Source organism: Pogona vitticeps, chromosome 4 (assembly GCF_051106095.1).
Source record: "Pogona vitticeps strain Pit_001003342236 chromosome 4, PviZW2.1, whole genome shotgun sequence".
Taxonomy (NCBI): domain Eukaryota; kingdom Metazoa; phylum Chordata; class Lepidosauria; order Squamata; family Agamidae; genus Pogona; species Pogona vitticeps.
Genome location: NC_135786.1, coordinates 175,328,719 through 175,400,807, shown reverse-complemented (window position 1 = coordinate 175,400,807; position 72,089 = coordinate 175,328,719). Strand labels below are relative to the sequence as shown.

Here is a 72,089-nt window from a genome sequence, read left to right as displayed (position 1 = left end):
AAAGCACTTCAACTGTGTTGTGAATCACCCAGAGAGGTTGTAGGCCAGATAAGTGGTATATAAATTGAAAAAACAAACATTCAGATCTCTCCTGTGTCACTGTCTGGTTCCTGTCTCCCATTGCAACCTTTCCCCTCTGAATAGAATGTGAGTTACTTTCAAGGATGATTGGTCAAGAGCATTATTAATGAATGGTCCATTAGGTCTATTAACAAACAAATTCCTTTGCTGTCATTGGCTTGGGGAAATCAATCTAGACAAATCTTGCTTTGATCTGAACCTGAAGGAGCAGAACAATGCAAATTACAGGGGGAGCAAGAGAAAATAGGGAGGGAGGGAGGCACCACCATCCCGCCTTCATTAAAATCTATTTTTTAAAGAACAAATGCTTTTTAAAGGTGTCTGTACAGATTTAGGGTATATATCTTGTAAAACTGTAATTTGCATGCTGTTAAATCACCCTGGTTGGAGGAAAAAGAAACCATGAAATGAATTTAAAGATGCCTTGAACTGATTTATGTTCTGGTAACTATTGGAGCACTTTAGCTGAGTGGGTTTGCTAATGTCTAAAGCTCGCTCTAATAGAATGGTTGTCAATATACTGTGCAATTTAGTTAAATCTCCAACGGGATTTTTTAAAATGAAGTCTCAGAGAGCTAGTTCAAATTGCATATAACTTCATTATGATGCAGTTTTGACCAAAGTTCTGGTGCTAAATAAGATTGCCAATAATTTCAGCTATTAAACATATATCATGCTCATAGTGATGTTTACTGAGATATATAAAATAGTTTCACAGTTTTAGTGTACTGATGGGACTGTAATGGTAGTTTCCATCAATAAAGTTATGAAGTCTTGTTATGCAGTTGAGTGGAACTGATTTCATTTTCTTCAGTGTGACTATATAGTTCACTAAAACTTATCAGAGAGATAATAGCACCAGTTTAAAAGGTGAAGGATTTCAGGTAACATCAAAGCTTGCAAATGTTATTTTCTTGGACTATATCTGCTAGCATCTGACAGCTAGCTCTAAAAAGTAAAGTTTCTAATCTTTGGGTAGTATTTATTGGTAATTTACATTACTTTCTTTATTTCCCATTGTGGTAACCTGGCAGTGCCACAGTCTTCCCCACTTCAACAAGATATATTTCTGTTTAAATAATACTTCTTATTTCTGAATGTGTGTCTGTAAATATATATTAGAGCATGGATACTTTATGGAAATCTGTGCTTTTCTTGGTGGTGGTGAATTTTGTTTTGACAAGGCAGAAGTGTCCACTATACCCGTAATGCTCAAGATGCTTCATTCAGACATACTGTGACTTAGCATAAGCATGTCATGTTAGAATTGTCCACTCCAGCACTCCACATAATGAAGCATGTTTCCTATGGGGGAATTTCGCTTTGCGATGATCGGTTCCCTGCTCTGGGAACCGATTCTCGCAAAGCAATGATTTTCGGCCAGCTGATTGGCGGTTTCAAAATGGCCGCTGGGTAAAAAAAAATGGCTCCCCGCTCTTTTCTGGGACGGATTCTTCTCTGCACAGGCAGCGAAAATGGCTGTGCTATGGAGGATCTTCACTGGACGGTGAGTTTCAAGCCCCTAGGAATGCAATAATCGGATTTTAATGCATTTCTATGGGCTTTTTAATTTCGCATTATGACGTTTTCGTTCTACAGCGTTTTCGCTGGAACGAATTAACGTCGTAATGTGAGGCACCACTGTATGTGGGACAGGAAGCAACAGTTAGAACTGGATATGGAAGAACTGATTGGTTGGGAGGAAAGCGATTACAAACCTAGACAGCATCTGGACAGCTCACTGGTAGGACAGATCCTGAAGCTGAGGCTCCAATAGTTGGGCCATCTCATGAGAAGAAAAGACTCCCTGGAAAAGACTCTGATGTTGGGAAAGTGTGAAGGCAAGAGGAGAAGGGGATGACAGGACAAGATGGTTGGAGAGTGTCACCGAAGGTACCAACATGGATTTGACCAAACTCCAAGAGGCAGTGAAAGACAGGAGGGCCTGGCGTGCTCTGGTCCATGGGGTCACAAAGAGTCGGACACAACTTAATGACTAAACAGCAACGTTCTTGAAAAATCCCTCCAGACACGGCACCTCTACTATCTGTCTGGAGGAGTTAGTTAACATAATTGCTATATATAAACATTACAGACCTTTTTGATCAGTTTGTGAAAGATTGAGAGTTTGTGGAAAGTGGGTAGAACATTTCCTTTGCAGCCCCTAAAGTATGTATAGAAAGAAACTTTGGTTCCTCCTTGTGATATTCTCTATGGAAGCTCCTCTTAAAACTAAAAAGCTTATGCTTAAACCTTCCAGAATCCTACTGACGTAAAGCATTTAAGAGTTATTTTCCCCTGTTTTTACACTTTAAAATAAAATCATGTTTTGTTGGCTGATGAATGTGACTGTCAACATCTGGAGACTTCAAAATAAAACATGCTTAGTACAGTCATCTTGAAATTATCGAAGCTGCCTGGAGACATACCTACATCCTGCTGTTAGCAGAAACAGGGATATCATGGGATATTAATCTCATGGAAGGACTAACGACAGTCAAGTGGGAAAGCTCTTTGCCATGTGTGCTGCTTCTCTCATCCTTGTACTTTCATTTTCTGTCGATCTAATAGAAAACATGTTTCATATTCTAGTAGAAGTGATAAAAATGGGCACAATGAGTCCATGACATTCCATTCTCTCTCTTTCTCTCATGTTTCAACAGTTGCTACTATTTGCCAAGAGATAATAATGTTCTTTGGAAGAAAAGGATAGTGAAATATATTAAAGATATATATTAAAGAAAATCAAGTATGCTGAAAGTTTGGGCCTCCTGTTGCTCTCGACTTTTCAGCCTGAGCCTGATGGTGAGAGATTCTGAGAGTAGCAACCCGATAACATGTGAAAGACTACATTCCTGAGACAAAAGACGGATGAATAGTAGTTCTCTATAACAAACTCCATTCCTCATGGATTTTGTATGCTTGTATGGTTTTCTGTTCTACAATCATATGCACTATAAGGCAATTGATAGAGCCACACAGAGATCATTGAAAAAGCACCGCCTGGAACATCTACATGGATAGGTAGCAGGACATTTAAAGTGTTTTAAGCCTATATGCAGTCTGCATGCCAAGAGCATCTGTTGGTTCCTGGCTTAAGAAAGTCTGTGGGCTAAGAAAGATCCTTTAAAACATGTGGGAGAAGGTGATCATGAGGGCTCTGACCATGGAAGGAGCTTAGATCTTGAATTCCTCTTTCTGACCATAAAGTCCTGTAAAGGTTTTGGCAGTGGCTCCTCCCCCACAGTTAAGGATCTTCCAGGGGCTGTGGGGGAGAGCATGTTGCAGGTTAGATAGGAAAAGGGTCAACTCAATCCACAGTTCTCCCATCCCTGAAGCACTCTGCAAACATGGAGGAGAATCTAAGACAAAGGCTGTTGTCGCACCATCAAAATGTTTTCCATTTCTTCCTCATTGATTTCAGTTGTTCTATTTTTGTAGTCAGACGATGCACAGCCATTATCAAATCTTTGTGCTATCTCTGTATCAAATTCTGCCTGCCAGGAGGATTCTACTTTTTTGTGGGACTCATCACACAACAATTACAGTGGTGTCCTGTGTGCACAGCTGTACCAATATTTTTTTCTGACAAGCCACCTTATGTTGCTTCTACCAGTGATGTCATCTGCCCATATGTCCCTTTAATTTTCAAAAAAAAAATTGCAAGTGGAGTGTCAGTGCATTGAAAACCTTATGTTATTGGTCTCTGTGCTTCACTTATTTGTAGCTCCTTCCACCAGGTGATGCTCCTTCCCTGAGCCATTTCATGTTTTCCTGGCCAATTGCAAGTTTCTCTGCTGCAAAGGCAGAAATGCAGCAGAGAAACTTGTACCCATCAAGGAAATGTTGCTGAAACATTGATGTAAAAAAATTTATTTTTTTAAAAAAGGAAACAAGTGGTCCCAAAGATGTTAACCAACTAGAGGGAAATATTCTGATACTGAAGTGTAACTGGTCATATCACCTCAAATTTAGGGAAATGTGGTAATTCAAAAACATGTCAGAATGCACACCATGGACTATATGTCATGTAACTGCAATGCATGACTGCTCAGGGACTAAAAGATACAAGAAAAATGGGGAACATTTTGCTGGTGTGACCACGGCCTAAGCTTCATCCAATGTTAAACACATAGCAAGCATTTTAACATTATTTTCATTTTTTATAATCAAATAAATATGTGTGGACCTCACTTGGGTGAGGGATACTTAAATCATCTTTCAGTTTTTATTGTATTTTTCCATGTATAAGATGCTACTTTTTCCTAAAACCATTACACTAAAAATTGAGGGGCATCTTATACACAGAAGTAAGCTAAGAACACAGAGAGAACAAAATTGTCCAAACCAATTGGAACACACCTAGTTGGAGGTGGAGCCTGTAGGCTCAGATGCAACAGGGGCTCGTAATGTAAGAGCATTCTGAGCCCAGAGGCTGAATACTCAAAGCTACGTTTTCTTAATTTAGGGGTTAGAAAAATTGCGGGGTTGTGTGTGTCTCTTTTAAATGGAAAAATACGGTAATTTCAAGACTCATCCTCATGTGGTGAATCCTCTATTGTCTTCAAAGGAGTTTTAAAGCCATTTTAAAAAGAAACACATATGAAACTAGGGATGAATGATTCAAAGGCTCTACATATAAAGTCCATTTTTTTGGTATATTGGTTTACAATAGTTTGAACTCTTGCTTCATGGGGTAGATTGTGATCTAATTAGAGTACAGAGTGCTGGAGGTTCCCTGAGCTGACCAAGGCCAAACCCAGGCCAGTTTCAGATGAAAGGCAACCAGATAAATCTTGGTACTGTCATTTAAGTAGTGTCAGGATCTGAACCAGTGCAATGGTAAGTAGTAATCGAACCGGATGAGAAGGTGTAAGTAGCATCAGGTTCTGGGCTGGTGTGATTTTAAGTAGCATCAGGAGCTGTCCTGACCAGTGCTATCTCCATGGTAGATTTGTTCACACTCAGGGTGTCTGGATTCCTGATTTCCATTGGCTCTCCTAGTTGACACTTCAGTGCCCCTACTTTCTTCCTTCTTCTCCTTTCTGTTTCCTTTCCACTTCAGGCTTTCAGGCTTTCTTCCCTAGTATCTTTGTCCAGAGCTCAGGTCCAAGGTTGCCCTCCAGCCTCCTTCTTCACATTGGGGCTGGCTTCTGACCCTCAACTTAAAATGTGATGCAACAGAGATGGCTCCTCAAGCTGCATGCCTCCTGCAGCTTTTACTTCCACCAGTGGCATCTGCTACTTTTATCCGTGTATTCACTCTCTGGCCTTCCCTAACAAAATACCATTGCTTAGATCTACTCTGCCCTAGAGCTGTCAATTGCTATAATTTGTAGACACTTCTGCTGCTGATCTTTTGACTTTGCTTCTTCTGGTGAGTCTGTCTGATGGTCATGGGACAATCTTTATTGTAGAAAATAGCCATAAAGATAAATTCAAGTATTCTTTCTGTTTGGAGCCCATAATTTTTGCAGCAAATTAAAAGGAAGGGTTTTGGAAGGATCTTAAAAATGATGAAGGATCATCACAAATGCTGAAATGGTACTGTGATTGAGACAGGCCTACAGAATAGAATTGATACCAAATACGTTTTTTAAAAAGATGCTATATCCAAGAGTTTCACTTCCAACACTAATCTAATTTTTCTTTGGAAAGCAAAATATCATCTGTAACCAATAAAGTATGTTTGTCCATTCCTTAAAGTTGGCAAAACTGATGCACTTAACTTTTTGGAATTATAAATCATGATATGTGTATTATACCATTAGTGTTACTATTTTCACTTGAGTACTTGGGCTGCATTCAGTAGATAAGATAGTTGCCAGAACACATATATCACACACTCAAATAAAGCAAACTTAAGCATTTCTTAATCCAAAGATCAGTAAATTTTCTCAAAACTTGCATCAACTCCAACATAATTACAAGTGTTTGGCAATATCTGATTCCCTTTTTTTGAATTATTATTTCAGTGATGCTTAGAAAGGGAACTTTGTAAAGGCTAAAATTTCAATTATACTGCAAAAGTTTTAGTTATATTTTTATTAGTGACAGAGAAATTTGTCCTTTTTTTAAAGCAAATGGGAAGCAACAAGACATTATTCATAAGGGACTGAGAGAGAAGTACCCACTACAATTTATATACTGTATAGACTACAGAGATTATGCAGTGCTATCTCCAAAAACTTACAAAGCCACCTTATAGGAGTCTATATAGCAAACAGATGCAGATAATGAGAACATGAACCACTTATGCAGAGCCAAACCTCTGCACTGTGCACTTGACAGGATCACTTCCAGACAAGAAAAAGCATGTATGCATCACAGTTTGCTTCTCTAAATTAGAAGGAAAACAAACCTTTCATCTGTCTGAAAATGTCCTATTCTGAGTAATGTTTCTCACCTTACATAACAAGAAACCCAGACTACAATATTGTGGTTCTGCCCAATCATACCCTAAGCCAAGCAGCATAGTTCATGGGGCTATTCTTTTGCCTTGCAAGGCAATGTGGTGTGGTGGATAGTGTGATGTACAGTGGTGCCTTGACTTTCGAACTTAATCCATGTTGGAATGGTGTTTGTAAGTCAAAACATTTGTAAGTCAAAGCAGCATTTCCCATAGGAATGCATTGAAAACCAATTAATCCATTCCGGCTGTTTTTTGTTCTTATGTCAAGGCACAGTTCGTAAGTCAAAGCATTCGTTCCCATAGGAACTAATGCAAAGCTGGTTAATCTGTCCTCTACCACTAGGGGGAATGAAGTAAAAAAGCAAGTGAAACATGCATGAACCATTGCAAAAACAAACGAAGCAGATCAGAAATGCAAAGAGAACAAAGCAAAAAGCATGCAAGACACATCGAAAATAGGGGGGGAGCCCAAAACGCAACCAAACCCCCCAAGACCCATCGGAAGTGGGGGGGGGACCAAAAAAGCAAACAAATTCCCCAAGATTAATCAGAAATGGGGGGGGGGAAACTCCAAAAAGGAACCAACCCCTCCATCGGAAATGGAGGTGAACCAAAAAAATACCCAGAACTGTTTTTTAAAGTATAAAGCAACACTTTACCTTAGCAGGCAGCCTCCTGGGATCTCACACTCTCTATCTGCCCAGGCGAAAGAGCTACAAAGAAGCAGCCTCGTCGCCACTTCCAGTTAGAAATTTGAATTTCCCGCCCTTTTTCCCTGCCTTTTTTATGTTCGTAAGTCAAAGCTCTGCAAGTCAAAGCAAAATGTTGTGAACGGAGCTGTTCGTAACTCAAAATGTTCGTAGGTAAAGGCGTTCATAAGTCACTTTACTTGGGCACAAATCCCCACATGGACAGGGAAAATCACTGGGGGGTGGGAATGGTAAAATCACTTTGTAAATATCTTGCATGCCTTGAAAACCCTTTTAAGGATCACTGACAGCACATAAAACACACATCCTTTTGCCCCACCAAGCCTATGCAGATGATACAACTTTGTGGTGACCCGGAAGCCCTTTTTCTGCTGTTGTAAAGAATTATTCAAAGACCATGAGAGCAATTAGTCCAGTACCCCTCAAGTACCATTCCAGGCCCCTAAACATGATGAGGAGCCCCACTCTTTTCCACCCATTTCTTTCAAAAGAACTTCCCATAAAATCCTCCTAAAAGTCAAGTACGAGGAATGTGATTTCTCTATTGAATGCCTTCACCATTGTATCCAGGCTGAAATAATCAACAAGAGGCATAATGTGCAACACTGTCTCAGCCAGATGAAGTGCAAGGCTATTCATAGCCTCAGAAACAACCCTCAAAGAGTTAAACAAAGACTGGGCTGTCATCGGGAACAAATCAAATTACAAGAAGCTGAAAGACAATGGTCCAAAACCTAATTTTACAGACCTCTAGCCAGAGACCCAACAGCTGAATGCTGGAAAGAACTAATCAATCAAGTGAGATAATTCCCATGAGATGTCTGTGACCAAATCCCAACAGGCATCACACAAAATGTTCAGCTGACCCCCTTCTACTTACTACCCAATCTTTAACTTTACTATGTCTAGTGGCTAAGTTTTTATTCTCAGTTTTAAGAATCTGTAAAGTCTTGTGTTAAGATAGATGTATGATTCAAGTTTCATATTCCTGCTATCTTTTTATATCTAACTTGTTTTGTATATTTTATGTAATGTTTTTATCCTTGTATTTTTGGGTCTTTGACCGTACAATAAATTCATGTTCACTTACTACCCAAAATATGTAAGCCACTTAACCCACTATGACCCATGATAGTATTGGTACCATCACCTCTAGCATGTCTGGATATGTGGACCTTGCTGTGAAATCATATGCATGCAACAGCCCGTGATATGTAAGAAATGCAACCCCTTTCCTAAGGAAACAACGGTCTATCACAGTCTTCCAGAAGACATGATCCTGACCACAATGGTTGTACAGGCACTAATATTCTTCACAAGCAACATTCTCTCTAATGTTCAGCCCCACTGGGCAGGACTCCACCCTTCTTGTGTGTGACTCTTGTCTCTCATCACTCTGTTCCTCCATGCAGGGTTCCATCATGACCAGAAACAAAGGGGCTGAAAATATACGGAGAGAATGTATGGAAGAGGAGGAAAGCTGTGTGGAGGGGGGCTGAGTTGCCTACAAGCCATCAAAGATACAATTCCAAATAAGGCTATAGCAAATCTAGGTAGCACACTATGTGATCTTGTATTCAACACTTTGGTATAGCAGGGGGTTGGACCTGATGGCCTTATAGGTACCTTCCAACTTCACTTTTCTATGATTGTATGATTCTATGATTCTCTGTCTGAGGTTCATCTTTATCATCTGGAGCAATGACGAAGAATCACTGGAGAAATTCCACCTGGATTTCAATAAGTTCATCCTTTCATCAATCTAAGCCTGGATCAGTCCATACAACACATACACTTTCTGGCACTGACCTTTACACATACTTTCATGCCTCCATCTTCCACCTAGAACGTTATCAAGTCAATGATGCAAATCAGGAATTGCAAAGTAGAGGTTAGAATTCACTAGCCAACTGCAACTAGAGTAAGCTTTTTGAATCAGTGAAACTTATTTAGGTCTTGACTCACCAAACATCCACTGATTCAATGGGTGTACTTCAGTTGTGGCTTACTACTTGATTTTATCCAGAGAAACCAGCTTCAGAACATTTCAGTCTCCCATTACATATAGTTATGGCTATTGTGGGGGGAAAATGTATTACAAAGAAACATTTGAGAGTCAGGCAGCAGAAATTAGCTACATAAACAACATCTATTCAGTAGAACCCACCCACCCCAATATCTTCAGGACTGGCATGCATCATTTCATTTCCCTACAGTTTATCACAGCCCTATATTCAACATGCTGGCTGGGTAGCTCATTGGTTTAGATATCTGGCTGTAAAGCCAGAGGTTGGGAGTTTGATTTTCCCACAGTGCCTCCTGCAAGTAGAGACATGTGTGGCCTTGGGCAAGCTGTACAGTCCCAAGATGCCCCCAGAAGAAGGGAATAGTAAGCCACCCTGAAAAGGGTCCCCATGTCAGAATTGACTTGACAGCATATAATTTGCAGATTAGTTTGTTTTGTGATCTTTCTTTAGGAGTTAAATTAGTCTCTTCTCTCAGATACAGAACTTCCTCTTCCAAAAAAATAAAATCTCTGAAGCAATAATGTCATTTCAGGTATGACGGTAGGTTATCTGTAACATATAATTTGGCCAAAGATTCTTCTGGATACTGAATAATACTGCATGATATATATGTAGTTCATTTGTCTACAACATTTATGCAAAGACAAAACAATTGATGATAAATGCCCAATAGGTACAGATTCTTGTCCAAAAGCAGATGGTAGAATGTGTTTCTAATATAACAGATTTTCTCCACAGGTATACATAATTCCATCATATTTTCTTTAAATTGTTCAGTACGGGGCTTATTCAAAGATTAATTGACACTATGCTAGCAACTTGATGGTTTGGATTTGGTATAACAGGTGCCAGGGTAAGGGGTAACTCTTGCATATCATACATGAGACGTGATCTTACTCTTTTTAACATTTTTTTACAAAGATCCTCCAATGAGCTAAGTCTTAGACAACTTTAAAAAGTGAAATTAAAAACTTATTGTTCAAATGATAATATTTAGTAAAGGATTAGATCATTGCACACAAGTCAGGAAATGAAAAATGAGAGTTAAGATTTGTCACATGAACATGGAAATGCTTAGGTACAGTTTGCACCATCAGATTGGGAATAAACCACAATATATAAAACAATATATAGGTACCACATTTTATATCTCTCTATATAGGTACCACATTTCCCATAGCAACAACACTGCACAAATAGAACCACAATTGTTTGTTTAAAACATCCACAAGCAAGTAACTAGGTTTGTTTTCTCCCAATCTTCAGTGGATTGCATGAGCAACCAAAAACTTTAGCAGTTTTTGACTGCTGCCAATTCAAAACTGACCTCTGAATGTAACTATTTCTCATGTTTTGCAACCTCTTGGTTCATATTGCTTTAACTTTTAAGACTACATTGCTGTAATGAACACTTTCATCTTTCAAGGATTATATCCTTTTTGGAGTCACATAACTGAAAATGAATTGTCAGTATTATCCCTATTGTACTTTTCAATAACTTATTGTCTCCATGTGTTTGTGTCTCCAGTGAAACATACTTCTTTGAATCACTGACAGCACATGTGTTTCCCTTATGTGTTCCATTCCTCTAAGATCCACCTTTCTCTGCGCTGACAGTTGCTTTCAAGTTAGACTTTGTGAGCTATAGAATAATTGGATATTCACTTTGTTCAAGGAAAACAGTGAGAATTAGCCCTAATATTCTGCACTAATTCTCGAATCTGACAGTCAGTAAAGAGGATTTGTACACTCCCACCTGAGGGAGATAGCTAGGCTCTCTGCCAGCTTTCCCAATGCAACGTTCAATTCTTTAAAAAACCTCCGTTTTATGAATGTGGGATATTAAGCTTCTATATCCATGATTCAAAATGCCAGGAAATTGCCCAGTATTGCTGCATGATATTGTGTCCATGTTGCTAGCTGGAAAAGGGATGCCAAGCTTTACAAAGCAAAGGGCAGCCTGAATGTTGGCAACACCAGTGGCAGTAGTTAAGATGGCCTACAGCAGTGGTTCTGTACGGTGGGTCCCCAGATGTACTTGGACTGCAACTCCCAGAAGCCCTTACAGCACAACTAACAATGAAGGCTTCTGGGAGTTGTAGTCCAAGTACATCTGGGGGCCCAAGGTTGGAAACCACTGGTCTACAGGATAGAAACTGATTTATTTTTTATTTATTTTATTAGATTTATACCCCGCCCATCTAGACAGATAGTCTACTCTGGGCAGCATTACAAAATTTGAAAACAATAGAACCAATGAACATGCAAAAATCCAAGATGTAAAAATGTAATTATTAAAATACAGCAGGAGGGAAAGCCTGCCTAAATATCCATGTCTTAATTTTACTTCTAAAGACACCCAGAGAGGGAGCCAGGCAGAGCTCTACAGGCAAGTTGTTCCAGAGGCAAGGGGCCACTCCTGAGAAGGCCCAGTTCCTCGTTCTTTCCTTCTGGGCCTCCCTCGGCGTTAGGCCCCTCAATCACCCAGGCTGGCTAGAACGAGTGTCTCTGGCAGAACTGGGCGGGAGAAGGCGCGCCGCCAGATATCGAGGTCCTAAACCGTTTAGGGGTTTATAAGTACAGTAATTGTAAGAACTTTGAAATCAACACGGAAAGAAATGGGCAACCAATGCAAGGTGGCCAGCATGGGGGGAGTATGTTGGTGCCTCTTCAACCCAGTTAGAAGTCTGGCCGTGGCATTTTGTACCATCTGAAGTTTCCGCGTCAATCTCAAAGGCAGCCCCACGTAGAGCGCATTGCAGTAGTCTAATCTTGAGACTACGAGCACATGGACCAAAGTGGTGAGCACCCCCACATCAAGATAGGGATGCAGCTGGGCAATCCACTGAAGGTGGAAATGTGCAGAACGGACCACTGACAACACCTGGGTCTCCATGGTTAGTGCCGGGTCCAGATGTACACCCAAGCTGTGAACCTTACTCTTGGTGGTAAGAGTCACCCCCCCCCAAAGAGGGAGTTTCCCAAACCACTGATGTCTGGGGCACCCACCTGAAGGACCTCTGTCTTGCCTGGAATCAGTCTCAGTCCGATCTCCTGCATCCATTGCTGAACAGCCTGCAGGCAGCACTCAAGGGACAAGACTGCATCCACTGTTGTTGGAAAAAAAGGAGATGTAAAGCTGAGTATCATCAGCATACTGCATGCGTACAGCGGTCAAGCACTCTGTTCACCATATCTGACGTCACAGGCTGAAAGTGGTTAAGTCTCATCGGGCAAGACGGAGCGCTGGACGACTCCTTTTTTTCTTCAGTTAACCACTTCTCAGCCAAACACAAAACAATTGCTAGAGCTATTTTTCAACTGATGTGCCCTACATTTTGCAATACCTGGTGTAATAAAGTGTATCTGTCCTTTTTTCCCTAACGAAAGCAATGCTCTGCTCTGATTTTCAGTTCAACAAATAAGGAGCACAGCAGCTGAAGTCTAAGTTGCAACTAAAGTAGACCCCTTAAATCAATGGAACTTACCAAGTAGTTGAGTCACCAAATCCCCACTGATTCAACTGACATATTTCAATTGCAGCTTACTATGCTGAGGAACAGGAACTCAGCTATAAAATCTTAGCTGTGCATATATTTCTGTTTAGCACCTATACTGCAGCAGACTGCTGATATAAAAAAAACTAGCTGTATGGAGAGTTTAATGTATTTTTAAAAAATTATTATTACATTTACCTGATACTTTGAATATTCCCTGAAAAGAGAAAAATAATTACTGTCATGATGCAATATGTTTATTTTACCTAAAATGTGGGGGATCACGGAACAAAGGAAGGCTAAATGCCTTAGAGAGAAAACAAAGGAGTTGACAATGAAAGTCCGAGCCTACTGGCAATGCCCTGAGGACTCTTTTATTGTCTTAGCATGATTACATAGTATGTTATGAGAGAAACTGATAATCATAACTAGGATTGGCTAAAATAACCCTTTGATCTTATGCTCTACCTCTAAGCAAAAGGGCAGAATAAGGGGTTATCCCGCCTGCTGGCAGCTGCCGCTTCCTGCCAGGAGTTGTATGTACATCACTGGAACAGAATGCAACTACAACCTTTAGGCAGGAGTTTCCCACACTAAAATATTAAGTCCAGCAAGATATTGCAGCATTCATCTGTATAGTAACAATTTGACAGTGGGAAAATGAACTACAAATCTTAGTTTAAAAGCAGAATAGTCTTTTCAGCTGTAGTCTCTACTTTTTTTTTCTGTTTTATCATATAGGTAAAATATAATACCTCCAGGGGACTATACTTTGCTAGTAAATGTGACCAACTGTTCTTGTAAAGCTATTTGGATCCAGTGACCTTCATAGTTTATTAAATGAATAAATCCCAGTTTTTAATTCCTTCTAGACTTGTTGTTTCCTTTAGAAATAATATGGACATCACAATGAATCCTATTTAATTCATGGATCATGAACTCTTTCTTTTTCCATTTATGGACAAGGTATTTTGAAAAGATTTTTTCCATTTATTGGAAGTCAGTTCTCATTGATAATTCTATAAATAAAGTTTGAATGAACTAAAATCACAGGTAAGCACTATTGTGATTAAACCTCTAGTACTGAAAATTGTAACAGTTTGTGACACACAGTGCTCAAGCCAAGAAGAACCAAGTCCATTGAATACATCTACTGCTCCTTTAGCCAATTGTCTGTACAAAATTTATCTACCAGATAATTTTATATGCTGAGTTCAAAGACCTGGTGTCAAGTTAACTACAAAGACACAGCAAAGCAAAGTATGCTGCTTATACAGTGGTGCCTCGACTTACGACCATAATCCATTCCAGAAGATGGATGTAACTCGAAATGGTCATAAGTCGAAACACCATTTCCCTCTGAAATGCATCGGAACACGATTAGTCCGTTCCAGAAGAAATAAAAAATACCCCGCCAAAATAAAATGAAATAAAAATAAAACACTGCAAGCCCCTTAGGAATGTGCTGGGGCTGCAAAAACAAACAAACAAACAAAACCAAAAACCAAAAATAAACAACAGAGCAAGCCCTGAAGGTGCTGGGGCTTAAAAAAACAACAACAATGGAGCAAGCCCCATCGGAAGACGCTGGGGCTGCAAATATATATATATAAATCACCAAAAAACAACAACAACACAGCACAGGAACATAATGCTCCCCAGCCCAAATCCACCCTGCGAAACCCACCCAGAACAGTTTTTAAAAAGCAGAAAACAGCACCTTACCTTACCAGGCAGACCCAAGCCTCCTCTGACGCACTCACTACAAAGAAGCTGCCTCTTCGCCTACCAACGGTTAGCAAATTTAAATTCCCCACCATTTTTCCCTGCCTTTTTCCGGTCGCAACTTGAAGCTCCGGCCACAAGTCAAAGCAAAATTTTGCAGCCGGAGCTGGTCATAACTCGAAATGGTCATAAGTCAGGACGTTCATAAGTTCAGGCACCACTGTATACCAGCCCATAGTGCTTTAAGCACTCTCTGGGCAGTTTACAATTTAATTTTGCAGGCTATACACTGGAGCAGTATTTCCCTTTTATTCAGCACTGGTTAGGCCTCATCTAGAGTACAGTTCCGGACACCACACTTTAGGAAAGATGCCAACAAAGCACGAACAAAGATGATCAGGGGACTGGAAACCAAGTCCTATGAGGAAAGGCTGAAAGAACTGGGCATGCTTAGCTTTGAGAAAACAAAACTGAGGGGGTGATATTATGGCACTCTTCAAATACTTGAAAAATTTTCAGACAAAGAAGGGACAGAACATCATTTTCCATCCTCAAGTTAATTCCTCACTACTTCTGCATAATTTTCTATTTTTTTAAAAAAAAAAATGTTGGTATATTTTTCTGATAGATTTTTCCTAATATGTGCACATTATGAATCTTCCAAATAGGCACAATCAAATTCCCATAGTACAACACATATTTTTGATTGAAGAACTGCACTGCAATATTGGGAAAGGTGCAGCTATGTAACTGACATAACTGTCTTCACATTTTTAATCAGTTCTGGAAATAAGGGAAATGTAATCTTGTGTAATAGTGATGTATGGAAGTGACAGCTGGACCATAAAGAAGGCTGACCGCCGAAGAATTGATGCTTTTGAATTGTGGTGCTGGAGGAGACTCTTGAGAGTCCCCTGGACTGCAAGGACATCAAACCTATCCGTTCTGAAGGAAATCAACCCCGAGTGCTCACTGGAAGGACAGATCCTGAAGCTGAAGCTCCAATACTTTGGCCATCTCATGAGAAGAGAAGACTCCCTGGAAAAGACCCTGATGTTGGGAAATTTTAAGGCAAGAGGAGAAGGGGACGACAGAGGATGAGATGGTTGGACAGTGTCATCGAAGCTACCAACATGATTGTTGTGGGTTTTTTGGGCTCTCTGGCTGTGTTCTGTTCTTCCTAACGTTTCGCCAGTCTCTGTGGCCGGCATCTTCAGAGGACAGCTCTCCAGAGCACAGAGTACTGTCCTCTGAAGATGCCAGCCACAAAGACTGGCGAAACGTTAGGAGGAACAACCTTCAGAACATAGCCAAGGAGCCCAAAAAACCCACAACAACCATTAGATCCCAGCCATGAAAGCTTTTGCCAATACTACCAACATGAATTTGATCCAACTCCGGGAGGCAGTGGAAGACAGGAGGGCCTGGTGTGCTCTGGTCCATGGGGTCACAAAGAGTCGGACATGACTTAATGACTAAACAACAACAAATCCCATGTTGAAATTCATATATTTATGTTCCGACCATGTCCCTGCGCAGAAAGAGGGTCAATCATAGTATGCATTATTGATAAGGGTTACATGTCCTGTGGGCTCATCCACAGTGGGCTTGGTCAAGCTTAATGGTCCCAGAGCACCACGAGAAACTGGACACAGAACCTGAAGGATGTTAGACAGCAATGTCCAATTTCAGCCTTACTTTGAATTGTGATAAAATCATGAGTGTCATGAGTCTTAGACCTCCTTCATTCAAACAGAATTGTCCCAGTTTTGAGCCTTGTCTGTTTCGGAGGATACCATCTGATTTTAATTAGAGAAGTATTACCAAATAAGCCACAAAACTTGCATTAATCTTTTGAGCCACATAGTTGCCCTGAAACTATATGATGTAAAAGAATTAGTAATGCAAGCAAGATGATTTGCCAGACCGCTCTTTGGAAAAGGTCAGTTGTGTCAGTATTCCCTCTATACTTGGATAAAAGAGAATCATAACAAGCAATCCTTAGATGCAAGCATCCAGAACTTAGTATTATGTCTGAATTGCTGCTGTAGTGAAGCAAAATAGTTTCAGATTCGGATGCTATTGATTAAAACATAATTGTAGGCCAGTAGTGTCTCTGGAATGACCATCTCAGTTGGTGAAATATATGAAGCCCATCCAATGAAAAACAAATAGATTTATATCAAGTCGCTTTCAGTCTTCATTGCTTTTAACACAGAATGAGATTTTAAATTTTATTATTTTCTTATGTGATTGCAATGAAAATTGCTAGGTACTAAACAGAGATGCAGAAAATATCTCACCATTAGTAATATTCAAGGCAACACTGGCTGGCTTCACATGGTAAGCCAGTGTGGTCCATGCAGCAAAACAATAAGTATCACATATTTCAATTTTGCACGTTGCAAAAAAGAAGTCTTCAAAATGTACAAAATATCTCCAAGATTAATTAAAAAATCCTTGCCATTGATTATTTATTCATTTACCATGTGAGGACAAACAAAGTAAGCATTTGCACTCTTCATTAAAATTGGTATCATGGTTAAATTTAATTTGCATATTGTATAACTTTTAGCATTTCACTGCATACTATTTCATTAAACCTCAATTTGACTTGTTTATGGTTGTCATAAATTTTGGAGTGCTTCATTTTATATACCAAATTGTACAAACCTTAGAAATGTTTTCCAAGATAGTGTTCTAATCTAAACAGATCAAAAGTTCAGAGTTCTATTTAAAGTAGAAGGTTTGGGGGAAAATAAATTTTCTAACTTCACCCAGCTGTCTGGACAAATACAAAACAGCAAAAAAAAAACCCTAATATTTTTCAAGTTAAATGATTCAATGACAACATGCAATTCTGTAGTGAAGAAGACAGGGAAACCACGTTAAAGGATGCATGACTGTAATAGTCTGTTGGAAGGATTTATTTCAGAATGTAATCCCATTTAAATTGGATTTCATTTTTCTCAGTTACTCCCTAAATAGTTGTATATCTAGCTCACAGCTTATGTTTCCAAGAAATACAGGGCCAGCAATGCATGCAAGAGCCCACACATAATTACATATGAGAGTGCATGGAGGGTGTGTGTGTGGGCTTGTAGTCAGCCTAGGTTTTGAGGTATAACAATAAAATGGAGCATTACGTCTACCTGAGGGCTCATTACATGGTCACAGTGATGTCTCCAGTCCTGATAGCTCAAAGTGGTCAAACAAACAAACAACCCTGATTGTGAAAATGACAGTGTCTGGTTGCAAACCCCTAAACAGAGGTATCAGTTGCACCTAAACTATAAGCCCTGAAGTTTAAGGTGGCAATTGTGCAGTCTGTGGGCTACATGCAGCCTACAGCGTTCTTTTGGGTACCTCTGCAAGCCTCTTCAGAACCTCACAGTACTCCCATCAGGAAAAAAAAATGTAAAAACAAGCAGATGAACAAGGAATTGGCCCACATTGAGAACTAAGCCTGCAGAATTGGATCCTATGTTTTGGAGGAAATCAGCGATGAGCTTCTGGTTACTTACAGTTTTGAAAATACGGTTAAGAATCTGGATTTGTGCAAAAAATCTAAGAGCTGATATTTTATATTCTCTGGGATTGCCAGTTTGGGACACTGTTGCAACCATTTAGCTGTAGTCCTTCTCAATGCAGTTTTGGACATCTGCCCCTAGAAAGGCCTCAGTAGAAAGGAAGGAGGAAGGAGGAACAGAGAAAGCAGGAGAGGGGTAATAAACAGAGAAGGGGGTGGGGAAGAAATGCCTTGTGGGTAGGGCTTGCCTATGGTGCCCTTCCTACCAGGATCAAGATTTGTTGTGATACTTGAATTGGTGAAAGGCAAAGAAATAATGCTAATTGTCAATATCAGAAGTTCCATGTCTAATCAAGTGTCAGGTATCAAGGCAATTCTTACTACTTGAGAATCCAGTTCCTCTTACATATCCTCAGAAAGATTTTGAAATAGGAAGTGTAGTTTATGGACTGATGCAAGTTGTATGCCAGGAGATACTGGTACCGTGCTGATTTAAAGAAGTCATGGAAGGGGATCAACCAGTTTGCATCTGAAATCTACATCCTGACCTGTCACTCTCAAGGCAGTCAGAAAATTACCATTGTTGAAATGGGTTTTTTTTTTCCCTACATACCTTCTGCCATTCATTGTAACAAATCAGTACTAAGTGGATAGCCTGGGAAATGGCCATGTGTTCTTTCTGAACAGGTTACATCAAGGACTGAACTGGAGACTGCCAGTTCACTGAAGCTTCTCAGCTTCCTCTGGACATTTGCTAGCTTGTTGGCATCCTTCTTCAACTGCAATGACCAGAACTGATCACAGTACATCAAGTGAAAGCTGATGAAAGCAGAATAAGTGGTACTTTTACTGTCTTTGATCTGGATGCTACCACTTCTGTTGGTGCAGCCTAGAACTGCACTGTTGTTGTTTTTTGGATGGGGGAGTACTGAATTACACTCTTGACCTATATATTTAGCTTATATTTTACTAAAAGCCCTCTATTCTTTTCATGCTATTGCTGACCGAGGATTTGTATACCTGCTTTTTCCTGTCTGATGTAGAAGTTTATATTTTATCCTGCTAAAACTCATTTTGTTAGTTTTGAACTACCAAACTGCTATGATCATCTTGAAACCTGGTTCTAACGTCTGCTTCAGTTACCCCTTTCAATATGGTGTCATCTGCACACTCAGTCTATTCCTTCATCAAAGTCATTTACAAAGATATTGAGCAACACCAAGACTAGGACAGATCTATACATCCCACCAACCAGTTAAAAACCTGCCTATAAATAGCATTGTCTAGCCCACATTTTACCAGTTCATCGATAAACCTGATGAAATTTGGATACACTAAGCAGCATTACCCTGATCTATTAAGTGCATAGCTCTGCCATAAAAAAGAGTGACGTTTACTCAGTCATGACTTGTTTTTAAGAAATGCATCCTGGCTTTTACCACCAATGTGTTTAAAGCACCAAACATTGTGACAAAACCTTGACCTTCCTGGTGTGCTCTGGATATATCAGCCTATAAACATTTGTGTCTGAGTGGTAGGGTTTGCAATGTTGTACTCACAGAAGGCATAAAATTGCTATAGCGCTGCCCAGGAGCATGTCATTTCCCTATATCTATACATAAATTACATGATATTTACTCTCAAATAATAATAATAGCCAACAATTGCACATTCAGTGTATATATTTTCAGAACTTTATGAATATACAGTTTTTAATGATATATTAAATATGGGGAGGTGCTAAGTGGATGATAAACAGCCGAAGACGTAGTCCATTCACTACCATGTTTCTACTGTGTTTTTCTGTATTTACACATATTTTCTCTCCTCACACTCTGCAGAAGTATTGTATATGCATAGTATATGTAGCAAATACAGATAGTAACATTTTTGTGAATCCATCTCATGGACATACACAGAAGGGGTGTGAGATTATTCAAAATATACACATTATTTGTAAATAACATAAGGGAAACAGGGATGAACACGATATCTCTAAATTATTAAATGTGTTTTCTATATGAAGTGACAAGGATTTATTTTATTTAAAATATTTTTACCCCACCTTTCTCCTCTAAAAGGATCAAGGCAGCTTACATCATTAAAAGACAACTTTTAAAGCTAAAAACAAGTGTGCAAATGTTAAAGTATACAACGTACTGTATACAAATATTAAAAAGTAACATCGTTTACATGAGTCAGAATGAATCAGTGTCAATAAACTTTTTTTAAACAGGGAAGCAAGCAAATCTATTATATTGGCTTGATGGGACTGTAAGTGTTGCAATATTAATTTTGATAAAGCATGGCCAATGAGAATCTCTTTTCCATGTAGTGTGGAACGGCACTATTAATGCTGGCAATAAGCCTTTTGGCCAGTCCCCAGAGCTGTACAGATGAGAACAAGATGCAGGAAATTCTCTTGTTTACACATGTCTCTGACACTGAGAAGCAAGAACAGCTCCACAAACCGACGAGGTAAGAGGTGTTTGTCTATTTTTATATCTTTTTTTAAAAAACTAATCTTGTTGGTTGTTTGCATCAATAACGCAAAGAAGGTAATAAAATAAGTGATAGAAAGCAGTTTTGTCTATTAGCACATTGGTTTTAACTAGAATTCATCTCCTAGTTGTTCTACCTCTCGTGGTAATAGCAATAATTTAATATAATACCAAAATAGTTTTTATATAATTGTTAGTCAAATCCAATGCTCAAATAATTTTCTTTAATAAACCCTGAACCCCGTCTGCTGGGAGGTACCGGAGATGTGACAGCAGCTGCATTTTAGAGATTCTGAATTGTGTTAGGTCTGCGAACTTTTAAAAGGTGGAACGTACTAATTTTGTTCAGTAGTTGTTTAAAATATTTCATGTTGAGTTTTGTACATTATGAATTTCTGTGATTAAGGATTTTTTTCCTTAAGCAGAAAAATCAACTTTGACCATCAACTTATGATTTTCCCTCAGTATTATTCATATTTTTCTTGATTGAACATATGATACCTCTTTTAGTAGATTGTTGTTAGAGTAAAATATGCAATATACAATAGGTAAACATTCCTGATGCCTTCTTGAACAATAACTATAGGTAAGGACTATGGTCTAAATCACAAGCAAATTGTTTATTTTTCAAATGTCTTCTTGCCAAAGGAAACCCCCTGCCCCCAATTCAACAAAAATAATTTTAAAGCAGTCCCTACAACAACAGAACACCCTGCTAGAATGCAAGCAGAATGAGGAATGTTTTGTTTTTGGGTGTTGGGAATTAGTTGTTGACCCCATTAGGCAAAAGAGAGCTAACAAAGGTTATGACTGATGACTTACCATCGCAGCTTGACTGTAACCTCATAGAGCATGACACAGTTTTAGAACACTACAAGGCAACGCTATTTCCTCAAAGCTGTGAATAAGCTTGGCCTCTGTCAGAGGAAAATCCTGCACAGTGAAATCACACAGTAGTACAACCATAGCAATGTGACTGTTGGCCCCATATATATATGGATACATCTGTTTGTGTCAGTGAGGAAATTCCTTCTGTGACACACACATCCTCCTATGATACATTCTACTTTATCTTCATATAGTTTAGGCCATATTGTATGTTGAGTCAACTTTTTTGAGCCATTTACACCATTCCCAAATGCCAGACTGACAAATAATTTGCAAAGCATAGTACTGTTTTGTTCTGTTTTTTAGTTCTATGCTCAAATCTCTTTTTAATAAAGAATGCTGTGGGTTGAGGAAAGTTGTGATAGCAGCCCTCTTTAAAAGATTGTATATTACATTTGTGCTTTCTAAGATTGCAGAAAAGATTCTAACAATATTTTGGGACTGCTCCAGGAAACATACCTGATTTTGTCTCCTTTCTAATGGAGTGCCTGGATGGAATAATACAGTAGTTCTTAGGTGAAGAGGAAATATTTCTGCTGTGTCGGAAATAAATAGTGGTTTAAAGGGGGAAATCACTTCAAGCCAAGGCAAATATTAGAAAGAACTGCTGGGTCTGGAGCATTTTTGCCTCTGTTATGTGGTGCATACAGCATGATGAACCACAATGTTAGGAGTAAATAACAGAACCGCAGTAGAAAAGATACATATTGAGTTTTACTGGGGTTGACAGATTCCTGACAAGATGGTGGCTGGATGAAATGAGTAGCTCCTATTTGGAGAACAGCTTTTCATTCACCAGCTTCATCCAAAGTCTCTCTCTTTCATGAGGAGTCAGACTTCACTAGAATCTGAGGGCTTGCTAGGCCCCTACGCCTAAGGGGGCCTAAAAGAAGAGAAAGTGAAAGAGGAGGATCCTTCCTTGACATACCATATCTATGAGGAAGTTTTGTTTTGCTCAGTGCCCAGTTTAATTTTTTGTTCCGCATGTGTTCCTAGGTGAATCATTTATCTCATTACCCCATTTTTTCCCAGCATTCTGTTTCCAACAGTCGCCAGCCAAATCCCTTTAGATATCTTAGGGCCAAATCAGATAGGGAGAAAGGGAGATGTTATGTGTGTATGCACAAAGATAGACACACATGAAAAACTGTCTTTGAATATGGAGCATCTGTTTAGCTGCTATAGATGACAGGAGGTGTTTCTGTCATTTGAAATGGAGAGGAACAAGTAGGAAGTGTTTTAGATGAGAGGAATAAAAGGGAAAGTGTGCCAGCAGGGGTGTTTCAAGATAGGCTGGAACTTGGAGCCCTCTCACTCTCTCATTTCCCCGTGACTCACAAGGAAAATGGCAGACAATGAGGCCAACCTGGTAAAATGAAGTTAAGGCAAAGCAAAGAGAAGGCAGATTAAGAAAACAAGATAGAGAAACGGGGGGGGGGGAGGGAGAGACTGACAAAAACTCTCATTGGCTGAGCTACAAAAAGATGTTTCCTGAAGTGGGAGCTAAAGCCACCTGAGGTCTTATCAAAGCCATTGAGACCTTTTTGGCACTGGGCCTACATTTCTTGGAGTGGACTGTTGGAGTTTTTGCAGCCTTGCACACTCTCTTCAGTAAGTGTGGCTGGGCGGAACCTTTCTAGGCTGAGGTGACTGTCAATCACTAACAGCGCTAACCAATAGTTCCTTCCTGCCCCTGATTCAAAGAGAGCCATGCCACTCTATTAAGAGTGTTTTTCCTCTCCGTTGTCTATTGGAAACAGTTGGTTTGCTGAGCCTTGTTGCTGCAAGCAGTCTTGATTGTTCTTAGTTTGTTGTTTGATCTCTTCAATTGTAAATAAAGAAAGTGGCTTTTATTCTTTCTCCTAATAATGTTTCAGAGTCAGTTATTGAGACTGTAAGTGCCAGCTCCTGAGAAAAAGAGGTGAACTAAATTGGGGAATGTGAAGCTATTCTGCTTTGTGAATCTCTGCACTTCTGCTGCACACCTAGAGGACTTTTAAACTGAGATTCAAAACTCTGCAATATGAACTGTGATCCTTAAAGGACCCTTTACTTATTTGATATCCTTCTATGAGGCCTCATAGCTGGAGGTGTTCCTAGGGATTTGTCCTCTTAGTTCAAGGAGAGTGGTAAGTCTATCTTTTCTAGTTGTTAGAGTACAGCAGAGATTATTGAAAGGCAACGCAAAGGCAAAATGTGCTGCTTATATATTGCCCCATAATGCTTAAATCATTCTCTGGGTGGTTTATATTTTAATTATGCAGGCTACATATTGCGCACACACCAGTGAGCTGGCTACTCAGTTTATCGACTTTAGAAGGATGGAAGGCTGAATCAACCTTGAGCTGGCTTCCTAAAACCATTAGGATTGAACTCAGGCCATGAACAGAGGTTTTACTGCAGTACTGCAGTTTAACCACTGCACCATGAGATTATTTCTATGAAAAGTGACCTAAACATAATCCCCGGTCTTCCCCAGAGGAAATAAAATTGAACCTTAGGATGAAGGGCCATAACACTCATTTCTGGTCATTCCTGATGTCCCTTTCCAAAGGTAAGGTCCAGCATTCAGACATCCCCATTTTGTAGGTGTGCATACTCCACATCTGAGGAAGGCATTTCAAACGTTGGTGTTGTTTAGTCGTGAAGTCGTGTCCGACTCTTCCTGACCCCATGGACCAGAGCATGCCAGGCCACCTAGAAATATAATTATATATGTATAAACCTACCATACTAGGGACTGAGAATAACTGGTCAGTAAAGTTACGGAGAAATTCAGTTACATATCTATTCTGCTTTTCATATATCACAAAGATTTTACAAAGCAAAATGAAATGTTTATGATTATGAAAATAGTGTAATGGAGACATTTTCAGGATATAAAAAGGTGTGCTCATAAATGTTGAATCTAACAAAAATAAGTGATTTGTAATTGGTTCTTTGTATTAGACTCATCTGTGTTATCTGTTTATCCTCACTGTGATCTTAAATTGTGTTGTTCGAGGAGTCCCTGCAAGGATTGACTCACAGAGTCACTGAGTAAATTTCTCAGCTTGCCCACTGAGTCCACACTTCTCCTAATACCACACAAAACAAACTAACCTATGGAGAGCAGTAGGACTCCCTTTTATGTATTTGGCTCCTAAATTGAAACCAGAATGTGGTGTGAGATAGGTGATCCTAGAATCTCTCTGACAATGGCATATTTATAAACTTAAATTAGTCAATGAGTCAATTTATTTTTGGAAAATATCCAGAACATTATTCTGTTACACATATGTAGCACATCCGTTGTTGTATCAAATGCAGATGGAATAATCTTAGGCAAGGCAGTATCTAAGTTGGGGTTTGCTAATTTAACAACCAAAATGACATGCAGATGAGTTATATGCTAGATCTGTAATGGAGAATTTCCAAATTTCACTAAATTACCAGATGTTTCTTTTTAACACTTAAAAGCTTACCAATTCATATAACATCAGAATTAGTTTAATTTAATAAATGTTTGCTAGATAAAAGTGAGCCCTTTGCCTCATGCCAGCTGTATATTATGTCCAAATTAGTTAGAATAAGGCCCGCCATAATACTTTATTCTTCTTAATTTTTAAAAGCCAAATGTAGGTGGCAGTCAACCCAAAGTGGCTTCTTTGAAAAGCAGATCTGGGCACATTACATTCACATATATTACTACTGATGCAGTCATGTTTCAGGAATTAATTTATGAACACAGCCTGATTTTAGAATAACTCTGTCCTGCAAATGTTTTTGTTTGGGAAGTACATTGACTGATGGTGGTGAATTTCAGCAGTTTTTTAAAAATATATATTTTTTTAAATTAATGACATACGATATTGTTTGAAAATAAGCACTGTGAACATAAATCATTGGGATTTTCTGTATTTTTATTCCTTCTTTTTTGAAAAAATAAATAAATTCTGATTTTTTTTTATATTGCCTCATTAGCGCACAGCACTATTCTGGGTGGTGTACATATAAAAAACCAAAAGCAAAAAGCAAAATAACATAATTAAACATAATAACAGGCAAACAACAAACAAGAAAAAATAGACAAAGGTGTAAACCCAGATGGTGGGCATCAGTAGAAGACAGACAAGATCAAGGGAAGCTGCCACCAAAAGCTTCCTGGAAGAGATGAGTCTTCAGCAGCCTCCTAAAATTAGAGACCAGGCATAGCTCGGTCAGAAAGTGGTTCCAAAGAGTTGGTGCCACCACCAAGAAGGCCTGGCTTCTTGTAAAAAAAAATTGGGCTCCTTTGGTGTGGCTACTTGCAGGGGCATGGCCTGTGAGGATCTGGTAGAGTGAGCAGATGACTTTGGGGAGAGATGCTCTGTCAAATAACATAGCCCCAGACCTTGAAGGGCTTTATAAGTGAGCATCAGAAACTATTTCTGGGTATGTTTAGCGACATCGCATTCTGCAATGGTGAATGACTATACAAAGAAAGACTGTAAATAACCACAACTAAACACATGATTTATATCTGTTTGTTTATTAATTATAGATATAACCTGCTCTTCCCCCAAAGACCATAGAGCAGCTCAAAGGTGTTCTTCCAGGATGATGTATGTCAAGTAGAACAACTTCAAACATAGAACGTACACCTTCCCACTCTTCACTCCCATACTGTTCTACAGCCTTTCCCACACTGGTGCATTGGAGTTGCCTTGACCTGTTAGCCACATCATATCCAGCATACTAGCTCGGAACTGTTGTGAAAAACCTTCGGAGGACAATTGGTTGGGAAAAGAACAATGTTGTGTGATATAATGCACAAGTGTAGACCAGGAGAGTGAGGGAAAACTTGCAATTTTATTTCTTTCAACACAGCAAAATAGCAATCAAACATAACAGGCAAACAACAAACAAGAAAAAATAGGCTAAGTGTAAATTCAGATGGTGGGCAGCAGTAGAAGACAAGCAAGATCAAGGTAGGCTGCCACCAAAAGTTTGTGCTGGAAGGAATAAATTTGCATGCTTTCCCTCAGTCTCCTGGTCTCCACTTGTTTCTCCTGCACAAACTGCTAGGGTGCAAGCTTCTCATGGGAAGGGCACATCTGCTTACAGTTTGTCCATGTACAGTTTGGTCTAAACAGAAAAGCAGACAGACAGATCATTATTTGGGTCCCAGTCAATAAGATACGCAAACAGATAACAAGATGAGATAGACAGAGCTTAGAAAAGTTACTTTTTAAGACTCAGAATGGCTAGCTAGCACAGTCATTTTTTTCAAGCTGTGGTAGCAACTCTAATTCAGAAGTGGGCAGGCTTCAGGATGATGGGATCTGCTTTATATTTCACAACAACTTCAGCTGCAGTCAAGTATAAAATTCTGGCTCAAAGTACATTTCCCCAAGCTCAGCTGAGAAATTTTTTTTCAGCATCAGATTTGGATCTCCCATAGAGATCATTCCCTATTCGTTCCCTACCTTGGCTTTCTTGCTTTCAGCACTTAATTTGCAAGGTAAAGGGGTTTTTTTTGGTTGATGCTAAAAAAACACAACAACAGGAAGTTAGAAACCTTTCTGATCAGCCACAAACTAGACCCTTGTTACTAGACCCTATCACTAAACCCTTGTTTACTTTTTGCCCACTATTGATTGAATTGATTTTTGGTGACTTCCTACAATTTCTCATGTTTCAAATATCATCTAGTATTTGTGTGTCAACTAAAAACACATCTGTCAAGTTTCTTTTTATTGTGTCCTTTTGGAAACTGTAAGAATGCTAATGGCAAGGCTTTCAGATTAAGCAAGGAAGTGAAAGAAAGATCTTGGCATGCTGTTTTTAATAGGAAAAGATATACAAATTAATATAATTATTGTTACAAGATAATTAACTAGTTGTTTTATTTTTTCTGATAGCATTATAACAGGAAATACATCAGATGATTAAATTAATTAAAAAATCACACATATTGGGACCAGCACTCTAAGTCACTTGCATGCAATTTCTGTATAAATATAGATATTGTTTGCATATGTGGAATAGATTTGTTCTGGAAAGCCATCTCTGTTATGATTTCCAAGTCTCCTGGAAGTAATTACAATTATATGCCTGATCTGAGAGGAAACAATGAAGGACAGACAACAGCCAGCAATCCAGTAGTTCATTACTGAAAAGAGCTGAATGATGAGAATTGCTTTCTCATTTGCAATCCATCTGGCTCAGTTAATCTGTAGGAAGAAGGTTAAAATAGTCTATGTTTGTAATTTCAAACCAGCATTTCCTATGTTTGTTCTGCTGCTTCATTGTATAATATATGACAAGAATATGCTTTTAATAATTCACTCTTTTCCCCAACCGAATAAACATGTTTGCTAAGAATGTGGTAAGATCAGTGGCTTCAGATGAAGAGATCCTTGTGGCCACCAAACTTTGGATTATCTGCAAGGAAAATAGCTCTGGTGTCACAAGTATACTCTGATATATAATGAGCTGGTCACTCAGATGCTAGAAGGTGAAGCAAGAGGAAGAAGTTAAATATTTACTTGGCATTTGCATCAGATAAGCAACTAAACTGAAAAGCAGAGTGTTCTACTCATATATGAACCTTTATGAAACTGCAGCTACAGCTGCAGCATAAAATGTCGGATGTAGATTTTAATGCAGAAAACTTTTGAGCTACTTCCCATGTAAGACCATCCAAGAGAAAGTGTTGATTTTCAGAAAGCAAGAAAAAGATGTGTTAAGCAGTGCTTAGTGTAACTGAGTTTACTGCAAGCATAGTGGTGCCAACGTCAATTGTAAGGAGCTAGCTATAGCTCAGTAGCATGTTTTTTGCATAAAGAACCATCCAGGGATATAGGATGCTTCTTCAGCATCTTGTCTCCTTGGAAACTTGTGAAGAATTGCTTTGATGTCTCCTTTCTTTGACTACCAGCTTCGGTCTTATTTGCATGTCAATGAGCTGTTTATAATCTTCAGAATCCTAGATTCACACATAACCAAATGGAATCCATTATTATATTACTACAGATATGGGCTAAATCCACTAGGTTGGCCCAATTAAAGTGGACCTTTTGAACAGATTGGTATAAATCAGGACGAACATTCCTTTGATTCATTAGGTGTGCTTTAGTTGGGTGAACTATTGAATTTAGGCTGATTTCTTACCCAAACCCTTATAATGTCTTGGTTTGTCTGATATTTTCTCTGGAGAACCTTTCTCAAAGTTCCAAAATGGCCACAAATGACCCTTCTGTGTTCCTTAGGTTTGATCATTATTCATGTCTTTTCCTCTCTGAACATGAATTTTGGTTCTGCTTTTGAGGAATGCCAAAAATAATGTACTCCACACTGGATATTATGTATCTTGATTTTGATGATCCTTGTGGTTTTGTCTCACACAGCACAGTGTCATTGGCCAGTCCTGCTGAGAGTTCATAATTATATTGCTCCTCTAGAAAACATACACATATTGCTTGATGCAATATTTTTATTAATCCACGCATGTCATTGCTACCCCAAAGGAGCTTTATTTGTTTCTGCCCCACCTTTGTAATACTGAGTGAAAAATGGGACCCATTTAGGAACACTGAAAGGAAGAACTAGATAAACCAATCGTATAGCTTTAGAAGCCACATAATGCTAGCAAATTGAACCAACATTATTGGTGCTTTTGCTAGCAAGCTGTTCTTGAAGCACTATTAAACACAGCTGGGAATTGTTTCCTTAAGAAGCAATTCTAGCATTAAGCTGGCAAGCTAGTCTTTTATTCTTTATTTTGTTCTCCAAGCACTGTTCTAATTTGTATGTTCATAGAGATTTTTTTGAGCTTGTTTGGAGGTTCTAGCAGGGGAGCACAGCTATCGTATACCTTTTTTTTTAGGGACGTGGTGGCGCTGCGGGCTAAACCGCAGAAGCCTGTGCTGCAGGGTCAAAAGACCAACCAGTCGTAAGATCAAATCCACCAGACGGAGTGAGCTCCCGTCGCTTGTCCCAGCTCCCGCCAACCTAGCGGTTCGAAAGCATGCAAATGCAAGTAGATAAATAGGGACCACCTTGGTGGGAAGGTAACAGCGTTCCGTGTCTAAGTCACACTGGCCATGTGACCACGGGAGATTGTCTTCGGACAAAACGCTGGCTCTATGGCTTGGAAACGGGGATGAGCACCGCCCCCTAGAGTCGAACACGACTGGACAAAAATTGTCAAGGGGAACCTTTACCTTTTTAGAGATTTTTTTGAAAGATGAATACAATAATTTAGTTCTGGAAGACAGAAGTGCAATGCAGTGTAGTAGTTAGAACTTTGGACTAGGACTGAAGAGCCCAGCATTTGAATCCCTGTTCTGCCATGTAACCTCACTAGGTGACCCTGGGCCATATTTTATGCAGTGGTTTCTAGTCTCTTAGAATGTCCATGGATACGAACTCCTATGCCTTGCAATGTAGACACAACATCTTCTGTGCTGTTTTTCTCTATTTGTCCTCAGAATAAGGTAAATGGAAGGAGAGTTGAAAACAATGAATACTGTAACTCATAATTTGTGGATATTCTTGTGTCACAGAATAGGCCAGGCACTTTCAAAGTCCATATACAAAACATTTTTAAACATGATAAACAATTTAGCAAGAAAAATGTGGATGAAATCACATTGTTAATAGATAGGACTTTATTTACTAGACATCTGAGTACATACAGGAATGCAGATAACTGTTTCTGAAGTCAACTGTAATTTATGTTGCGCTAAATGACTCCAGATTGGTCTCCCCTGTGTTCTTCTTTTAGGCATTTTGCCAATAATTTGACTTCACTTTCTTCTTTTTCTTAGCATGAAGGTGGACAGATAGTAAACTAATCCATCCATGCCAATCAGTTGAATTGTCTGCAGATTGTCCTTAGCAGGAAAAATGTTCTTTATTGCGACATAAAAAATCAATATACATTAAATTCTTCTCATTGCAGCTCTGTACAGAAACCAGCTAACCAAGACATTTGTATCAGTATTACCAAAGACCACACCAACAACAGCCAGCCTATGGCTTGACACATTGTTTAGCTGTCTCTTGCTACATATCTGACATGGCCAAACATTTGATGAATTGAAAAAAAGATGCATCGCAACAGTGAATAATGCTAAAGGCAAGATGTTTCCAACCCCATTAAAAGAACAGACCAAAAACTAAGGAAAACATGATCTCATCCATTAACTGTACCACAAACAATTTTCAATGCCAAAAATTAATACAATGCATCCATTTGGCCTGGTTTTTAAACTCATCTGCTGGGGCTTTCCTCTGAGAACTACATGTTTCATCTCCTAGGTTCTAGAAGGCCTACAGGGCAGAGCAGTGGATGGGTGGTCAACCACCTGGAAACTTTAGATAAAATATTAACTTGCATTCCACGATAGAAGATAAAGCAAATTATAAAAGTATTAAATGCATAATTATTCCAGCAAGCTACACCCTGTGCCTCTAAGAGTGATGTAAACCAGAATGTATTGTTTATTTTACAACTCTTATTAAAATATCCTATTCACATTAGTATCATTTGCAGCTTTGGCTCTCTTTTACTCTCCTTTTAGTAGAACCAGAAAATGCTGTAAGCTTAAGTAAAGAGAATGTAGTGATAATATAAATGAAAATCAGGCAATCCAGATACGTAGGTCCACATATGAATAGTTGTAGAGCAGTGGTTCTTAACCTTGGGTTACTCATGTGTTTTTGAACTGCAACTCCCAGAAATTCCAGCCAGCACAGCTGGTGGTGAAGGCTTCTGGGAGTTGCAGTCCAAAAACACCTGAGTAACCCAAGGTTAAGAACCACTGTTGTAGAGTTTTCTGCAGTGGCCAGTCATCTGCTGATTGAAGGGAGACCAACACTTGGCCATTGCTTACAGAGCAAACATTGCACTTTCCACATAGTCCTTTGTCCACTCATTTTTCACTCAGAAACACTCCTATTTTCTTTTCATTTTTGAAAATAAATAGGCAACAGAAATTTGGGTTTTCTGAGAGTCTTTGCATATACATCATTTCTCTTTTTTAAAATACAGCCTGGGAATCCATAGCTGGTAACAGTTGTTCGAGAGAGCCCGCGTCTGGAAGAGGGAAGTTCCTAACTAGCACCCGAGTATTTAAGTAATAATTTCTCTCATTCTTTGGACTATATAAAATACAGTCTGTTTTTATATACCAATCGTCTGTTTGGTGAGTGGTCTTTAGAATTTCCGCATGGAATTCCTTCAAGATCTAATTTCACAAACAGGGAAAGATTACCTCTGACATTCTTTTGCATTAACAGGCTTTCAGCTTAATTACATGCTATCTTTATCATCTGTTTTAAGGTCAGGTCTGCTAAACAAGCACCATGCAGCATGGTTACAAATTCAAAGAAAACCTAGACAAGAGTCCCAGTTTGTAAATTGTGTGCTTGAGATTTATAACCAAACACCCTGTATCTCAATCAGCATTTCTAGAGCTCAAGAACTTATTTTGTAGAACGTAAGAGTAACAAATCCAAAGCTTTCCTAAGTTACCTGGGTGGTCTTCAAGCTGTGACTATTGTCAGTTGAACTCAGATGTAGTATCCATTGGACCTCATGGGAGAACCAAGCTGTGCAAATTAGTTTTATTTATGTTTTGGATTAAAAATTGGTTGTAAAAAGGAGAATGAACGAGATCTTGTTTTCGTTGGCTTTGGGTCTGATTTTATGCACTTCAAAATATTTTTGTCTCGATAAATCAAGCAAAATACGGACTTTAAAATATAATAGGAACACTTCTTTAAACGGAAATATAAATTTCTTTAAGTAGACTATATGTTCCCAGAAATATTCAAGTTGAGAGAAGAGAGAATGCATAAAGATAAAGTATTTGTTAAACTTTCCTTTTCATGGTCTCCAGGTACATATGGCTTTTAATACAGATGCTTAGCAGATTCAGCCAAAGCCCCACTTCACAACAGACACCTTTAGACCTCATTGGATGCTTTCCCAATTGAAGCAGAGACCCCTCTTGAAAGCTACGTGTGCTGATCCTCAACTTTGTTGTAGCCTGGTGGGACCTGTGGTTTTCCGATGACAGAAATCTAGTGCCACCATTAAAAAAATGTTTGTTTGTTTGTTTGTTTGTTTGTTTGTTTGTTTGTTTGTTTGTTTGTTTGTTTGTTTGTTTGTTTGTTTGGTGGCATTCATCTATAGCAAGGGAGAGTGGGGATGAAGGAGTAAGGCTGAATGATCAATAAGTTCACTTCTAAATCATTGCTCATGTTTTACACAAGACTTGCCGTTTCTTTACTGGCCAAACAGCTGCATCCAAGTGGGCGCCTGCTGGAGCGGGCAGGGTTCAGCACCCTGCCCACTCCAGTAGGTGCCCACTTGGGTGCAGCGCCTTGCCCCACCTTCTCTGGATGCTGTGTCTGAGTGGGTGCTTGCTGGAGGGTGTGAGGCTTGGAACTGCAGATCACCCATTTGGCTGGTAAACAAACCACACCAAACCCCCAGTTCATGCCTATCTCTAATTACGAATCATTTTGCTTGGGGGGAAGAATGCAAATCAGTTAAGATATCCAGGAGCTTCCACATTCTTTGACAGCAACAACACATGTCTACATTTAATGTTTGGTAGGATGGTGCATGGTGTTTTTAAGTTCTGCCCTTCTTTGTTATTTTTCCCCTCTTGTCATTCAGTCATTTTTGCATTTTTTTAAAAAAAATATTCATCAGAGCTTTCGCTTTGCTGGTGTTTCACTGGAACGCCTGATCCAAACTTCACTGTAAATGGGACTTTCCTTAAATAAGATTTCAAGCATTATAATTCCCTCATCCATGAACCAACCAATCATTCTGAAACTTTGCATCTTTTTGACTATGACACCTCTCCAATGTGTGCCATCTTCACAGAAGTGATCGAAAAAAACATCAATAATGATAACAACCAACTAATGTACAAAGAAAGAGAAAAGAAATCAAAGCCACTCACATTCCAAGATTTTTGGATTCTGTGGACATCTCTAGCTTTCAGTAATAGACAGCATGGCAGGCTGAGGCATCAGTAAACAGATAACACAGGAGAAATAGATTTACGTAGGGGCTCATTTATTTAAACAAAACTATGACATGGGAATGTGTAGGAATATAAAATCTAAACCAAGCTATCAGCCTTGCATAAAACCTCATAGGCAAGAAGGCAAGAATTCTTCAGACAGCCTGAGAGACTACTTTAAATCCTAGTACACCTGGCTGTAGCTGTTATCAGCTACCCTCACCTTGGTCCTTACAACTATAAGGTTAAAAGAAAAAGGTGATCCTTTTCCTGCTCCCGGTTTGAGAGTCCAGAGCTACAAGCCTCAGAAATCATCAGTCACCATAAAGGGTGATTCCCTACCTTATCTCTTGGAAGAATTCTTATACAAACTGGTCTATGGAGACCAAATATGACAAATGAACTTTGAAGTCACAGTAAAAACACGTCAAATGAATAACCCAAATAACCAAATTAGCTTATGAAGTAAAACTCATCCCAATGTAACAAATATGGCTAAACTGACCAAAACCACAACCTGTTTCTCTTGGATTAGGCAAAAACAGCCACAACATAAAGCAAAAATGAACACAATGCTAGGGGCCCCTGATTTAGCACCTTGACCTTGTGCTAAATGGGGGGGGGGCAGAATTTCAGAAGAGAATAAAGGAATGATAGGAAGACCTGTAACTTCATAATCCCTGCCTCCATCTAATATGTAAATCATGGATGGGTGACAACTCCCCTCCCCATCAGCAATCTTGGCTGCAATCTTTAGGAGCTCACCTGTCTTTCCTCCGGAAACATCAATTTGGCCCACCAGGTTTGTTTCTCCCATGATGAGGTTCATATGGAACTTGATTTTGAGAAAACCCAAGTCTTGAATTTACAGTTTCATTGGAGTTTAGAGTGTGTAGGCCTCCTTCAGTCTCGAGAGACTATGATAATGTGCTCTGTATGGAGGTCTTGGAATAGTGTTTAGTGTGGCTGAGAAGGCCGATTTGAGAGTGACAATCTCTTCCACACTGAAGACAAATACAAGCTGTCCCCTGACCAGCTCCTTGGTTTTGCTGGTTTCGGGACTGCCTCTTTGCCTTGGCCTTCCGGACAAGTGCCTCTTCAAATTGGGAGAAGCCATGATGCACTGCCTGCCTCCAGGCTGAACGCTCAGACGTCAAGGTTTCCCATCTGTTGAGGTCCATTCCTAAGGCCTTCAGATGCCGCTTGCAGATATCCTTGTATCCCAGCTGTGGTCTCCCTCTGGGGCGATTTCCCTGCACTAATTCTCCATACAGGAGATCTTTTGGAATCCAACCATCTGTCATTCTCACGACATGCCCAAGCCAATGTAGACATCACTGTTTCAGTAATGTGTACATGCTAAAAAATTCCAGCTCATTCTAGGACTACTCTACTGTATTTGGAACTTTGTCCTGCCAGGTGATACCAAAAATGCATCAGAGACAATGCATATGGAAGGTGTTCAGCTTCCTCTCCTGCCGCGCACAAAGGGTCCAGGACTCACTGCGGTACAGAAGTGTGTTCAGGACACAGGCTCTATAGACCTGGATTTTGGTGTATGCTGTCAGCTTCTTATTAAGCCATATTCTCTTTGTGAGTCTAGAGAACATGGTAGCTGCTTTCCCAATGTGTTTATCCAGCTCAGCATCTAGGAAGACAGTGTCAGAGATAGTTGAGCCAAGGTACACAAAGTCATGAACAACCTCCAATTGTTGCGTGGAGATAGTAATAGAGGGAGATGAGTCCACACCCTGGCCCATGACTTGTGTTTTCTTCAGGCTGATTGTTAGTCCAAAGTCTTGACAGGCCTTGCTAAAATGATTCATGTGTTGTTGGAGGTCTTGAGCAGGGTGGGCAACAATGGCTGCATCATCGGTGAAGAGGAAGTCCTGTATACATTTCAGTTGGACTTTGGTCTTTGCTTTCAATCTAGAGAGATCGAAGAGCTTTCCATCTGATCTAGTCCGGAGATAGACACCTTCTGTTGCAGTTCCAAAGGCATACTTCAGCATGACAGCAAAAAAGATCCCAAACAGGGTCGGCGTGAGGACACAGCCTTGTTTTACTCCACTTTGGAATGTCAAAGGGATCTGATGTTGAGTTTAGAGTGATGGTTTATGATTGACCACAGAATGCTGATATAAGTAACAACACTGCATTAAAGAGATGGTTCAATTGGGATCTTGCTGCACAGAGACTGTGGGGGGTGGGGAGGGAGATCACATTCCAGTGAATTAAGGAGAAAAACAGGTCACTTGTGTGAAATGATCTTCATTCTCCCTAATTTATTGTTTCCTATAAGTTTGTTGCAAGAAAAAAAAAGGTAATTTAACTTTAATTACACAGGGTAAGCTCTTAGTGAGGCTAGTCTTAGGATATGGTGAAATAAATGAGACAGTTTGCACTGAATAAAATAATGAGTTATTAATGGTCCTGCCAGTTGGAGGTTTATTTGGTTAAAATGTTTATAAATTTCAATATCCTTTTCTGCTTTAGGTGTAGAAACAAATGAATTATCCTGGGACATGAATGTTGACTCTTTGTGCAACATAATGGAAGAAAAGCAACTCCACAGGAACCAGCCAAAGGAACCTAATGAAACAGAAGTAAGAGACTGTGCAACAATATGTAGTACCTGCAGCTCAAATGTAATAGTGCCTGTAGTTCTTCCAACTATTTCCTACCAGCCTCCTATATACAATTATAAGAGCAGTGACTGGGAAATTTATGACGAAATAAGATTTCGAGAACTTGAAGAAGCCAAGGCCAGGGCAGCTCAGATGGAGAAGACCATGCGCTGGTGGTCAGACTGCACTGCCAACTGGAGGGAGAAGTGGAGCAAAGTTCGAGCAGAAAAAAATAAAGCTCGTGAGGAGAGCAGGCAGCTAAAGCTCAAGCTAGAAGAATCTGTGAAAGAGCTGAGTGCTCTGAAAAAAATTAACCAAGGTTTGCTCAGAGAAAATGAAGAAATGAGAGCTCAACACTCTTGGAAAAACAAATTTGATCCTTCTGAAATGTCCTGGATAAAAGAAGAGTGTCTAGGACCTCTGGAGAAAGATCCAGTTCAATATATGCAGAATATGTTTGAGTTAGAAAGTGCCTGCCAGGTAAATACATATCTGCATTTCTATAATTAAAGGGATGAACAATTTTCTCCATAGCTTTATATTTATTGAGACTGCAATCTTTTGGGGATAAGTCACATTGAAATAAAATGTGGCTGTCTTCCAAATAGACACTTATAGATATACAGTATGTCTATTTAGAAGACAGTCACATTTTATTTCAATGGAAGACTGCCACATTATATATATCTGCCTTCCATTAAAGTACTGAATGGTACAATACTGTCCATTTGATGAACTGCCACCAAACACAGGATGTAGTTTCAAGAAAGTCATTCAGGTTTTAGTACAAGTGTACTACTGATTATGTATACTGTAAGTAAAGCTGGGATCCAGCTTCCACTCACATATGTTTTGCATAACTTGCTGCAGCTAACTGAAGTTGATTGATGAGGTGCCAGAATGGATTTGGGTTGCACAATCATAAGTGTGAATAAGCAAATGACCAAAATGCACTCCATTCATTAGCCATGGCACATTATGTGACTCTTATGCAAATACCAGTAGGATTCTAGCCCACCTAAGAAGGACATTTTTCATTTCAGAATGGTTATCCAACTGAAAATCTGGAAATTCTTGACTCTGGAGGAAAATATACTCCAGTCTTTCTAGAAAATCTTAACCCAAGCAAAGGCAACCCAAACCATTCTCAGAATGATGAACCAATACATATATCAGTGTTGCATCTGTATGAATCAAAGAAGATCTTGCAGAAGGAGCAAAAGTAAGTTGAAAACTTTCCCCCCCTTTTGTTCAAACATTATTTTGAAGGAATTAATTTTAAATAGAACTCATTGTTTTTTGTAATTAAATTAAAAGGTAGATTGTAATGATGGAAAAACTAACCCCACTGACAAAACTTCCTAGTATTTTCCTCTTAAATGTATCTGTGTTTTAATCCTGTAAGTGGGTGCTAAATAACCACCTGGAAAACCCTTGGCACATCTTTCTGAAATATCTCTACATATTCTCTGTCTACTTACCATGCTTACAGGTGTTTAAGTAGACTATCGTTGGTAGAAGACAATAATAATGAATACAATTTGCTCACTGCTCTTACTAGCAATCCTAAATATTGATTAAGTGCAAAACACTCTTAAGTAGTTATATATCTGTGAAGATTCTCAGTCATCCAGGTGAAGTTATCTGGAAGTTGAGTCAGGGCAACTGGACTTTTTTCTTGTTAGGTTGAAACATTTCACAACTCATCCAAGTAGCTTATTCAGAGTGAGTCCAGTTGCCATGACTCAATACTCAACACTAGGGATGGGGACGATTCACTATTTTGGCGAGTCATCCCACTTCATAAGTCATCAAAAGTTGACGACTCACAAAGCACCAAGTTGCCCCATGAAGCAATGAATAACTGTTATTCGTCAATTTGTGGGGGGTTATTAAAAAAAAACACTCGCCATCACCACCACCCATGCCGACACCCCCTTCCTAATTTTTTAAAAAATATTCTGCCTACCTCAATTGATTGGCTGCTGATAGGCAGCCACCCCTCCACAGCTACCCACCTCTACAGCCTACCCCACCCCTTCCTCCCCCTACCTTAGCCCCCAACACCCCCTTCCTATTTAAAAAAAAACCTTTCTGCCTACCGGCCACCGATGAACTGATTGGTGGCCAATAGGCAGCCACCCACCCCCACTAACACCCCCTTACCTGAATTGCTGCTGCCAAGGTCTCCATCTGGCCTCCCAGCCACAGCATGTAAAAAGGGAGAGTGGCTGCCCTTTGCAAAGATGGTGGCTTCATTTAGGTTAGGGAAGCTGCAGCTGCCATCTTTGCAAAGGGCAACCTGGATTCCCTTAATGTAAGCTACTCAAAACAGGTATTCCCCAGTTGCACAATGGTAAACAGAAAGAACTTCATTAGCACACCAATGGAGCTTTCCACTCTGCCAATGGGGAACAGGATCTTGATCTATATGGGAAAGAAATAGCACTATGCTCATTTGGTTAGGAATATCAGGATCATTTTGTCTTGAAGAAAAATGAATAGTTAACATTGTATAAGTGTAGATTTCTTTCATTAAGGTTGGAGTGTATCTTTTTTAAAATAATGGCCAGAAAGGGGAGGCTAAGATATTACAAGAACTGCTATTTCTTATATGGAATAAAGAAAAGATATGATCAGTACTATTTGGAATTATTCATTATTTAATTTTATGAGATTAGGATCTTGAAATTGTATGTTGCCATGGATACTGTATTCCATCCCAGTTTAACATGGAAAGAAGATATTAAATACTAATATTATCTAAAGCAATGATCCAAACCATTCTTCAGAAATGCATGTTCACAAGGTCTTCCACTGAAATTGGTGGAATTTAAAAGTACATTACTCTTCATGTCTATTTTCTGCTATTATCTAGTCAAAAAAAAAAAAAAGAAGAAGAAAGAAAGAAAGAAAAAACTTTTACCAAATGCCAGGTACATAAATATTTCAAGGCACTGATTTGAATTGGGTGAAAGTATTGCATTTTTCAGATTTGTTGTGAGACCAAATTCTATTATTCTGTACTTTGAATTACTTACATTCTAGTTCACAAACCACCAGGAGCCATTTTCAGATTTATGTGCCATGGCATCAGAGTTGCTTTCTAGATTTTCTTTCCACACTATTCTAGAAGCCTGTACAGAATGGCCTCAGAAGAACAGTCCCACTGACATGGGTCAAAAGGATCCTATTGTAGCACACCATTCACTCAAGCCTCCACAGTTCTACATTCTTCTCTCTTGTGAAGAGTCATCCATCCTAGACATCTGTAGTTGGCTGGATATCTGAGGGGTTTAGGTATCTATCTGTAGAGAGTTGAGAGTTCAATTCCCCATTGTGTCTCCTAAGAGAAGAGCCAGCATGTATGGCCTTGGGCAAGCTGCATAGTTGCAGGTTGCCTCCAGAAGAAGGGAATGATAAGGAACTTCTTTGTATTCTCTACCTAGAAAACCCTGGAAAGGGTCACCGTAAGTCAGAATTGACCTGACAGCACACAATTATTAATATTATTTGACATCTATGTGCATGCATCTCCTGGACATGATGAAATTGCCTAGTGACATAATGGGGCTGATTCATATGCCAGTTGAGCACCCAGCTGCAATTCTGACATCCTACAAGCAGCCATCAGATGGCAGTGCTACACTTCCAGTTGGCTGGACAACCAAGTTCCCCCTCATCCTGCATAGCTATGTCACTAAGGACTTTTGCTTTGAAGCACTTCAAACTCTCCTGAATTGGATCTCGGCTATGTTTTTTTTTCCTAAATGAATATGATTTGGCAAAAATTGTGGGAAGGAACAGTGGCACTAGCCTTGGCTACCTACTTCTTTAAGTATCAGTTACCAGAGATGATGGGATTATACCACAGAAGTACAGCTGTGTATGATTTTATTCTAATGTGCTTCGACTTTTGATACAGCCCACCAGAAGCTGATATGATTATATCAGCGAAATTGCCCATATTCTGGCTCACCTAGATTCAGGAATGAGCTGCTCATTGCCTCTGAAAATGTTGTTCCCTCCGTGCTAATAGAACAGCAACAGCAGCACAAGTTAAACAATATAGACGTTGGGTACTGTAATTTTTTTAAAATACCAGTCTTTGACTATTCTTGTTACACTGCAGGATCCGTTCATCCCTGGAAAAAGAGATAGAGAAGGTGAAGTCAGAAAAATCTCTGTGCAAAAGGAAATCTGAGGAGTTGCAGAAGTACAAGCATGGGAATTTAAAACAGGTATGTTGCAATAGGGGGTTGCCATGGGAAACGGAAAAAATATATGGAAGCATTATTTTTTTGCATACCACAAAACTCCAAGAAATTGTGGGTTATATTAAATAGAAATGATTGGGTTTCTCTCCCAGTTTCATTGCTTTTCTATGACTTACTTCTATTTTGCACCAGTTTCCTGATTTAAAACGGGCAAACTCTAAAACTTATTCTGGAATTAGTTGTGCAAGGCATTGCACTGTTGTCAGCTTCTTCATGTCAGGGTATTTGTGTGCACTGGAAAAAAGGGGGGTATGGTTGGTATGAAGCTGAAGCTCTAGAAAAGGAGAATAGCAAATGGGTAACATCTTGATCCCTTGCTCCAAACAGTGCATTTGGAACCAACCGGGGGGGGGGGGGGGAGAACATTTTGTACAGGGAAAGTTTCATAAGCAATCCTAGTTAAAAGGCGTATGAAATCATAACATGGGAAGAGCTGCATGAATTATTTTCTCCATTGCTATCTATCAGTCACAGAACATGTAATTAATTTTATGATTAATCACCTGTGCTACTATAATACAAAACTGGAAGTCAATCTATTCATTCAGCATTTATTAAAATATTGAGTTGACTCTTAATAATACATGTAATCTAAAAGAGGTATATAATATACGGGATAGTAACATTCAGAGTTATCCAAGCCCAAGGAATTATGTTAAATGTCTACATGTCATAAAAGTAAAACTAGATCATATGTGGCTGGTTTTAGAGAAGTGTGAGTGCAATTCTGATTATTCTATACGATCTTCTGAAAACTGCTGCCTTCTGAAACCCTGACCCCCATCATGGTACTCTTGTCAATTGAGGGACCTTAAGAAATGGAGTGGGGTGAATACTGGTGACTACAGTAGAATAGATTTGACTGGGGTTGCTGAATTGCCTCCCCAAAAGTATATTCCCATGTTCTGAAGACACTTTTGGATCCAGGTCATATGTATGTTAAAACAATAACAACAACACATAGTCCTAGACATTTGAGAAGGGAAGCAAAATTCGCACAAAATCTAAAAAATATTTATATTTCATATATGTTCGTATTTTGAGTAATATTTATATAGTAGTCATGCAAATAGTCATAAGAACTTAATATTCAGAGCCAGGTTTCTTTATCTCTCACAGTTGCAATCCTGTGCATGTCCCATTAAGATTTCTGAGTCTTGTTTTTAAGCAGGCATACACTAGGTTGTGCTATTAAACATGGATATATCTTACCTTCTGCTGATCCAGTAAAAGGAGTAGTTGAGAACTATTTCATCACAGTGAAGTAACAAAAAAGAATACAAAAATAGAAATATGTTCATTCCCTGATTCGCCACTGGTGTGCAGTATAGCCTTGCAAATGCTTTTGCCAAATAACAGAGGGAGTAAACTTGCTCATTATGAGGTAACTTAATTTTAAAAATAAGCTGCCTTTGACATTTGGAGATTCAGTTAATTGTAATAACAATTATACAGTCCTGTTTTGGTAGATGAAATAATGTGTTTGCCTCCAGAAAATCTTGTAGAAGGTGTAACTAGATTCCATTGACAAATCAGACTGAAAAGAAGCAGATAGCAGTGCTTCTAGACAAAAGGCTTTATAGGGAGATCAAACTGCCAAGCTCCTGGATTCATCTGATTTATATTCTGCCCTCCTTTGGGACTGAAGGTGGCTCACAGCAAGAATTTCTTAAAGGTGCCCCAAGTTATAAACTCAGATCACAATTAAATTGCAAGAGCCTCGTGGCGCAGTGGTTAAAACGCTGTACTGCAGCTAAAACTGTGTTCACGACCTGGGGTTCAAATCCCAGGTAGCCGGCTCAAGGTTGACTCAGCCTTCTATCCTTCCGAGGTCGGTAAAATGAGTACCCAGCTTGCTGGGGGGGCAATGTGTAGCCTGTATAATTAAATTGTAAACCGCCCGGAGAGTGCTTGTAGCGCTATGGGGCGGTATATAAGTCCAACAAATAAATAAATAAATAAATAAATAAATATGAAAACCCAATGGAACTAAAAGCAATTTTAAACATTAAAAGCGGTGGGGGGGGGGGACTTCCACAGAAGGCTGTAAGTTGCTTAATAAGGACTTTTGACTTCAATAACAGAACTGCAGGGAGAAGGGCCAACATCCTTGGAAAGGTGTTCCACCAGCCTGAGAGGCCCAGTTTACAGGAGGTCCAGACAATTGTTTTCTTCAATTTGTTGTTCTCTGTGATTTCCTATGGCTCCTTCCACTTTTCATCTCACCAGGAAAAAAAAAATCCGTTAAGGAAAAGGAACAAAATAGTTGCCTTTTCAGTTGTGAGAGTTTGGAGCCATTCCCCATCCATCTGGAAGTTCCCAGTGTCTGAATTTTGTTTAACTAGTGCCACAGAGTTTCTAAATAATCGCAAGTGTGTGTAGTAGTTCACAAGATAGATGTACAATGCATGTACCATTGTAACTCAACTAATGATTCCTTGGTCTGATCCAGCTGATTTGTACATGTGAGTATTTAGAAAAATATAATTTTAATTTGAGTTTGAAGTAATAACAAATGACAAGGAAACCAATCAAATTTGGGGGTATTTCTGCTGTATATATTAGATGTTTGAATGTTGCGATGCAATTGTAAAACCTAAACCATTCTATATATGCTGCACCAGATTTTATTTGAGCATGAGTATGCTGTAAGTGGCTTCTCCAAAATAGGTAGCTATTTGCATATTTTATTCTGTTTTTTCACAACTCTTTGTTAATTTATTTTGAATTTTTATATCAAGTTCACATTCCACTATACAGATTAGGAATCTTATTGATCATCATAGGCCACTTTGGGAGGCTTTTCCAATGATAGTAAAGTGTGAGAGCTAAGGTTGGAGAGGAGAAGATCTTTTGTATCAGACAGAATTTCCTTTTCAATCTACTGGAGATAAGAAAACATTAAATGAATTCTGTACTATTTAGCAAAGTACAGAAACCTTATTCTGACTTTGGGTGGGATCTAGACACTTGCAGGTAGAAGGTCTGAACATGTTTTCAAACCACTAAGATTCTGCCTGCCTATCAAAGTCCACTGTGCTTTCTTCTTGCCAAAATCTGCCCAGGAAATTGTGTGTCCATCTGCTGTGACGAGTCTCAGAAAGAGCTGCTGTAATAAGAGAAGTCTGCAATACACACATGGAACTACCTGGGCATGCATTTAATGTTTATTGCATCCTGACTCCTGGCACTGTAGTTATGTATGTTTTACCCCATTCCACTACTGCCATGGTCAACAGGCTCACTTACCTTCTCAGGTAAGATCAGGCTAGGCTAGGTCTTTGGCTTTGCTAAATTCTACTGAGGGCCTGTCCAGATGGACAAATTTGGAGTAGTCTAGTTGATATTGAAAAAAAGGTTTATATCGTCAGTGTGATTTTAATCTTGCTCTTGAGTGATCTTTCTGTTCACACAGCAGAAATTCTCACATAAGAAGGGTCCAGATAAATGTTTAGATTGCTGGCTAACTTGTGAGTAAGGAAGCAGCAGCAACAGCCAAGGACAGCAGCAGAGTGAGGGGAAAACATTGGGGTGAAAGTTAAGGAGACAGAAGGGAGATAGCCCCACTTTTCGCCACCTTTCTCCTCAGACAGGTCCCTGTGGGGGTGCACTGCCTTGTGAGGGTTGAGCCTAAGCAAGGGATGCCAGGATAGGCACTTTGGTCTTCAAGAATGTGTGTGTTCATGTGGTCAAGGAAAGCCAGTCTCAAATGCAGCTGGTTTTCTTAGCAGTTGTTTTTATTTAATTTTCACACATCTCCTCCCTCTCAACCAGCCACTAAGCCAAAAATAAGGGGGTGGGGGAGATATACTATCAGTTGTTGATGAATTTAGAGGGGGTGTTGACATAGCCTCTTCCCTGCCTTTTTCCATGGCCATCATTCAATGGGTCATGGTGATTTAAGAAGTAATAAAGTAAGTGACATGACGAAACAGCAATGCATTTACCTAGCATGGTACACATAGTACCACCAATGTATCTCATTTATCTAGAACAGAGCATCATCAATAGAGAAATATTTTTTAAAAAAAAACTAATGTGGTAGCAAAAAATGAAAATAAAAGAGGGTGTTTCCCTCTTCCCTTTCAATGCCACAACCCACCAAACACATCACAGGGTTGCCACTTCAGATAACACCACCCACAGCTCCATTTGGATGTGAACTAACCATCTGCACAGGCTACAAACCAGGATAATAAGGAGTGTGCCCAAACAAACAAACAAACAAACAAAAAAACAGAAGCCCTGGCACTGTGCCAACTCCATAAAAAAAATGAGGCAAATTATAGTGCAATTGCACCCTAAAGGAGAGGAGAACTTCAGTAGTTGTAAACAAGAGAGATTTTACATAGGTGAGAGTGTTCCTGCTTCAGCATAATATACTGCATCTATTCTACTTACTTTTTCAAGGTAGCATTTAAAGGCACAGGTTTCTTCCCCCAGCCTACCCACCCCAGTTAATGCAGGGCCTAGAATCAACATCTGGAGTTGTTCTTACTGTCACCAGCAGCTGATTATGTAACAGGTTTGCTCTTCTCAGAGTCTGTCCCTGGTAATTTTGCTTTCCTTCTATGGAGTTATATTTCAGAGGATCTTCTCTGAGGAGCTGATTGTGAGAGGACCACACTCAAAGTGACTGTGATCGTTTTTATTGCCTCCACCCCTTCTTTTGAAGGATATTTTTTTCCAAACCCTTCTCCATGGGGCTGTGTCTGTGTCCAGAGCTTTGCTGTGTCATAAAAATTACTGACATGATTTGAAAACCATTTCCCTAGGCTGGTGTCACAGAGCAATTTTTATTAGCACCCCTTTTTGTCTCTTTAAGCCAAAACTAGGGGACTTAAGCCTGCTGTAGCCTGATGGGTCAAAAGCTAGCATCCATTTGTAATTTTTTTGTGGTCTAATAAAGATATCTCCCTCCCCTGTCTGTGGATTATCTCAGCTGAGCTACCACAGTTTTTTCGGAAATGAACATATTGAGATACTTTTCCTCAATTTTGAGCCATCTGAAGATGTTAAGAGAAGATACAAAGTTTGCAATAATATCAAGGATTTTAGTGGGTATTTTTTTTTAATTGAATGGTCTGCTTAGATGATGCACATTGCTCACTTGTCACTGGTTTTCACCTACAGCGAGGTGTGATAGTTCCTTCTCTGTTTAAGGACTTCAAATATATACCAGGCAGGCTTCAATAGAGGAATGTCTGTACATAATCAGTGGACGATGGGGGAGGGGGGGGCGGGAGAGAGAAAAAAACAAAAAGATGGGTCAAGCCTCATGGCATCGTAGTTAAACTGCTGTAGTGCACCCAAACCTCTGCTCATGATCCGGGTTCGATCCCAGGCAGCTGGCTCAAGGTTCATTCATCCTTCCATCATTCCGAGTACCCAGCTTGACGGAGAAGAGGCAATATGTATAATTAACTTGTAAAATGCCCAGAGAGTGCTTTAAGTGCTATGGGGTGGTATGTAAGCAGCATTCTTCATTCTTTTTTTAAAAAAATCAAAGTACCCTTAATCACTGATCATCAATTGAAGTGCCTTCCCTTTATGCTGGTTTTATGTCATAATAGAGACTTTGGAAGCTTTTACTGTCTCCCCCTCCCCTGCTGTTTCCTCCCTAATTTTATCTGTCTACCTATTTCTTTGAATTCCTACTTTGTTGTAAATAGGCTTTTTGCTAACTTCAAGATTTTTGTCCTATATGTTACATGTGAAAGTAAGAAGTGGGATATTTTCATCAGGAATGATTTCTGTAAATGCTATCAAAGCTCCCTGTGCAAGGGAGAAGATGATAATTAATTGTTGCTTTCTTTAAATATGAAACAAGTACGCATAACTTGAAATAACAAAGACCAAGCCTTTATCTCTGTCAATTTTGCCTTATGTGTTAAGAAAGGATAATGAGCACCAGTAATACTGTGTTGTTTCAAGTCTTGTGTTAGACAGAGGCACAGCACTGCCTTTTGAAATGTAAACCAAATTTTTGTTTTTGAAACCTTGAAGCACGTGTGGGAATTGGTGAGCACACTTTTGCTTCCAACAGAGTTAGGATGTCATTGAGACAAATTAAGAGATGAAAAGCTCCTGTTTTACTTCAGATATTTTGGTTCAGAACACTCCACAGCAGCTGCCCTTTAGAGATTTAAAATTAAATTAGAAGAAATAATTGCTATAATCCCTTTGCCTAAAACAATTTTTTCCATTTACATAGGGTTTTGAACACAGTTTGTGTAATCTATTACTCTTGCCACCCCTGCCAGTTTCTTCTGTCATAATCCAATCAACTACCAGAAAAGCATGCTAATGATTTTAGAAATCCCATTTGGAATGAACGCCAGGGGTTCCAGCTTTCCCCTGCCTAGTTGCAGAATATCAATTTGAGATGCTCCCAAAAGCACGGGAAATGAATCAGGTTAATACTTAGGTTTGTGGTTTTACCTGCTCTCAAATAAAGTTCTCCTTTTCAGTGTTTTGCAAGAAGAAAAATATTTTAAATCAGAGTGGAAATGCAGTAAAATCCTGGTTTTGTATGAGCTACAGTAGATTTTTTTCAACGGTAAATTATAATCCAGTAAGTCTCAATCAAATTCAGTTCTAATGTATGTGAAATTAAATAATAAGGAAGATAACAGCTGTATGTGACTATATTCAAGGTTTATTTCTTTCACTTATTTCTATAAATTCAAGTTCACCAAGTTCAGTGGGACAACTTTTCACCTAACTGCACATAGGATTGAATCTATACAGTAGGTACTGAGCTTCAAGGAGTAACATGTGCAATTCAACCGGCATTATTTGCTAGAATGCCCCAGGTCACAATTTGTTTAGCACTTTATAAGCCACTCTCAACAACTTTAACTCAGACTGAAAGTGTATTGGCATCTAGTGCAGATCCTTCAGAATTAGTGTCAAGTGGGTTCTGAAGGATGTACTTTCAAAACAGAAAGCACCATCCCCTGCCATAACAAGGCATTTCTATAGCTTTATTTACTTACATTGCTTCTATTTCCATATGTTCAAAAATTACTTTAAAATGTTGCAAGTCAACATGTATTGAAAACATTCTTACAGCTATGAGAAAAACGGTAAGCACAAATGCTTAAACAGAAATGTATCCTTGCAACTTGTGAAAAGCTACTGACGTGGTTGCCATCCAAAATTCTTACAACTATGAGAATTTGCAAACAAAACCTAAGTTGTAATCAGAACTTAAATTATGTTATAACTATGTTACAAAATTGCAGGAGCTTTTAAAAACACAGAAGCTTATAGCCTGAAAAAGCACATTGAAAAATTATAGAATGCATCTCTAAAAATATCAAAGTTGTTAAAATTTAAAATTTATGAAAGTAAAATATATTAATCTTTTAGCATATCTAGACATGCATGAAAAATATTCTCAATGCTCAACCAGCCGGGTCGATTTGAATTTATGGAGGGAAATCCATGTTGTCCTCATCAATTGCCAGTGTTGCTGCTACTGACACATAATTGTTGTTGACATCTGGTGCATGTGGCATGACATATTGCTGGCTTGTGTTGATGAGCTGAATGTTGTCGTATGTGTACCTCCCTATATTTATAGTTCTCTCAGAGGTGCATACTTCCTCCCAATCTGTCAACAATCATTTCTGTAGGGCATGTAAGTCCAAGGGCCTGGTGCACCAAGATAAATTTTATAATAGGAATTTCTATAATTCCTGCACCCTCTGTATCCACAAGAGCTTGTAACTCAGAATCTGGATGGTTGCCATAATGATGATAAACATTAGTTTGGAAACTAAATTTTACAAAACCTGAAGGAATAAAGGCCTGTAACATAAAAGATCTAGTACATGAACCTCCTGTAAAACCAGAATACTGTAACTACAGGCAGTGCAAGTTATGGAACTTGCAAATACTTTCTCTGGTCATATAAACATACTGCAACATAAATAGGTTCTACTTATTTCAAGATGCTTTCAATTTTCTCTTTTGTTTACACTTTTTTATCATTTGTAAAACATGTTCAGTTGTCAGGAATGCCATGGTATAGTGACCTTGCTTGGCTGGAGAGTTGGTTAATTGCCTCACAATTACTTCAGTTAACTGCTATTCAAGCTTCATTCCCAAAAGCATTCTTTCCATACTTTCAATTACTTTAACACTGTGTACATATAAAATTTCACTTCTTGACAAAGTCATCTAGCAAATACAGTGGAATTTTACAGTATTTGCAAACAACAATAATATTTTCATTTATGAAGTTGACCTCTGTCTTTTAGCTTGGTGTGCATAATGATTTATGTCAGACTGAGGTGGAAAGATCTGTGGAGTATTTAGAGGAAGACACTGAAGCCAGGTCCCCAAAAGATATGAAGATATTCCAGTTACAAGCAGAGGTATGTTTCCATATTCTAGATTCTGAAATTGCATTATGAAAGTTGAAAAATTCTTTAGTACCATCTTTATCTGTTTTTCTAAATATAAGCAGAACATACAGTACCCTGGTATTTTTACTGCAAGTGGATCTTATTTAAGTCTACAAAACAGTCTTCCAAAAATTATTCTTCCATATGTTCTTAGCTGATGTATCTTTAATAGTACCAATGTTATTCATGCCGTTGAGTATCCTTACAAAATGATATAGCTTGTAGAAGTGTTCACTAGCTTTAAAAATGTTCAAGTGAGGAGAGAAGGGGCATTTGTGCATTTCCAAGTCAGCTACAGGATTCAAGAAGGCCCCCAGTTGGGTCAGTTTGCACAAATTAATAAAATTTAAGTTAGCATTTTTAGGTTAGAAATGCTTAAAATTGGAAACAAAAATTGGCATTAGCTGCTTTACCAAAAGAAAGTAGCACCAAAATAAGAGGAAACTGATAGATGAAGCCAGTATGGAAGGAAACATTTCACCTAGAAGCTGTTAACCTACTTTCACATAAAAATAGCTGAGTCCTGGGGTGGGGCTCAGACTGACATCAATTGTCTCTGTTTATTCCCCATCTACTTGCTGAAACAGGCAATTTGCTTCCAAGCATGGCAAGGGGATCATGGTACATCACTCATTAGACCAGCCACAGATGTCCAGAGTCGTCATTCCAGTTAGAATTAGGTGGCTGAAATCTTGTTATTTAACACAGTAAGTCACAATAGAGTAAGCCCATTGAATCAGTGGGGACTAAGTGAGCCAACTCCTTCGTAAGTTCCATTGATTCAAATGACTCTAGTTAAAATTTCCTATGTTAAAGTGAGTCACAACAGGAGTAGGCCCATTTGAATCAACAGTATTGAAGCGTTTACTTACCAAACCTCCAGTGTTTCCATGGCCCTGCTCTCTTGCATGGATAATTCACTGCTGTGAAGATTTGTTTAAACACACACACCCACAGAGAGAGAGAGAGAGAGAGAGAGAGAGAGTTTCCACTTTCTTTTATCTTTTAATTCTTGCTATTGGTTGATCAGGGATTCTGGCAAGTTGTTGGGTCTGAATCCCAAGCCTGAACCTGAGTGTTTGGTGCCAAGTCCCAAACCTCAAGTTCGGGTCCCTATTAAAACCAAGTTCTATTCCAAAGAAAAAATGGAGGGGTGCGTAGGTTCTGAGGCAAGAGCTGAATCTGAATCATTGAAACAAAAATCCAAATCAAGTCTAAGTTGAGTCACTGGTGCGACTTAAGTCCAACTTAAGTCCCGCAACAGCATTGCAATTGGGTTGAGATCTGGACTTTGGGCCAACTTGACAGCAAGTGCCCCAACTTGAGTCCACATTCCTGTGGCTGATACAGGTTGGATTCATGGAAGGGCCAAAGTTGGTCAAGAACTATAGTGCACAATTCCTGAGGTGAGGTTGGAGGGACAGATGCAAGCAAGCAACCTAATAGGATCCTTGCACCCAAAGTAGTTGGTGTAGCACCCTCATCCCATGTCATAACCCTTCCACTAGAGTCTTAAAATGTATTCACAACAAGGCTGGGAAATGCTCAGAGACCATTGATAATGACACGGCTAAACAAACAAACAAACAAACAAACAAACAAACAAACAAACAAACAAACAAACAAACAAACAAATAATTTCCAAAACACAATCATAAGTTCACTGATTTCTCCTTCTTTGGATAGGGAGAAGTTAGATAGCCAGAATATACCTTTCAGTTAGGAAAAAATGGATGGAGAATTCAGTAACTGAATAGCTGATCACTAAAGGTGCGAGCCATTAATTCAAGGAAGTACTTGACACTGGCTGGGTGGCTTTTTTTTCTTTAAATTCTCTGTAAAATTCTGTTTTTTTCCATTTTAAGTGACATATTTATCAGAGCTAGCAGGTTACACACAATTATTTGAGTTACCCTTTGTTTCCTTCCTAGGGCTTATCTAGGTAAGACAAAATTCTGCCCCAATTGGTCATAGTTGGTTGGAGAGAAAAGTGGACCTTACCAGTTATCATATCCAAAGAGCACTGCTTTAGCCCCATCTCTAAAATTTGCTTCTCCTCATATTCTTTGAGGGGGAAAATCTTAAAATTCTATTTCACTGCTCAAGCTTTACTGGTACTTTTGGGAGGAAAAAAGGGGAAAGAATAAGAATAATACTGTGCTAATTAAAAGCTGCATACCAGGAACCTCTCAGATGGAAAGCTCTTTAATCTCTCTGGAATGAGACTGAGAACCACAATCCAACAGAAATGCATATGGGACTTCCTCTTCACTGATGATGCAGCCATTGTTGCCCACTCTGTTGAAGACCTCCAACAACTCATGAATCGTTTTAGCAAGGCCTGCCAAGACTTTGGACTAACAATCAGCCTGAAGAAAACACAAGTCATGGGCCAGGGCATGGACTCACCTCCCTCTATTACCATCTCCACACAAGAATTGGAAGTTGTTCATGATTTCGTGTACATTGGCTCAACGATCTCTGACACATTCTCTCTAGATGTCAAGCTGGATAAACACATTGGCAAAGCAGCTACCATGTTCTCTAGACTCACAAAGAGAGTATGGCTCAATAAGAAACTGACGACATATACTAAGATCCAGGTCTATAGAGCCTGTGTCCTGGGCACACTCCTGTACTGCAGTGAGTCCTGGACCCTTTGTGCATAGCAGGAGAGGAAGTTGAACACGTTCCATATGTGTTGCCTCTGACGGATTTTTTTGGTATCACCTCACAGGACAAAGTTCCAAACAGATTAGTCTTAGAATGAGCTGGAATTTTTAGCATATATACATTACTGAAACAGTGACGTCTACGTTGGCTCAGGCACATCGTGAGAATGGCTAATGGTGGAATTTCAAAGGATCTCCTGTATGGAGAATTAGTGCAGGAAAGCGCCCCAGAGGGAAACCACAGCTGCAATACAAGGACATCTGCAAGCAGGATCTGAAGGCCTTAGGAATGGATCTCAACAGATGGGAAACCCTGACATCTGAGCATTCAGCCTGGAGGCAGGCATTGTATCACGGCCTCTCCCATTTTGAAGAGACCCTTGTCCAGCAGGCCGAGGCAAAGAGGAAGTCACAAAAGCAGCAAAATCAGGGAACTGGACAGGGGACAGATTGGATTTGTCTTCAATGTTGAAGGAATTGTCACTCTCGAATTGGGCTCCTCAACCATACCAGATGCTGTTCCAAGTCCTCCATACAGAACACGTTACCATAGTCTTTTGAGACTGAAGGATGCCTAACTAACCAGGGACCTCTGTGAGAGAGATGAACTGAACCAGAAAGTTCCATAGCACTGATCGCCATCCTTTGCAATAAAATAGATCTCTTCAAGGAACAACAACAAAAACCCTTAGAAAGTCACACAAAAGCACTATCATATCAGAACTTTAGAACTGTTGGAAAAACTAACTACTGTTTCTGGAACAAGTGTTTCATCTTAATCCCTTAGCGTCTTTGTATCAGGCTTTACCATTATACATTATAATGTACTATTATATGAGAATGCATACACAGACTTATGCCTACTTTTAGATACCACAGTTTCATTAAACTGTACATGTACAATAATGCAAAAAACAAAGTACACCCTCTTTGAATTCTGTGGTTTTATTTACAGGAGACAGGACATAATAGAAATCATCTGGTCCTTAGCAGGTCTGAAAATTAAATAAATACAACTTCAGATCAACAAAACATAACAAATGACACTGTGTCATTTATTTTATTTATAGAAATAAAGCCAAAATGGAGAAGTGAAGTCTGGCAAATTGAGTACACCTTATGATTCAATAACTTGTAGGAACCACCTTTAGGAAGAATAACTTGAGTAATCATTTTCTGTATGACTTTATTAGTCTCTCACATCATTGTGGAGGAATTTTGGCCCACTCTTCTTTACAAAGTCCCTTCAGTTCACTGAGGTTTGTGGATGTTTTGTTTATGCACAGCTCTCCTAAGGTCCCACAAGAGCATTGCAATTGGGTTGAGGTCTGGACTTTGGGCCATTGCAATGCCTTGATTCTTTCCTTCTTCAGCCATTCTGTTGTAGATTTGCTGGTGTGCTTAGGATCATTGTCCTGTTGCATGTTCCAATTTTGGCCAGACTTTAGTTGTCAGACAGATGGCCTCACATCTGACTCTAGAATACTTCGATATACAGAGGAGTTCATGGTTGATTCAATGACTGCAAGGTGCCCAGGTCCTGTTGCTGCAAAGCAAACCTAAATAATCACCCTTCCACCACCATGCTCGACAGTTGATATGAAGCATTTGTGCAGCTAAGGTAGGGAGAGGAAGGGGGCAGGGGATAGGCTGTGGAGGTGGGTGGCTGCCTATCGGCCCGCTGATTAGCTGATTGGTGGGAGGGTAGGCAGAATGGGAAAGCCATAGGAAGAGAGGGAAGGCTAGCCTTCCCTCTCTTCCTGTGGGGGACAAATAAAATGGAGAAATATTCATCCCTTTGTATTTTAATTGTATTTTAATCATTTTATCTTTTGTTGTATTGAATTTTAATTGTTGTAAGTCGCCCAGAGACCTCTGGGTAGAGTGGGCGGCATATTAAATAAATAAATAAATAAATAAATAAATAAATAAATAAATAAATAAATAAATAAATAAATATTTGTCGGGTTCTCTGGAAGGGACAAATATTTAATGAATCAGTAATTTCTGATGAATATTGTGATCCATTTTTTAATTTCTCCACATGTCTAGTAGTAACAGGTTGGTGAAAAAATCGTAATGGAGAAATACACAGAATTTAAAACCACACATGATTTATCGGATGTGCTTATCAGGTGGACAGGACTGATTAGTATGCAACTTACTCTATCACTGTATACTTAAATTGGAGCAAGGATTAAGGGAAGTGCTTGTTTCTTCCATTTTCAATCTGGCATGCAAATATTTCAAAGAAATCCAGCAAGCAAATGAAACTATGTTTATCTTCTGGTGACCACTGACAAAATAAGAACAAGCTCAACTGAAGACTTAGGCAAAGTCTTGTGGCTAAACAGATATGCTTGCATCCTGTTTTGAACCACAGGTAGAATAGTCTGTTCCACGCACAGTTCCTTTTCCCCCACTCCTTTTGCAAGGAGTCTTGCACAAGTCAAAACCTCTGTTGTTTTCAATAGACAGTCTCTGGTTTATGTAGATACAAATGTAGACCCTTGGTCTAGATGGGCAGGATAGAAATCTAATAAATAAATAGGTACAAGCTTTAGTATGCCAGGATTTGCTAATAAGAATCTCGTGATTACATCACTTAGTTTAGCCCTCAGTGTACCGTCCAAACTACTTTGAATTACTAATGTAACTAGACAGAAGCATAACACCGCAGATGACAACATTGTTCTCTCATTTAAAATCAACCCAATTGTAATTATTCTCTTTTGAATACTAATATTCTTGTATTGATTTCATTGTTTTCTATTGTTGCACTCTTTCAGTCTAAAGCAGCTTTTCTGCTGAGAGTTTGCAAGGCACCCTGAAGCATCCTTTAGTTGTGTTTAACAGGGCTTTATAACTCTCTGGAGTAGTGAGTCATTAGAACACATTAGAGTTGCTTGTCTATGAATAAAGAGAAAGAGCATTACAAGTGGATGTTGCATCTGGGATTAAGAAGATTAGCAGATGTTGAAAACTATTAAATTGATAATAGCAACAACCAGCAATGTAATCCTAACTCAAAAATACACTGGCTGTGCAGGTTAACATTTTTATAGGTGCAAATGCCTTTCTGCCAACAGCACCCTCTTCTGCCAGTGGATCTACAGAAATCAGAGAAGGAGCTGGATTATATTATGCTACATCCAAACATATTCTAGTCCAGCCTCAGTGGTCCCATAAACATAGGCTAGGGTGAGAGTACATGATTTGCAAATATCTCTAATATTGAATGGAATTGGTTTTAGATTGCTTAGTGTTGGTTTGGCTGGCCTTTGGCCATTTTGACAGTTTGGCTTGCAGCTTGATTAGCCTGTATGTGAGCTTGTACGAGTGAACAAGAAAGGTATCAAAAGAATAATTAGAAGACAATTGTATTATAATAAATAAACTAGTGTATCCTAGTAAATTAATTTAAATTTTTCATATTACCTCACTCTTGTCTCAGCTAATAGTTTCCTGCTAATTTTCTCTCAGACGGTCAGCCAGATAGCATTCGACGGGCTTGATACGTGATAAGAATATCCATTGTACCTATTGACTGTTCATTAAAGCCAAATTATCCAACATACACACTCTACTCATTACTTTCTGTCTCTCTGTTCCAAGGCCTCAGTTGCAGGAAGCCTGTTGTGTCTACCCTCAAAGATACTACCATAGGAATATTGCATAGAATTAATCATTATATGTCCAGCTAAGGTTGCCAGTTCTGAGAGTTCTGGCTGAAATCTCAGCAAACTACTCTGCTTCCTCAGGTCTCCAGGTAATGAGACAAATCTCAGAATAGGAAGCCATGGAAGAGGAGATCTTTTGCTTTTTGGATTTCAGGTGGGTTTACCACCTTGGTGCCCATCTTTACCTGCTGGCAGCTGGGTTCAGTGATTCAGTACAAAGTTGCTTGTATGTTCGTTTGTATGTGGGATGTTCCACATCACAGAATAAATAGGACCAGGTGCATGCACCCGCAGGCTCTCTCCTCAGTCATCTCTCTTTGGTCCTAGCTTTTTGGTATGACAATATTGGCACTATCATGCCATTTGGAGCAAAGCAGGAAGTAGTAGAGTAGTGTTGTGACTTACAAGAATTCTTGTTGCAAACCATGACACCAGTGGTGCAAAGCCTCAGGGGGAAAAAAAACCTCTCATCTCCCAGATCTTGTTAGCCCCATTCCTGTGAATACTAGACTACTTAACTTGTTTAGACGTGTGAAGAAGTGTCACTGGTATCATATAGACTTTCATCTTTGGTAATTGTTGCTAATTATTTGTTATTCCTTGTATCAAAATGAAGAAAAGCATTATTCACCTTATCTGCTTTTTCTGCTGATCACATTTCCCTCTTCAGGAGAAAAAGCAAGGGTGATATAAAACACTGTTCAATACTTGAAAGGCTGTCATACAGAGGAGGGATAGGTTCTGTTCTCGATCATCCCAGAATGCAGGACACCCAACAATGGGCTCAAGTTACAGCAAGTCAGATTTTGGTTGAATATCAAGAAAAACTTCATAACTGTTAGAGCAGTATGGAAATGGAACCAGTTACCTCAGGAGTTGGTGAGTGCTCCAACCCTGGAGGCATTCAAGAGAAACGTAGACAACCACCTGGCAGATATGTATGATTTGTATTCCTGCATTGAGCAGGGGGTTGGACTTGACAGTCTTATAGGCCCCTTCCAACTTCACTATTCTATGATTCTATGATTAGCAGACCATGTTTTCTTTTTTGTCTTTCTAATGAGTGCCTTTGAAAACTACTTGTTATCTGTTTTAGCTGCAGAGATCAGTTCATTTGGACCATGTGTATTTTTCTAGAAATCTGGAAAACAATTTGTGACCTTCTTGGAATAACCTTCTTTCACGTTCTCAAGCTATGTGAATTTACTACTCAGAAACTTGGCTGTTACTGTTTCGTCCTTTCAGTTTTGCTGGTTATTTGCTATTTTCATTAGTAGTTCTGAAATCTGCCAAGTCTGAAGATTAAAGGATGACATATTTTAATTTAGATTTCTAAAATCCATTCTTCTCCCAAGACTTTACTAATCCAAGAAATAATTATCTTGAGTTTTGGCTCTTCCTTAATTTTCCTGGAGTAGAATAAATTACATCAATGACCATAAACACTTTCAGGAATTTCCCAAAAGATTTCTGTAATGAGCAGATACAACTGCTGTGCTTGATTGGCTGAATAAGTGGTGCAAAACATATTTTAAAGCAGAGTTTGTAGAGTTACTTTTAGGAATGAGCGAAAGCAACATAAATGGGTTTAATTGTTTTTGCTTACTCTAGAAGGCATAGAACTCTATGTCTTATGTGTCTATGTGTCTATGTCTTATCTATGTGAAGCAAATGTGTAGGTAAGAGGCAAAGATTGCTGTTGCCCCATAACGGCAATGTATTGTAGCATATGTATTGGTTCCATGGATGGTAGCCTATATCACCACATTCAGAATACTGGGTCTATAAGCTGTACAAATTAACAGTACCTAGAGTGCATTATCCCCTTCACAGATTGCTGCCTTGTCATGGCGAAGGGGCTTGAATAATTCAGAAGTTATGGGCTATCCTGTGCAGGGACACCCAAGGTCATACTGGAGAGTCCTGACTAACGCGATCCACCTGGAGCAGGAACTGGAAAACCACTCCAGTATCTTTGCCAAGAAAACCCTATGAACAGGAAAAAAAGGCTAAAAGATATGACACTGGAAGATGAGCCTCTCAGGTCAGAAGGCGTCCAACATGCTGATGAGAAAGAGCGGAGGACAAGTACAAGTAGCTCCAGAGCTAATGAAATGGTTGGGCCAAAGCCGAAAGGACGCTCAGCTGCGGACATGGCTGGAAGTGAAAGGAAAGTCCGATGCTGCAAAGAAAAATACTGCATAGGAACCTGGAAAGTACAATCTATGAACCTTGGGAAGCTGGATGTGGTCAAACAGGAGATAGCAGGAATAAACATTGACATCCTGGGCGTCAGTGAACTAAAATGGATAGGAATGGGCGAATTCAATTCAGACGATTATCATATCTACTATTGTGGGAAAGAATCCCGTAAAAGAAATCGAGTAGCCCTCATAGTCAACAAAAGAATGGGAAAAGCTGTACTGGGATACAATCTCAAAAATGATGAAATGAATAATTTCAATACGAATCCAAGGCAGACCTTTCAACATCAGAGTAATCCAAGTTTATGCACCAATCACTGATGCAGAAGAGGCTGAAATTGACCATTTCTATGAAGATTTACAACACCTTCTAGAACTGACACCAAAGAATGATGTTCTTCTCATTATAGGGGACTGTAATGCTAAAGTAGGGAGTCAAGAGATAAAAGGAACAACAAGAAAGTTTGGCCTTGGAGTTCAAAACGAACCAGGGCAAAGGCTAATAGAGTTTTGTCAAGAGAACAGGCTGATCGTCACAAACACTCTTTTCCAACAACACAAGAGGTGACTCTACACATGGACATCACCAGATGGGCAATATCAAAATCAGATTGATTATGTTTTCTGCAGTCAAAGATGGAGAAGCTCTATATAGTCAGGAAAAACAGAGCTGATTGTGGCTCTGATCATCAGCTTCTTACAGCAAAACTGAAGCTTCAACTGAAGAAAGTAGGAAAATCCACTGGGCTAGTCAGGTATAATCTAAACCAAATCCTTTATGAATACACAGTGGAAGTGAAGAACAGATTTAAGGACCTAGATTTGGTGGACAGAGTGCCTGAAGAACTATGGATGGAGGCTTGTAACATTGTACAGGAGGCAGCAACATAAACCATCCCCCCCAAAAAACAGGAAATGCAAGGAAGCAAAGTGGCTATCCAACAAGGCCTTATAAATAGAGAAAAGAAGGGAAACAAAATGGAAGGGAGATAGGGAAAGTTACAGAAAACTGAATGCTGACTTCCAAAGAATAGCAAGGAGAGACAAGAGGGCCTTCTTAAATGAAGAGTGCAAAGATATAGAGAAAAGAATAGAAAAGGAAAAACTAGAGATCTGTTCAAGAAAATTGTTGATATTAAAGGAACATTTTGTGCAAAGATGAACATGATAAAGGATAAAAATGGTAGGGACCTAACAGAAACACAAGACATCAAGAAGAGGTGGCAACAATACACAGATGAATTATACCAGAAAGATCTGGATGTCCCGGACATCCCAGATAGTGTGGTTGCTGACCTTGACCGAGACATTCTGGAGAGTGAAGTCAAGTGGCCCTTAGGCTAACAACAAAGCCAGTGGACATGATGGCATTCCAGTTGAACTATTTAAAATCTTAAAATATGTCGCTGTTAAGGTGCTACACTCAATATTCCAAAAACTTTGGAAAATTCAGCACTGGCCAAAGGATTGGAAAAGATCAGTCTACATCCCAATCCCAAAGAAGAGCAGTGCCAAAGAATGCTCCAACTACCGTACAATTGCACTCATTTCACACGCTAGCAAGGTTAGGCTCAAAATCCTACAAGGTAGGCTTCAGCACTATGTGCACCAAGAAGTCACATAAGTACAAGCTGGATTTAGAAGTGGCAGAGGAACTAGAGACCAAATAGCTAAAATGTGCTGGATTATGGAGAAAGCCAGAGAGTTCCAGAAAAAACTCTATTTCTGCTTCATTGACTACACAAAAGCCTTTGACTGTGTGGACCACAGCAAACTATGGCAAGTTCTTAAAGAAATGGGAGTGCCTGACCACCTTATCTATCTCCTGAGAAATCTATATGTGGGACAGGAACAGCTAAAACTGGATATAGAACAAATGATGGCCTCAAAATTGGGAAAGAAGTACGACAAGGCTGCATATTGTCTCCCTGCTTATTTAACTTATATGCAGAATACATCATGCGAAAGGCAGGACTGGATGAATCCCCAGCCGGAATTAAGATTGCTGCAAGAAATATCAACAACCCCAGATATGCAGATGATACCACTCTGATGGCAGAAAGTGAGGAGGAATTAAGGAACCCCTTAATGAGGGTGAAAGAGGAGAGCGCAATAAACGGTCTCAAGCTCAACATAAAAAAACCTAAGATCATGGCCACTGGTCACATCACCCCCTGGCAAATAGAAGGGGAGGATATGGAGGCAGTGACAGATTTTACTTTCTTAGGCTCCACGATCACTGCAGATGGAGACAGCAGCCCTGAAATTAAAAGATGCCTTCTTCTTGGGAGGAAAGTGATGACAAACATAGGCAGCATCTTAAAAAGCAGAGACATCGCCTTGCCGACAAAGGTCCACATAGTCAAAGCTATGGTTTTTCCAGTAGCGATGTATGGAAGTGAGAGCTGGAAGGCTGACCACCACAGAATTGATACTTTTGAATTGTGGTGCTGGAGGAGACTCTTGAGAGTCCCCTGGACTGCAAGGAGAACAAACCTATCCATTCTGAAGGAAATCAGCCCTGAGTGCTCACGGGAAGGACAGGTCCTGAAGCTGAGGCTCCAATACTTTGGCCATCTCATGAGAAGAGAAGACTCCCTGGAAAAGACCCTGATGTTGGAAAAGTGTGAAGTCAAGAGGAGGAAGGGATGACAGAGGACAAGATGGTTGGACAGTGTCATTGAAGCTACCAACATGGATTTGACCAAACTCCGGGAGGCAGTGGAAGACAGGAGGGCTTGGCATGCTCTGGTCCATGGGGTCACGAAGAGTTGGACATGACTTAATGACTAAACAGCAACCTTGTATTAATTGGCTTGCTTGTGATATCAGTGACAGTTTTGTGGGTGGTATGTATTCACTATATGATATTTACTGTCAGTTATTTTTTGCCTTGTGGCTATATCCACTCATGGAAAAGACTTCAGGAGTTAACCTCGAGGCAAAATCCGGAGCTGGAGTCCCGAAGGCAGTTCGTGTCGTTCTTCCTACTTCTGTGACATTGCTGGAACCAGTTGTATTGGCTCTTGCCTTTCTATTGGACCATTTCAGCAACGAGGAGAGGGGGGGATCTGCTGCTTGGGTAACAGCCTATCCTCCATATCACTTTACCCAGGCTTCATGCTCTGGAGAGGACACTCCTTGATTCAGAGCATGTTACCATAGTCTCTCAAGACTGAAGGATGCCTATGGCAGATATTTTTTGTACAGTAGAACCTTGGTATCCATGGGGGATAGGTTCCAAGTCACCTCTCCCCTGCTACAGGTGCCTGAAATCAGCAGACAGTTTCAAATGCAAATAATGAGCAGGCAGATGGCAAAGAGTGAGTCACTGAGCAGTCCTTGAGCTGCTGGGAATCTGTCTCATTGGAGAAAACAAGGATCCAGCTGCGTTCCTTCAAACAGCAACTGGGGGGATGCACCATTGCTCTCTGGCCGGAAGAGGCAGATGAGGAGACAATGAAGAGGCTGCCGTTCATTTCAGACCATGGTCAGCGTTCCCTTCAATGTTGTCCCCATCTGCCTTTTTGGGCAATGGAGCAGTGGCACATCCTCAGGGCAGCTGTTCTGAGGAATGGTGCGGAGTTGTTGTTTCCAATGGAAACAGGTTGCCAGAGGCCCGAGCACTCCCCAGGGCGTCATTCTTTGCCTTCTGAAGGAACAGATCTGGGGGTCCTACTGTATTTGTATCCCCTCTGTCTGGAAACCACAACTATGTCTTCCAATGGAAACCTGACATTCTAGATACCACTTTATACAACTGATGCAGTGGGCTGTGGTCCAGTGGGGCTCTTGTTACAAAGTGTTTGTCCATTTCTGTGGTGCCACAGGACTAATTTTTCCTGCAACAAATATTATTAGCTGTTTGGAAAATGTGGTTAATGACACAACATACATATTCCACCAATGTCACACACATTAACAGCTCTCTGAACTGATCTCTGTGTTGTTGAACCTTGTGTAACTTAAAAATTGTGAATCTGAAGAATATTTTATGCCTAAATCAGAAGTTGGTCCAAGTAAATATGTATATCCTAATTTATCTGCAGACCTCAAGTCTGTAGGCCATATGAACTCTGGATTAACTCCCCCCCTCAGATATTCTTCTTAATTTAACTTTTTTGGGCCCTCATCTTTTCCAGATAGATAGATTATGGTCTGAATGTGCGACCAGTGGGAGAAGAAGAAAAATCCTTGAAACAGAAAAGCAAGAGCTAGACAGAGAGAACAGAAGACTGAAGGCTAAGGTGAAGGATCTTCAGGATCTTCTTGAAAGAAACAGTGAATTGCCTGCAGTTCATTTGTGTGGAACTCTCAAGATACCAGGCAGTGAAGGACTGGGGAAGAAGCTATAATACTTAACAGCTTCACCACAATTAGTTGTTACACGCCATCAAGTCACCTCTGACCTATGATTATCCTATGTATGAGTGATAATGTTTGATGTGTAATATATACTTCCCTTCCTGAGTGTTCTGCTCTTTTTTCCTTCCCACAACATCTGTGCAACATCTACAGGAACCACGGCACAGACAAAACCACGTGTTAGAGATAGACACTAGAAGCAATTCTCTCTTGCCCTTTTCTCCACATGATACCCATTAACACAATGTATATCCATACTGTACCTTGCAATACCGTTTTGAAAGATGCGGAGGAATATTATATAGAAGTCTCACTATATGCTGTATTCTCTTCTGTTGCTCCGTTCCTTTGAATTATGAATGCATATAATTGCTTCAATATGCCATTCTATTTAATTATGCGGACTGTTTTGTTTTTATCAGACCTTAAGCTGCCTATCACATGATGCAGAGTGTGGCCTCTTCACAATATTATTTCAAGGCTCCTGCATGCCCCTTTGTCTATGACCATGTCAATGTTCCCTGATCATGATCTAGTGAAACTAATCTGCCTAAATTTAGACAGATGGGAAGCAATAGTGCTTGCCCTATAGGGCAAGGATGGGTAGATCTGGAGAGGTGTTGCGGTTAAATAGGTCACACTGGAGGGTAGTGTGGATGGGAGCAGAGTAGCAGTGACTTCTGAAGGTTACATCAGGTCTGCTGTTGCAACCAACATCACGACTCTGAGGATTCTGAGATTCACTTGCCGTGCTGGGGTGATGCATGGTGGCCAGCCATGGCCACTGGCCACCTAATGTCATGAAACCTGGGTGGCTGGTGCCCGGGGGAGGGAGAATCATCTGAGTGTTGGCTGACCAAGAATGGGCTGACAGCATGGACTTTGAACTTGTAACTTGTCAGATGAGGTCAGGATCAGTGTAAACAGGTACCCCTGGACCCTCTCTCAGGAAGCCACACTACATTTGGCCCCTCTGCAGAATCTGTGGAGATTACATTTATTGAGTTAATAAAATGGGGCCCTAGTTAAACCCATAACCTGTGCCTTGTCTCTTTATTTCTGGGGTAGGCAGACAAAATACAGCATTCTTGTAGTTCAGTAACAACAAGGAGTTTTGTTTTACTGTAGGTGAAAAACTGAAGCTGCAATCTTATGTACACCTACCTGGGAAGAAAACTGGTCTGTGTGCACTTACTTCTGAGGAGACATGTGTAGGATGACACTATAACAAATATTTCGTAAGGGTGTTTTTTGTTTGTTTGTTTTGTTTTGCTATTTTTCAATCAGTGGACACTAATCTACAAAAATTGATGCTGCAATAAATTTGATTTCCTAAACTGTTAGTCCCAGTTCTTTATATGGCTCTTGTATGTCACTGTCTTTTTTTCCTTAGGGGCAGGGGTGAACCACTGAACATGCTTCAGAATATCATAGGATATTAATGAGACATCAGTGCTATTGTCTTTGATTCATATCCTTGGTTGAAAGAGCAGCAGTAGGATTTTTTCCTAACATTTAACAAATCGTACACCAAGCTCTGCATCTCAGTGTGGTTGTGATGCAGTGTGTGTGTGTATGGGGGGGGGGGAGATCCCATTTGCCAGCAAAGACAAGATCTGATTTGCTCTCGTAGCTGAAATTTAAAAACACTTCTAAATCTAGAGACTATATGTACATTTATAACAACATTGCTCATCCAACATGCAGCGTTGAGAGGGTGACATTCCATGCGGCACGAAAACTAGCCCAAGGAATTTGTTGATGGAGTGAGAAGTAGCTGTGTTAATTTGTTAAACCCAAATCAGCATAAGTACCTCCTGGTACTTTGAAAACAAGAAGGTTTTATTTGGCATGAAAAGCTTGTCTTTAAAGTGCCCCAAGACTTTTTGTTGCCTCAGCCCACAGAAAAAGAAATAGGGAAAGAGTAAATGAAAGATTAAAAAATGAGACCAGTGAACCTTGGGAAAGGGATGGAGAAAATGATTGCCCCTCCCCTCCCAACAAAGCAGAACCAACTCAAAATAAAGTAGATGATAAATGAAGAAAACAAAATACAAAAGAAAATAAAAAAGTTATAGCATTTAAATCATCAGTGACAGAAATAAAGAAACCCAAAGAGAGATTGTAGATAACACCTCCCAGCTAAGCATAGTTTGGCTCTTTGTAATCACCACCATCATCATTGTCTTAGAACTGCAGAGCTGGAAGGGACCCTATGGATCATCTAGGCCCTGTCAAAGATGTGGAACTACATGATCTGGAATAGCAACTATTTTCCAATGTACTTCATACAGATACACAACAAGACTCGGGGTGTGACCTGGTGAGCAGCCAATGATAGTTTATTTGGGTTAAGTATTTATTTAAAATATTTATCTACCAATTCTCTGAAACTTGGTAAGGTGGTGTGTGGTAACACAAATAACGAGAAAAATAATAGCAACAGTAACAACCACATAAAACGCAATATGACCAGAATTTATAAAAAAAAAATAGAAAGCAAAATGGAAAATGATGTGTCTCAGTTTCACTACTAAACATGGATTCAAGCAGGGACCAGTTGTAACTTCAAACACACTTTGTGTTGTACAGGTTGGAGAAAATAAAGAAGACAATTATCCACAAGTAGGGGTCCTTAAACAAGCAAATAATGTCATTATCCAATTGTATCTTCTTGCCCCAGGGACTTAAGTAATGTTTTCATTTATCCAGTGGTGGGGAATACATTATACAGATACCATAGGTTGTTGGACTGTAGATCCCACCATTATTAATCACTGTAACCAATGGTGAAGGATAGTGGGTGCTCCAGCCGACAGTATCTGAAAGCCCTAAATTTCTCCACATCTGCTATCATTGAAAAGAAAATTATCCCAGGACAACATATATCTTTTTGCATCTGTGGATCTGATGGCGCTAAGCACCCTAGTTCTTTGGACTGTGAATACAGTTGCTTCTGGGTGGATGGGGAAGCAATACGTACATTAATTTGGTGCGATTGTGGATTTTAATTCTCCTCAGAGAAACACCAGCTACAAGATAGTTTTAAATTAGATTGAAAAGAAAATATGAATGCTATTTAATAAGGCCTTTGCTGATTCCTTTACAGAGATAGAATACTGTATTAATACTTTCCACCTTTCCATCTACAATTTTGCGGCAGGAATATATTGTATTTCTCTTAGGTTATAATGCCAAAATTTTTAGGCAGCTGCTCTAATTGCTTGAAAGATGTCTATCAGATCTAATCTGCACTGTACTTGAAACTTTTTCAAATATACTATGCTGGGTTTTTTTTTCAAATGTGTTATAAATGTCTATGGAAAAATATGGCTTTTACTGTATTAGAGATATAAAACAAGGGAATCAGAATGCTTTATACTGGCAATGTAAGTTTTATGTACTCAACTTATAAGTAGGCACTTGACAGCTAAAAGCAGAGAAATTTATCATTTAAATGAAAAATCATATCTATCTTAAAAGTGTTTTCCTCAGTTCATATTTGCAGTCATGGCAGCTCATAGATTATCTCTAAATTCACACATGGGTTACTAGCTTTCTCATGTCAACAAAAGCAAAGTAATGTAAATCACTATCTGATTTGGATTAAGTAAATGGTTTGCAGGAGGAATCAGACTGGGAACTGTTGATCTATTTTAGTTTCAGTTGGTACAAGAAGTATCCAATTAAATTCCCACTGACAATAATAATCAATTTCTAATCCTACATTCCATACTCATATGAAAAGAAATGATGTAGGACAAAAACAACATAAGCTGAGCAGAGGTTGAATGGCTTTGGAGTACTGTACAGATAAAGGTTGAAATCTAGTAGTAAGTCACTACTGGAGTAAGGACATTAAATTAGTGGAGATCTGGTGAGTCAACTTCTCTGTATGTTTCATTGATTGAGTCAGCCTGCTTTATTTGTTACTACTGGATTTCACCCCAAGTGTCCCTTGATGAAGAGTATGACCATCCATGTGCCCATAGAACCACTGAATCAGTGTCATACTGTCTTGTAAACACTTTGGAAAAGAATGCCCATCTGAAACTAGGTAGCAAAATTTTAGCCAATTGTAGATAATCAAGCTATTGATTTTTAGCCTGCAGAATTGTCTCCTAGTTTGTGTGTGTGTTGAACAACAGTTACCAAAGGGTCTTTTTGGGCAAAAGACTTGTTCCACTAATAACAACCAATTACAAGGTGCGCACAATGTTCCTTAGTCCAAAACCTTTTGGGTTTGGATTTGGATTTTGCATGAAACAAGATGAAGTGGAACGAGCTGAGCTTCATACTGGATCTCACCTTTTGAAGTATTGCTGGGTCTGAGCCTCTCAGCTAATTATTAGCCTCAGCTACAGTGGACTCATTAAATAAATATGTGGGTAAGTAAAAACATACTGTATTTTTTGCACCATAAGACTCACTTTTTTCCCACAAAACAGGAGGGTGGAAAGTCTGTGCATCTTATGGAGTGAAGAAAACAGATTATATTTTCCTGTTTTCTTCTCCTAAAAAATCGGTGCGTCTTATGGAAAGGTGCGTCTTATGGAGCGAAAAATACGGTATATAAATCCCATTGCTTCAATTGGTCTATTCTAGTTGGAGGACTAACAATTGGATTTGCTAGATCAGGAACACAGATGAATACCCATGGGCACTGAAAAAGGGTCCATGTAAATCTCCCTTTCTTTAGTTTTTCTTCTCAACAAACATGAGACTAGATGGACAAAAGTATCACTTTCGAGCATGGGACATAAATAAATACATTTAGAAAATACAGAATTTATTTATTTTTTTTAAAAAAGCAGAACATTAAAACATTTGAGGAGAAAAGTATATAATGTGCTCATTTGAAAATTACTGTATTATATAAATTTAGGCATCACTTGGAGTCTAATTAGTTTACTTTATGGAGGCTGCATAGTGTTCAATAAGAAAAGTATTTAATAGTGTCCAACTTCTAAGAGACATCGGTGTCACTTACTCAAGTCTTATGATCGTGGTCATAGCAAACTAGAAAGTAATCATTTTCAAAGAGCCAAACAGAACTTTTTAAGGTCAGATGAAATTCCATTTTAGGATGCCACTATCTCATTTACATTTAAATCTAGTTCAGACATTCTTCTAAAATGTATATGCAGAATAGTTTGATTTTGAAAGTCTTTGAGGTTTGAAGGTGAGATTGTAGAAATGTTTCTCCAGGCTATTTGCATTCCAGTGATCGAGACATGGATATTCAAGAGGAGACTGGAGGCACTGTGATCATCAATTAATTCTGTCAGAAACTGAAACACTAAATCCATGCTTATCATTCATGTTTTGACATTTCCTTTAAATGTAAGTGCTGTTGCATATATTTGTACCTATGAATTCCGAATATACGTAGATAGATGGTACTTGATTCAAAATGCCATTAGAAGTTGTTCTTTAGTTACTAATTTTTCTCTCTCTGTGTTGCCTTTTTGCTCTTTTTTCTTTTAAATTTCAGCTGGATTTCCTTATGTTGTAACCAAGGCTTTAATCTCTCTCTGGATTTAATTTTTCTATTGTATGATTTCAATAAGCCATCTTGAAGCCATTTTGAGGGGCTGTGGTGAAGCAACAATTTGGATCCTCCCATCACTGAGCACTATCATGTTCTCCATTGTACTCTGAACCAAAGCATTAAAAAGTTACTTTTTTTGTACTATAGTTTCCAGAGTTGTAGGAAGTTATAACTTTTAAAAAAATCCAGCTTTTCCAACTTTTCTCTGAACCCATCTCTTATTTATAAAGTGGGTTACCACTCTGTGTATGACCAATAAAGCTGTGTCTGACCTCCTCTCTCTCTTTTTTAACCAGTTATCACATTAGAGGATCCAGTGCTATCACTATGCTTGCCAAACGGGTTCTATCAGCAGAACCAGCAAGGGTAATTCTTACTTTCCTGGAAGTCACCACTGTACCCTTGAAAGCTGCTCCATACAGTAGGACAACAGATTGGAACAAATTTCTGGGTGCACAAGGATAGGAGTTAGGAGATACTGAATTTCTAGCTAGACAATACAGTCGATGTTCACTCTCTATGCTGCAGAATGACTTACTTTTGGTTTGTGATTAGTAATCAGGAGGAACACATGGTCTTAATTAGCAAGTTGGATTGTTCAGATAAAGTGTTTTGAAGGTACTGATTAAACATGGGAGCTTTGTATTTGTATACCAGGGGAAACAAATACAAAGCTCCCTGTGGCATCCGCCCAGGTCATGAATATTAATGTGATATTTGCATAGACCAATGGGGATGCAGGAGGGGCAGGGTCACAAGATATAAGAGACTCAGCAGGAGGAGGGGGAGTTTTTTAGTTTAGTTAGGGATATTTATCATTTAGAGAGAGTTGAAGAGTTTTGGGAGTTTGGGCGGGAGAGTGGTGGTTGAGAGTGGATGACGGAGGATGTTTGTTTAAGAGTTAACAACATTGCTTGTTCTGTCAGCATCTGTAACAATAAACAATTTCTATTCGGTTCTTTTAAAAACGACACATTGCCTGGACCTCTATTATTAATATTAAACAATGCTGGTGTAATCAACTGGTGGGCAACTGAAGGACAGGTAGCGTGAGCTCTTAGAAAATAAGTATTTCCTATAATGTGTGATGTTTCTCTGAAAAAGCCCTGTTGCACTCACAGACATGCACTAGTACAAAGTTAGATTTCGGCTCTAAAGTTGACAAATGCTCTTTAGTTTACAATTTACACTTTACAGTATACTTCACTTTGGCAACATAACAAGCATCTGTTTGACAATGGGGGAAGGGAACAGTCAGTTGCACTGCACACTGAATCATTCACAGACTTCTAGATGCTTTATTTCCCTCTCCAAAACTGTTGCATTTATCTTGACTAGAGATGAAAAACTTTAAGAAGGCTTCTCCTGTCATTCTCAAATTCATAATTAGAGTTTTAAATTACCTGGAGGGAGGAGATGCAACCTGTTTCAAAGGGTCCAGCTTCAGAGTAGAAAACATGCACTCTTCTCCAGCAATTGTTGCGACGTGCCTCCTTAACTATAGTGACTGAGTTTCCTGCTGTTTTTTTGTTTTAGACCTAGTTAAAATCCACCTCACATTCTTCGGGTCATCAATTTAAACAAGACCCATCATAGACATGATATGTAATTGAGTTAAACGGTATCTCTTGTAAAGAACAAAGAAAGGAGTCTTTGATATGGTGATGAGCAAAACTGTCAGTTTCATTTTCTCAACATTTATTTTTTTTGTGCGTGTGTGAAAATAATTCAAGTTCTTGCTGTCTCATTTATAAGCAGATTTTGGCAAGCTTTTCTGACAAATGAATAAAATAATATTATTACTCACCTGCACCAGCCAAACTCAAGGGGTACTGTATGGCGAGAGGACTATGGTGTACTATGCAACTATTGAAGATGAAGAGCCTACTGAGGTGTGGGGAAGGGGTGAAGTGGCAATCCTAATTTGGCAACATAAGGATGACTGAATGTGATTCAAAGCAAGAGTTCCAAAACCAAATTTTTAAAAGTTAAAATATCTAAACATTCATGTACCTTTTTGAAACTGACCACAGAAATGTATCAGCTTAGGGCTGATTCATTTATCTTCCAAGCAAGCCCATAGATTCTAAGCCTTAGGTTCAGCCCTTTTTTAATGATGAAATCTTTGTCTGTTTAGGATAAAAGACAATTTGCTTGCTGGTATTTTGGGAGAAAAAAATTGCTGCAATCATTTTGTGTTAGCTTTCCCAAATTTATGGCAAGCACAGCAAAAAAAATTGCTTCATTTTTCTATGTGACAGCTGAAACCTCTTCCACAGATGACTCTGTCATTATGCACCGTCTGTTTCTTTACATTAATGGGCCTCCATGTATACAGGGAAAATTAATCTTAGGACAGCTAACATTATTTCATGCTTCATTACATGAAATGCCTCCTAACTCTTTGATTATATGTAAATTTGTCCCAGGGAAAAAAAATCTGAAACCTAGCCTGTGATGTACCATGTAATGAATTCTCATTAGATGAGGTATAATTTCTCATTATTACTTTTTCCTTTTAAAAAATTCAACAGGGAAAGAAAGCTTAGCTATTGTTTCATTCGAAAGTCATTTAAATGTACTTAAGTGAAATGCTAGCCACAAATTTGGTATTTAGTATAACCTTAATAATAGTGTTTATCCCTACTAGCAGTCCCACCATATGTCTGTTTTTAAAATGCAAAGAGGATGGAAAATGAAATAATGTAACTTTTCTTCATAGGGAGGGGGCTCTCAGGCTCTAGTCATAGTACACTGAGTTACACAATATGATGAATGATATTGAAATATTCACATAAAGGCTATTTTTGGATTGTGTTAAAATGGCTGATGAAGCCAATAATTATTGCATTGTGTATCAAAGCACAGTACTGAGCTAACCATTGGCTGGTCAGTTGAATGTGTTTGGGAATAAATTACATGATATATATCAACAAATATAAGAAATGGTCAATGGCTGGTTTCTAATGAAAAACAATAGAAGATGGCATTAACATAGAGATGAAGCAAGAGCAGAAATATTACTTAGGGCTTGCCTACATAAAAAAAAAAACACAATATGTAACGTTTCAATATTAGCTGACTCAAGTCATGTGATTTTTTAGTTGTTTCCCATGTTTCTACTTAGTAATTGAAGTGTGTACCTTCTGTTAATTTACTGATTTCAGAGGCTACATACTTTCAGTTTGTATTCTAAAATTGAGTATTCATGGAGAGACTCCCTTTAAGAATTGACTGTAATATTCACAATGGGCTCAAGCTGATTAAGAAAACAGTGTGCAAAAATAAATAGCCCTCTTGTGGCCATTTATTTTAACTCACTTCCTAAGAAAATGAAACAAGTCAGAGGAAAATAAATACACAGTTCAAAATTTATTGTGTGAACGTGAAACTCAGCAATGTTTTTAAAATAGATCCAATCCCAGTTTTTTGGGGCACGAGTTACACTAGCTGTTTTCTGCTCATCTCAGACCACCCACCATTATAAATGGGAAACATTACATATCTTTGCCACTACACACACGGATCTAGTTGCCACTTTCCTCCTGTGATTATTAAATCACATATTGTATAAAATGGAAACTTGCAGATTGGACTCTTCCAAGGCAAAAAGCACCTGGGAGGTGATTTGGAACTCCTTCCTCTTCTACATCTCTTGACTTGATGGTCTGATTGTTGTGTTTTGTTTTTAAAGTAGAGTGGGCAAAGTGTGAGTCATGTGGCTGCCTGCAGCCCTCCAAGTCTCTCTCTCTCTCTCTCTCTCTCTCTGTGGTTTTTTTAAATTTTATTTTATTTTATTTTTTTACATTGGGTACTTGGCCTTGTATTTATTTAAACATTATAAGCATTACAGATGGGGTTTTCAGATTTTTCTGGACTACAGATACCATAATTCTCCATTCTAGGAGTTCTACATGTCTTGCAGGCAGCTTTCAAACACTTCAATGTGATGCACCTGGGAGAAAGGCCTTAATTAGCTAGGCAAAGCTCTGCCCATGCTTATTTCTCAGAAAGAAAGCTTCAAGTTAGCACTGGGGCAGGACCAGGAAGTAGGGATGGAGTTTGGCCTATCTCAACCCTAAAGCCTTCTAATTAAAGCCTTTCTCCCAGAAGCAATACATTGAGGTGTTGGAAAGGTGCCTGCAAAAGAGGTAGACAGAATTCCCAGAATGGAGAATCGTGGCATTTGTAGTCCAGAAAACCTGAAAATTCCATCCCTATTAAGCTTGTCTCCTTATGATTAACAGATTTTAAGTGCACCTGTTCCAAAAATAAAAATAAAATAAAATAAAAATACTGCCAGTTATTAATGAGGAAATAGATAATATAAAGGCTATTTGATGCAACTGTGGTTGTATCAAATTATTCCTTTCACTTAAATGCAGTTCATGTATATTGGTGGCACTGCGGTTGAGAATGGCACCCTACAGAACAGGGTTGAAGAACCTTTGCCATTGGCTCTCCAAATTTTTTGAGGCTCCTGTTTCCATCAGTACAATCAGGCTGGCCAGTGGTCAAAGATCATAAGAACAAAATACAGCAAAATCTTGAAGGCAACACTAACTTGGGAGTCACTCCCATTGAACTGGGAGTTCATTGTAAAACACATTTAGCATTTGAAGGACAGACCTTCTCCCTTCCTTTCCCTTTGGAACACTGGAAGAAATGTTTGAAGGAGAGGAATGATTCTGGTCAAAGGTATATGATATAAACAGAGATAGGCATGAACTGTTGATTCAGTGGTGCAGCGTGGTTCATTTCCTGGCCAAACAGCTAATCCGTAGTTTGGCACCCCACCTCCTCCAGTGCCCTGCCCTGTCTCCTCCAGGTGCTGCTGCTGAGTGGGCGCCCACTGGAGAGGGAGGGGCATTGAACCACAGATCAGCTGTTCCTCCAGGAAACAAACCACACTGAACCACCA

At 39.2% G+C, this 72,089-nt stretch overlaps 1 protein-coding gene across 3 annotated transcripts; it reads left to right on the top strand.

Annotated features, from left to right (window-relative positions):
- Nucleotides 1-32,989: 32,989 nt before the first annotated feature.
- On the top strand, nt 32,990-63,531 carry CCDC102B (coiled-coil domain containing 102B). Of its 3 annotated transcripts, XM_072998759.2 has the most exons (6): nt 32,990-36,485; nt 37,049-37,227; nt 40,138-40,246; nt 48,550-48,666; nt 61,395-61,499; nt 62,746-63,531. In XM_072998759.2, the coding sequence occupies exons 1-6, from the start codon at nt 35,904-35,906 to the stop codon at nt 62,755-62,757; spliced, it is 1,104 nt and encodes a 367-aa protein (XP_072854860.2). In that variant the 5' UTR covers nt 32,990-35,903; the 3' UTR covers nt 62,758-63,531. The 3 variants fall into 3 exon arrangements, with proteins under 3 accessions (XP_072854860.2, XP_078247621.1, XP_078247620.1); XM_078391495.1 differs by lacking the exon at nt 61,395-61,499; XM_078391494.1 differs by having other exon boundaries at nt 61,395-63,531.
- Nucleotides 63,532-72,089: the final 8,558 nt, after the last annotated feature.

Bases quoted from the DNA above. Each gene is read 5' to 3' on its own strand.
- CCDC102B (XM_078391494.1), top strand. From the start codon at position 35,904: ATGAATGTTGACTCTTTGTGCAACATAATGGAAGAAAAGCAACTCCAC. The intron at 36,486-37,048 runs GTAAATACATAT...TTTTCATTTCAG, and splicing joins AGTTAGAAAGTGCCTGCCAG to AATGGTTATCCAACTGAAAA. The intron at 40,247-48,549 runs GTATGTTGCAAT...TCTGTCTTTTAG, and splicing joins AGCATGGGAATTTAAAACAG to CTTGGTGTGCATAATGATTT.